At 40.3% G+C, this 62,113-nt stretch overlaps 2 protein-coding genes across 2 annotated transcripts in view; one reads left to right on the top strand and one right to left on the bottom strand.

Annotated features, from left to right (window-relative positions):
* Positions 1–22,389: 22,389 nt before the first annotated feature.
* Positions 22,390–29,378, bottom strand: LOC143626409 (uncharacterized). The gene is made up of 7 exons (XM_077096515.1): positions 25,526–29,378; positions 25,285–25,436; positions 25,063–25,207; positions 24,761–24,977; positions 24,465–24,701; positions 23,699–24,375; positions 22,390–23,211 (listed from the first exon to the last, which is right to left on the bottom strand). Exons 1-7 carry the CDS (start codon positions 29,357–29,359, stop codon positions 22,549–22,551), a joined length of 5,925 nt encoding a protein of 1,974 aa, XP_076952630.1. The 5' UTR covers positions 29,360–29,378; the 3' UTR covers positions 22,390–22,548.
* A 25,477-nt stretch (positions 29,379–54,855) lies between these two features.
* The window catches only part of LOC143626407 (uncharacterized), an 8,287-nt gene continuing 1,029 nt past the window's right edge, over positions 54,856–62,113 (top strand). Inside the window, exons 1-6 of the mRNA XM_077096514.1 lie at positions 54,856–58,851; positions 59,822–60,000; positions 60,079–60,223; positions 60,312–60,525; positions 60,606–60,842; positions 60,928–61,604. Of these exons, the coding sequence (XP_076952629.1) occupies positions 54,856–58,851; positions 59,822–60,000; positions 60,079–60,223; positions 60,312–60,525; positions 60,606–60,842; positions 60,928–61,604 (5,448 nt within the window). The remainder of the gene's footprint in view (positions 58,852–59,821; positions 60,001–60,078; positions 60,224–60,311; positions 60,526–60,605; positions 60,843–60,927; positions 61,605–62,113) is intronic.

Here is a 62,113-nt window from a genome sequence, read left to right as displayed (position 1 = left end):
CCATCGAAAGATGCTGTCATGCTATGCCATCGAAAGATGCTGGCAAGAATGTCTTCTTTCTTATTTTAAGTTGGGCTTTTGCTAAAGAAAACGTAGGCCTTTGCTAATATTGCAATGGGCTTGGAGCCCTTTTCATATGGAAGATGATTAAAGATTGTATCTAAACCAGTAGGATTTTCCACGCTTACACGGCGGGAATTCTGTCAGTATCGGTTCAGTTTGTTATAGCGGAAGTATGATATCAGCACTATAGCAAAAGTATACGCACAAGAGATTTACATCAATCAAAAACCTTAAAAACGAAAACGAAACCGGGTACCAGTACGTTCGGATGGTATCAATTCGATTCGTCATGGTATCGACACTCATTATAGCTTACCAAAAGTTATATAAAAATTTATCAAAACGTGATAAAAAATAAGGACATCGCACCCATATATTTAGAATTTTATAAATCATTATATTTTAATTGTTAAAACAACAAAAACCTAAAAAACGCCACTTTATTACAAATAAAAACTAAATTGTGAGTACCTATGATAACATAAACGCTTGTGCTTCAACTATTGGTAGATTACTAATCAAAACTCGACACCGAATTAAATTTATATCAAGTCATAAAAAAAAGGAGCATGTCGCCATGACATAAAACTTTACTAAAAAAATCAAAAATTTAAAGTTCTAAAAGATAAAACAGCATATACTCAAAAGTAATTATATAATACCTAAGTAATAAAAAAAAATGGTTTATATACTCAAAAGTAATTATATAATACCGAAGTAATAAAAAAATGGTTTTATCGGTATCGTTTCAGTTCATTACATTAGTGGTTCAATTCGTTAACACAATTTAGTAACCAAAGCTTCCACCTACATTAATATGTAGATGACAAGTCATGTGCCGTTCACCTACATATACACCCAAACATTAATTAATATTACATTAATTAGTGGAAAATACAGGAGAATCTCTTGGTGGAGGTAAAGATAGTTGCAGGATATTGTAAGTTAACAATCTAACTAATCCCTTGATCCCATCCATGATCCATCTAATATAGTAATATGAAAATACATAAATCAACTAATGTATTTAACACCTGTGCCAGTAAGCAGTCAAAGACCACTACATGCTTAAAATAATATTCATTTTCCACCCTTTAAATAATAATAGAAAAGGCCCTAGAAGTAGGACTGTTCTTCACGAGCCGAGCCGAGCCGAATCAAGCGAAGGGTTGCTTATTGCTTGGCTCGTTTACAATCGAACCGAACGGCTGAAATTCAAACCGAGTGAAAATCGACATTTTTCGATCAAACATCGAGTGATTTTCAAGCATTATTTATTTCTTTTTTACTTTAAAATTTTCAATAAGAAACAAGTTTGAAGGTTGTAAATAATATATTTTGTAAACAAATTAGTAGTTTTTAGACAAACGTGAACAGGTTTAAATTTTTTAGATGAAAGAACTTTAAAGTGAGATATAATAAACATGTAAACAAACTTTTATTATTATGAAAACTTGAATTGAATAATGATACTATAATATTGACGCAATAGGAAAAATTTTAAAGGGTTTAAAAAAATATATACTTATATTTTATGTGTTTGTCTACGTATTTATATATTTGTTTATATATAATTATATATAAAATAAATTAAAAATATTCGAGCAAACCGAACCGGGCAGACCTTTGTTCGTTGTTTGGTTCATTTACAAACCGAACCGAGCAAAGCGGCTCCTATACAATTGAGCAAAAAAACGAGCAAGCATTTTCCGAGCAATTTTCGAGCAAGCGACGGACGATTTGGACGGCCCTACCTAGAAGGCAGTGTGGACAATTTAATTTATTATGGCTTTCCCAGGTTTGACCTGCAGAATATAATAATATTAATTAGTTTGACATTATTGGTCTTACATTACACACCTAAATACTATATAAATACAACGGTTTTCATTGCAAGTTGCAACATTCACTGTCTTTCACAGTTTTTTGGGTAAGTTTCTCGAAAAGTAACAGTTTTATATCAAGTTTTAATTATATCAGAACTTATATTAGTGGTCATGGTTCCATCATACTCTTCATTCATTCTTATTTTTATATTTATGTGTCACTCGACGCTTATAACCGAGGGACGGCTTCTAATATCGATAGAGAGACGAGATGATTCGCATAGCCAAAACGATGAGAAACATGCAGAAACTGCGTTTCGACCAACAACGCCGGGCAAGAGCCCAGGTGCAGGCCATTCTTTCACAGAGGACCGGGTTGATAAGTAATCAGAAGTAGTGGTTAATTTCACTCGCATCGATCCGTCTAGTACAGAACATGGCCACAGCCCGGGAGCAGGTCATTCGATGCACAACTAAATTGGAAAGTTTAGAAGCTTAGATTTGTATGCAATTTTATAGTTACTGTGAAGTTGCTTCTTTTCTGGCATATGTAATCACTTGAAAGTATTATCTGACACGACGAAATTTTTACCCTCTATAGTGGCATCATGTTGTGTTTAACGATTTAAGAACTCCAAAAGGCCTAAATCTTCATTTCAATTACGGTTATGACCCCACGTTCTATTAATGTTATGTTTAACGATTTAGTTTTGCTATTTAAAAATGGGCTAGCAGCGCAGCTTGTTGCTCGTTTTCGTACGATACTGATATAAACACAATTTTGTAACTTATTAACTTATTCACTCACAATAACACATAATACCAAACACCTTTTAACTTTTTCAAAAGTTAATAAATCATAAGTTGCTTAAAATAAGCAATCTCAAACACCCCTAAATTACTCCATTTCATGGGGATAGTTTCAACATGACATGATCTATCACTTGAAATTCCATTGGTTTCTTATTTTTATATGCCACTTTATGGTTATTTTTAGTAGTATCCACTTCGTTACCAACAAGCTCTCGTTGGCCGCTTTCACCCCAACTAATAGGTGTTCTATGCTTTATACCGTATTAACATTTTACAAGGAGCATTCAATGCTAGAACGATAACTATTGTTTTATGAAAACTCAACCATTAGTAAGTAACTAACCCAACTATTTCCAAAATCTATGATACAAGCACATAGAATTACCTTGACCGTTTTAGGGGGTTGTTTGGGTGGGCTTTCAAACTTGCTTATTTGGTTATTTGATTTTTGAAAAGTAAAGCACGTTTATTTACATTGACAGTTTTAGGGGGTTTACAAGAAATGGTTATATACTAACCACAATTACAAAATATTACCTCTAACTTCTCTTAATTACATTGTGTCTAATAAGAGGAAAGTTATACATATGACCACTAGAAAGCTGTTATCATCTTAACCCCCCATTTATATCAGGAAGCACAGATCATACATTATCTTTAATAAACACAAGAGAGTTAAAAAATATATATTTGCTTTGACAAGCGTGTCGAATCATGAAATGAATCTTACCTGATCCATGACGATGTTTCCACGGATTTTGAGATGAATGAACCACGACTTGCTTGCTTCTGCTCCGACCGCTGCTGTGATCTGCTGTGACTTTTGGGGGTGTGGATGTGACCGCTAAGAAATCCAGAGGATCTCTTGTTCACAGACACAAAAATATGGTGGTGGCTCTTATTGAGCTATTTGCCAACCCTTGATAAGGAGGTGGAGACCTCCTTATATAGGGAGCCTCATGGCCACCATCATGGTTATAGGTGATCAAATCGGGTTGGTCAAAGGAACCGGAACCGGTTCAGAACCGGTTCCATTAGTCAACATCACTGTTTAAACCGGTTCCATGGTCGAACCGGTTAGGGAACCGAACCGGTTCCCCAACCCTCGGACCCGGAACCGGTGGAACCGGTTCTGACCGGTTCCTAAACCGGTTCTTACACTGTAACCGGTTCCAACCGGTTACAGTGTAAAATATTATTTTTTTTTTCGTTTTTCGTTTCCGCTGCTTGTGTAGGTGATGATTTGTGTTCTTCTGATTTCTGAAGAGGCTCATGCTACTTTTGTTGTTCACCCACAGAGCAATGGTAAACAACATATTGAACTTAATGCTATGAGTGTCAGCGTGTTTGAATTGATTAGTCTGTATCGTGTATCGTGTAATGGTGAACTTAAATCTGTATCGTGTTACATTTGTTGAGTTTGCTATGTATTATAGTCTTTTGGCTTACGCAAGTCAAATGCTGAATTATAATCAAGAGCGGTGTTATACGATTCGTATTTGTATAACATGTTAAATAAAAAAAACAATTAACATAAAATTCATTTTATTTACTTTAAGAAGTTCAAAAAAAAAGGTTACATGTTTTAAAATATTCAAAAACAAACTAACAAAACATTAAACTTATAAATATAAAGTTGTGACATATTATTTCTAGAAAAGCCTTCTTGTTCGTCGTAATTATTGAGTGGCGACTTATTCATCAGAATTACTTGTAGAAACGCCTTCTTGTTCGTCGTGCACTCGAACATCAAGTGGTGTTTCGTCTTCCAGAGTGGTTACGTGTTGAACACGATCGATTGAGTCCAAGTGATCCTTCAAGCAAATGCACATCTCCACCGACTCCGAATTCAGTCTTGTTCTTCTCACCGATATTACCCTACCACTAAGAGAAAAAGCAGATTCCGAAGCTACCGTAGAAGCTTGGGCGGTTAGTAAATCACGGGCCATGGTGGCAAGAATCGGAAACTCGGTTTCCTTTACCTTCCACCAAGCCAAAACATCAAAAGTGCCATATTCCTCTTCGGATAAACCGGTAAGAGAAATCATATGCACTATACCTTCCTAGTTCGCTTGAAGGGGTGTTACCCCTTTGTTTTTTAGCCGTTACGTTGCGAACGGTGTTCATAAGGCTAATCATGGGGTCTCGTACTCTAGGAGCACTTGAACTTGATGAAGACCCCCCCGGCGTAGGCATGTGTATGTTTGACCCATATTTATTTATATAAAAGTCATACATAAATTTAAAATTCAAGTTAAAATCATTTTGTGCCTCTGTTGAAAAGTTTGGGTCAACTTCATGCATATCTAAGGCTGAAAAAATTTCGTCTATCACACATTCAACCCCCGTAACATTTAACATTGGGTTTAAAGCGGCGGCGCAAGTAAAAATCGGTGGCAATTCAAGAAAGTATTTTTTTAATTTAAACTTCATTGGTAATATGATGTTTGAAAACATTGGACTTTTATTTTCAAATTCTTTAAGATTGTTAACGATTAAAAATAACTCCGAAAGAACCAAGGGACTTGTCGGATAATACGTTCCCGATAGTTTCGTAGTTGATGTTTTAAAAACTTCAAGAAAAGTCGATAAGTCATTGATAATTTCCCATTTCTCATTTGAAAAGGGGATTGCCAAATCATTCTCGGCAAGACTAGAATGAAACATTTGTAAAGTGTCTCTTTGTTTCAAAGCACTTTGAAACATTATGCAAGTGAAATTCCATCGATGAGGTACATCCCAATTAGCTCCCAAAGCTTTTCTTCCCGTATCTTTACAAAATTTTCTATAATCCATTTGTCTTTTTTTACTTTTCTTAAAAACTTCATGTAGCATTACTCTAAAATCGTTTATAACCGATGTAACCTCATCCGAAGCAAGTCCGTCTTGCACGATTAAATTAATGATATGTGCAACACACCTTGAGTGAAAAAATACACCATTGCAAATCGGCGTATATTTTAATTTTAATTTATCAACCGCCGATGTATTATTCGACGCGTTATCAAATGCAATTGAAAATATTTTATTTTCTAGTTTATAAGTTTTTATAACATAATCTAAAATTTCAAACAAATTATCTCCCGTATGTGGATACTCAAAGAGTTCGAAAGCAATGGTGCGTTTTATCATTTCCCACGATGACGGGTCTACCCAATGAGCGGTGACACAAAGATAAGATTCGGGTAGACCATGTGGAGCCGACCAAACATCAGTAGTTAAGTTTATTCCCGTATTTATATTTTCAAAATATGCAATTAGTACCTCTTTGGACTTCTTCCACAATTTTAAACAATAACGTTTAAGAGTATGACGACTTACGTGAGTGTATTGTGGTTGAAGCGTATCTCGAATCATGGCGGTTAAGCGAGGGTTGTCGAAGTGGCTAAACGGCAAAGCTTCTTGAATCACAAACTTCGCCATACGATCTTGAACTCGATCAATTTGGTACGTAAATATTCCGCCTTCACTATCCATTTGCGTTTGTTGCGACTCGACGTTCTGTTTCAACGCCCTGCAATACGGTCTTTCGATGTGTTTCTTCAAATTTGAATTCGAAAGTGGGTTTAAATAAATCCCACAAAACTTGCACCGAGCCTTCAATGAATGGTCACTCAATTCAACCAAATCCCAATTGCACCAAATCTCTTGATTACGATTATGAGGTACAATACGAACGAAACTTGGTCCGACGGTGGAACCTTGACCAACCGATGATTGTGAGGCAGCCATAACAACAAATATGAATATAGAAGAAGAGAAAACAAGAGATTAGAGAACTCAGAACGCTGTAATAGCGTTTTTTTGTATTTTTTTGCGTTCGGGTTTGCGTTTTGAGTGTTGTGATGAACCCATTACACCAAATACCTGTAATAGTGGGGTGTTTGGAGAGCCAAAAAACGGCCATTTTTGACCCCAACGGTCAAAAAACGGCCATAAAACCGTTTCCCAACGGCTAGAACCACTCCAACGGCTATAACCGGTTCCGAACCGGTTACGGTCGAACCGGTTCCAGAACCGGTTCCGGTTCGGTTCCGGTTCCTACTCGGTCCATCTCCAAACATGTCAAACCGGTCCCGGATCGTCGGGTTGAAACGGAACCGAACCGGTTCCTACGAAAAACGGGTAGGAACCGGTTCGGTTACGGTTCGGTTCCACCGAACCGGTTCCAGGAACCGGTTTTGTTGTCCACCTCTAATCATGGTACCCTAATGGGCCTAGCCCAGTTAGGGTTACCTCCACAAAACCCCCTCAGCCCACAAACAAATGTATTAGCCCATATAATAAAATAAGCCCAAAACACAATAAATTAGGGTTCTTAGTACCATACCCCGACATGCCCCCCAAGTCCAGTGTTGCTCCTAGGCGTGCAAGCGTTTAGGTGGAGCACTGGACTTTATAAGGTGTGCTAGATCGTGAGGCGGTTTCTTCCCTTTTCTTCGGCCTTGTCTTTGAGTTTTGGGAGGTTTTCTCCATGATGGTGACATGTTGTGATCCTTATGATGATGATGGTGCACTAGTATGAATAAGATATAGCACGCATCATAATAATAGTGGCGCGGGGCCTGATAATAAAGCTTGCGCGCGAGGCGACTTATGAGCTATAATAATAACAAAAGCCTGCGCGCGAAGCGACTTACGAGCTGAGAATAATAAAAGCCTGCGCGCGAGGCGACTTACGAGCTGAGAGTAATAAAACTGGCGCGGGGGCGACTTACGAGCTAAGAATAATAAAGCTTGGCGCGCGCGGCGACCTACGAGCTGTAGAATAATAAAGCTGGCGCGTGAGGCGACTTACGAGCTTGTAGAATAATGAGAGCCTGTGCGTATGGCGACTTACGAGCTGTAATAATAAAGAAGCTGGCGCGCGAGGCGACTTACGAGCTTGTAGAATAATGAAGCTGGCGCGCAAGGCGACTTACGAGCTTGTAGAATAATGAAGCTGGCGCGCAAGGCGGCTTACGAGCTGTAAAATAATAAAGCTGGCGCGTGAGACGACTTACGAGCTTGTAGAATAATGAGAGCCTGCGCGCATTGCGACTTACGAGCTGTAATAATAAAGAAGCTGGCGCGCGAGGCGACTTACGAGCTTGTAGAATAATGAAGCTGGCGCGCAAGGCGACTTACGAGCTGTAAAATAATAAAGCTGGCGCGTGAGGCGACTTACGAGCTAAGAATAATAAGAGCCTGCGCGCATTGCGACTTACGAGCTGTAATAATAAAGAAGCTGGCGCGCGAGGCGACTTACGAGCTTGTAGAATAATGAAGCTGGCGCGCAAGGCGACTTACGAGCTGTAAAATAATAAAGCTGGCGCGTGAGGCGACTTACGAGCGAAGAATAATAAGAGCCTGCGCGCATGGCGACTTACGAGCTGTAGTAATAAAGAAGCTGGCGCGCGAGGCGACTTACGAGCTGTAAAATAATAAAGCTGGCGCGTGAGGCGACTTACGAGCTAAGAATAATAAGAGCCTGCGCGCATGGCGACTTACGAGCTGTAATAATAAAGAAGCTGGCGCGCGAGGCGACTTACGAGCTTGTAGAATAATGAAGCTGGCGCGTGAGGCGACTTACGAGCTAAGAATAATAAGAGCCTGGGCGCATGGCGACTTACGAGCTGTAATAATAAAGAAGCTGGCGCGCGAGGCGACTTACGAGCTTGTAGAATAATGAAGCTGGCGCGCAAGGCGACTTACGAGCTGTAAAATAATAAAGCTGGCGCGTGAGGCGACTTACGAGCTGAGAATAATAAAAGCCTGCGCGCGAGGCGACTTACGAGCTGAGAATAATAAAAGCCTGCGCGCGAGGCGACTTACGAGCTGAGAGTAATAAGAGCCTGCGCGCATGGCGACTTACGGGCTGTAACAATAAAGAAGCTGGCGCGCGAGGCGGCTTACGAGCTGTAATATGACGATAATGACTGGCCGACAAGGGCCTCTTCTGCGCAGGATGACTATCCCGGCTTGTCTTCAAATTAATAATGGAGGCACAAACGGCCAGATAATAATAATGATGTCACAGGTGCTTGCGCGGCTCGTGGCCGAACCTTTTAGTATGGCGCGTAGCCATATGGGTTTATGAGTATTCCACCCTTGGCGCGAGGCCTGTGGGTCTATGAGTATTCCACCCTTGGCGCGAGGCCTGTGGGTCTATGAGTATTCCACCCTTGGCGCGAGGCCTGTGGGTCTATGAGTATTCCACCCTTGGCGCGAGGCCTGTGGGTCTATGAGTATTCCACCCTTGGCGCGAGGCCTGTGGGTTTATGAGGATTCCCAACTTTTAAGTTTGAGCTAAGGCTCATATTTTTGGGCTAAGGCCCTGACGTTTTAGAGTTAAGACTCGTCAACGCGTTTGAGCTTGAAGCTCGCGCATGTATGTTTTACTTCGTTTTATTTTTAGTTTGATGTCAATATAATGTTGTCATATTGCTCAAATTAATGAAAGGAAGTGTGAAACATGTATGCAAAAACATGTATGCGGTGGCGCGAATGCAAATCGTTGTGGCGAAGAGTGATCGCCGGGAGCGCGCATGCGGAATCCGAAGTTGATCCGCGGTGGCGCGCATGATCTAGAGATTTTGAATGCGTGAGCATCTGTGATGTGTGAGCATGCGTGATGCGTGAGCATGCTTGATGTTTGAGCATGCTTGATGCGTGAGCATGCTTGATGCTTGAGCATCGATGCGTGAGCATGCTTGATGCTTGAGCATCGATGCGTGAGCATACTTAGATGTTTGAGCATGCTTGATGTTTGAGCATGCTTGATGCTTGAGCATCGATGCATGAGGATGCTTGATGCTTGAGCATGCTTGATGCGTGAGCATGCAAATGTTTGAGCATGCTTGATGCTTGAGCATGCTTGAGCATGTGCTATGCGCCATGAGCATAGGTTTTGGCTGTGTTCATGACATCTTGATTTTAAGCCTCGGTCTGTATCTTGTGGGTTGACCTTTCGCGCGCTCGGTGCCTGCGCGCATGTTTGAGCATGCTTGATGTTTGAGCATGCTTGACGCGTGAGCGAACCCAGATCTGATTCAGCACAGATATGAGGGTTTTCCCCAAAATATCGGGTATTTCTTCCTGTGTATTTCCAGATCATTGTTCAGATCCGATAGTATTTCTTCCTGTGTATTTCTTCCAACAGATCTGATAGTATTTCCAGATCTGGAAATATTTTTTAGATCTACGGAAGAACATATCTGAGAGAAGAAATCGTAGATCTGAGATATCGATGAACAGATCTGGAATATTGATGAACAGATCTGAGATATTGATGAACAGATCTGGAATATTGATGAACAGATCTGGAATATTGATCCGTATATCTGAGATCTTGATGAACAGATCTGTAGATCTTGATGAACAGATCCGTAGATCTGATGAACAGATCCATAGATCTGAGATGCTGATGGACAGATCGGAGGGCCGAAACGAGAAGCGAAGTGTGGTTCATTGCCGTCCCACGGATGGCGCCAATGTCGAATCATGAAATGAATCTTACCTGATCCATGACGATGTTTCCACGGATTTTGAGATGAACGAACCACGACTTGCTTGCTTCTGCTCCGACCGCTGCTGTGATCTGCTGTGACTTTTGGGGGTGTGGAGGTGACCGCTAAGAAATCCAGAGGATCTCTTGTTCACAGAAACAAAAATATGGTGGTGGCTCTTATTGAGCTATTTGCCAACCCTTGATAAGGAGGTGGAGACCTCCTTATATAGGGAGCTTCATGGCCACCAACATAGTACCCTAATGGGCCTAGCCCAGTTAGGGTTACCTCCACAAAACCCCCTCAGCCCAAAAACAAATGTATTAGCCCATATAATAAAATAAGCCCAAAACACAATAAATTAGGGTTCTTAGTACCATACCCCGACAAAGTGTCTTTGGGGACCAACCCACTGGCCAATCATTTTGCCTTTTTGGGTGGTTGACAGTAAGGAAAGAAACCTTTTCCAAGAATAGAATGTATAATTTGCCTTTCTAGGAAAGTCTTTGGCTGAGTATTAGAGATGCATAAATTAGGAACGAGTAGAAAACCGAATTAACGGAATCGAAATCGAATTAATCGAAAAAACCGTATCGGAAAAACCGAACCGAATCATTAACCGACAGTTAATTTTTTGTTTTTTTGAAAAACCAAAATTTCGGTTTCGATTCGGTTATCCATTTTTAAAAAACCGAAAAAAACCGAACCGAACATATTGATTATGATAAAGTTTATCAAGATTAGGAGGAATGGACTAAACGTTTAAGATAAATAAATAAGATGATGATGAAGATCTGGACTAAACTTTTAATGCTTTTTAATTTTTAAACTATATTTAGCGACTTTGTATTCGTATAGTTCCACATAACACGTGCCTATTTTTTGTTTTTGAATTCAATATATATATATATATGAACTGTGGTACTATAACACGTTCTTATACAAACTTAAAATATACATTTTCATTTTTTAATTTCTTTTTGCAATGTCAACACATAATTGGAAAAAACCGAAAATAACCGAACCGAAACCGAAAATAACCGAACCGAAACCGAAATTAACCGAAAAACCGAAAACCGAACTGTTTGCATATTCAAATAACTGATTACTTCGGTTTCGGTTTGGGTTTCGCCTGATAACCGAACCGAACCGAACTATGCTCAGCCCTAGCACAAATAGTGTTTTTTTAATACTTGGTTTTGGGTATGGAATTGGATTCGGGTATGAAATCAGGTTCGGGTATGACTCGGTACTGGAAAATCGGATATTGGTAATACCCGGGTCAAGTTCGGGTCCGGGTATTGTCTCTAAAAACCATACCCTATGCATCAGGTTCGGGTCGGATATATAACCAGGTATTCTAAAACCAAGTATTTGAATACCATATTTTCGGGTATTGAAAAAACCCTGTTTTCATGTTTTTCGGGCTTTTTTTAAGGTATTTTTCGGGTATAGATTGGATTTTTTAAAATGTTGCACTTTTTAGGGGTATTTTTGGGTACTTTAAGGTATTTTTCGGTTAATTTCAGGTATAGATCGGGTATTTGAAAAAACCCAATTTCGGGTATTGGAAAAACCCGGTTCCGGGTATGGAACCGGTTCCAGTTTTTGGGTAATACCGGGTACAAATCGGGTTCGGTTCAGGTATGGTTTTGGTACTGAAATGCATACCCTATCCATACCCTACGGGCTACGGGTAGGGTCGGGTATTAAACGCCCGGGTATTAAAAACCCGGTTCCGGGTTTTTTTCCAACATTAAAATTAAAATAAATATCAGTCAGCTGTTCATTGTTGGCAATAGAAATTTGTACATGTTCTTTGTTGCTATATAGCCTATATATCATGCTATGCCATCGAAAGATGCTGGCAAGAATGTCTTCTTTCTTATTTTAAGTTGGGCTTTTGCTAAAGAAAACGTAGGCCTTTGCTAATATTGCAATGGGCTTGGAGCCCTTTTCATATGGAAGATGATTAAAGATTGTATCTAAACCAGTAGGATTTTCCACGCTTACACGGCGGGAATTCTGTCAGTATCGGTTCAGTTTGTTATAGCGGAAGTATGATATCAGCACTATAGCAAAAGTATACGCACAAGAGATTTACATCAATCAAAAACCTTAAAAACGAAAACGAAACCGGTACCAGTACGTTCGGATGGTATCAATTCGATTCGTCATGGTATCGACACTCATTATAGCTTACCAAAAGTTATATAAAAATTTATCAAAACGTGATAAAAAATAAGGACATCGCACCCATATATTTAGAATTTTATAAATCATTATATTTTAATTGTTAAAACAACAAAAACCTAAAAAACGCCACTTTATTACAAATAAAAACTAAATTGTGAGTACCTATGATAACATAAACGCTTGTGCTTCAACTATTGGTAGATTACTAATCAAAACTCGACACCGAATTAAATTTATATCAAGTCATAAATAAAAGGAGCATGTCGCCATGACATAAAACTTTACTAAAAAAATCAAAAATTTAAAGTTCTAAAAGATAAAACAGCATATACTCAAAAGTAATTATATAATACCTAAGTAATAAAAAAAAATGGTTTATATACTCAAAAGTAATTATATAATACCGAAGTAATAAAAAAATGGTTTTATCGGTATCGTTTCAGTTCATTACATTAGTGGTTCAATTCGTTAACACAATTTAGTAACCAAAGCTTCCACCTACATTAATATGTAGATGACAAGTCATGTGCCGTTCACCTACATATACACCCAAACATTAATTAATATTACATTAATTAGTGGAAAATACAGGAGAATCTCTTGGTGGAGGTAAAGATAGTTGCAGGATATTGTAAGTTAACAATCTAACTAATCCCTTGATCCCATCCATGATCCATCTAATATAGTAATATGAAAATACATAAATCAACTAATGTATTTAACACCTGTGCCAGTAAGCAGTCAAAGACCACTACATGCTTAAAATAATATTCATTTTCCACCCTTTAAATAATAATAGAAAAGGCCCTAGAAGTAGGACTGTTCTTCACGAGCCGAGCCGAGCCGAATCAAGCGAAGGGTTGCTTATTGCTTGGCTCGTTTACAATCGAACCGAACGGCTGAAATTCAAACCGAGTGAAAATCGACATTTTTCGATCAAACATCGAGTGATTTTCAAGCATTATTTATTTCTTTTTTACTTTAAAATTTTCAATAAGAAACAAGTTTGAAGGTTGTAAATAATATATTTTGTAAACAAATTAGTAGTTTTTAGACAAACGTGAACAGGTTTAAATTTTTTAGATGAAAGAACTTTAAAGTGAGATATAATAAACATGTAAACAAACTTTTATTATTATGAAAACTTGAATTGAATAATGATACTATAATATTGACGCAATAGGAAAAATTTTAAAGGGTTTAAAAAAATATATACTTATATTTTATGTGTTTGTCTACGTATTTATATATTTGTTTATATATAATTATATATAAAATAAATTAAAAATATTCGAGCAAACCGAACCGGGCAGACCTTTGTTCGTTGTTTGGTTCATTTACAAACCGAACCGAGCAAAGCGGCTCCTATACAATTGAGCAAAAAAACGAGCAAGCATTTTCCGAGCAATTTTCGAGCAAGCGACGGACGATTTGGACGGCCCTACCTAGAAGGCAGTGTGGACAATTTAATTTATTATGGCTTTCCCAGGTTTGACCTGCAGAATATAATAATATTAATTAGTTTGACATTATTGGTCTTACATTACACACCTAAATACTATATAAATACAACGGTTTTCATTGCAAGTTGCAACATTCACTGTCTTTCACAGTTTTTTGGGTAAGTTTCTCGAAAAGTAACAGTTTTATATCAAGTTTTAATTATATCAGAACTTATATTAGTGGTCATGGTTCCATCATACTCTTCATTCATTCTTATTTTTATATTTATGTGTCACTCGACGCTTATAACCGAGGGACGGCTTCTAATATCGATAGAGAGACGAGATGATTCGCATAGCCAAAACGATGAGAAACATGCAGAAACTGCGTTTCGACCAACAACGCCGGGCAAGAGCCCAGGTGCAGGCCATTCTTTCACAGAGGACCGGGTTGATAAGTAATCAGAAGTAGTGGTTAATTTCACTCGCATCGATCCGTCTAGTACAGAACATGGCCACAGCCCGGGAGCAGGTCATTCGATGCACAACTAAATTGGAAAGTTTAGAAGCTTAGATTTGTATGCAATTTTATAGTTACTGTGAAGTTGCTTCTTTTCTGGCATATGTAATCACTTGAAAGTATTATCTGACACGACGAAATTTTTACCCTCTATAGTGGCATCATGTTGTCAGCATATGGCGACAACATGTTGTCGCTATAGGGTTGTTGCGAAGCTGTAGCCCCTAAGGGTCCTAAACGTCGTCAGCCATGCCGTCGGGCGTTGCCTTAGAGTTTGTCGCCGAATTTTCTGGCAAATAAAAATTTAATGAAGTTAATATTCAGTTGTACCGATGACATGTTGTCGCTATATGGTATTTTTAAAATATAAAAAAATATATTTAATAAAATAAATTTCCAATCTTTAGTAGCCACATGTCGTCGCTATAGGGTGAAAAAATTCTTTAAAGACATGAAATTAATTAATTAAACAAAATTATAATCATACCTCCAAATTTCTTTAAGAGTCACTAACTTTTAGCTATGGATATGAGATGTCGTCGGGACAAGTTATAGAGTGCTTGAAAACTCAATCAACTAGATTATACCTACAATTAGTTTGGATTAACAATAAAAAAACAATAATTTAGGTTAAAACTCAATAAAAAGATGGGTAACTTACTTCTTGAAGATTGCAAGCGGGGATTTGCACACGGTGCTAGAGGCGGATAATGGTGGCTTTAGGCGGTGAAAATTGGTTGTGGGACCTGTGGGTGGCAAGAGCGGATCTAGCATAGTTTGAGGGGTAGCATGCGCTACCCCTCAAACTTTATTGGCCAAAAACATTTTTAATGAAAATTTTTTTTCTTCTTCATTCTATGTATCCTCTATCCATGAACAAAAAAAAACAGTGTGCGCTACCCCTCAACTTTTCTTCTAGATTCGTAGTGATGAAATTCGTTACAGAAGTGAATCGTGTTCAAGAGAGAGAGAGTGTGTGTAAGAGAAAGAATGCAAAGGAGGGTCTCAGGTAGCCAATGATTAATTTAGGAGTCTCAGCACCCCATGGCGACGACTCAAAACGATATAGTCCGGCTTTAGTGATTAATAAAATTAGTGCATAATATTAATTTCTTTGTAGCGACATATTCGAGGCGGTCAATCTCCCAAGAAAACTATAGGACCTGTAGAGCACGATTCAACCATTCAATCAAGAACAAGAAAGATGAAACCCTAAACACAATCTTGAATTAGTTGAACAACACGGTTTTTTACGTTAGGTATAGACAACGTATATCTACAGATACTGTCACACCCCAACCTACGACGGAATATGCCGGGGCGCGACATAATTGTATCATAGCTCAAAAGACACTAAGTAAATACACGTGTCAATATCTAAATTATTTATTTCATATAATCCAAACACGTAAAGCACAAACATTGTTTCAAAAGAAATTACAACTAAAAATAATAGAAATAAAGTTCATCATTATTCATCATGCATCCTAAGGTCCAACTATTCTTTAATCCCTTTATTCTTCATCCAATATAGCTACCTGCGCCATGCGGGAAAATACATAGTTTGTCAACATAACGTTGAGCAAGTAATTACGGTTTTGAATACATATAATATAAAAATGACAATTCCTTGCGATAATATGAAATACTACAATTAGCATAACAACAATATAACAATAATATAAAAAGTTGGCTTTTCACTCGAATCCCATGGATAACGAGCTACTCCGACGGTATATGATCATACTAATGAGGATGAAGATGAGGACGAGGATGAGACACCAACCACCAAAACATAAAAATAAACACATAGTCACATTTGCAAGTATAACTAATTAAACAATATCATATAACGCAAATAGTGGAATTGTAGTGAAAAATTGAATTAACGCATAGCGCCCCCAAAATATAAAACGATAAAAAGGAGATGTGAATTACTTACTTTATCGAGTAGATTAAAGAAGATAAGAGTGACGATAAGAGTTAAGATAAAACGGTCAAGCTCCTTGAAATGCATCAACAAAAGGACCTAATGTTAACAATAGTGTAATTAATAAATGAGGAAAGGAATTAATATAACGATTTGAGTTTGGTGGGATATTATTAGTTTCAACGTCATTATTGTGATTTAATCGTTTTGAAAGATTTGGCGTCTTTTAAGGTTTTAAATTATTATTATAATGGTTATTTATTATTTAATATTATCATTACTATTATTATTATCATTATTATTATTATTATCATATTTATTATTATTTATCATTATTATTATTATAAATTTTAGTGGAATATTGATAGATGACAAATATTATGTATAATCGTGTATATTAACGAAATATATATAGTGAGCTTACATATAAAATATATAATTGGTTTAGAAGGAATCACATTTTGTTATATATATTGTGAACTCCTATATAATTATATATACATATATTATATACATACATATATGTTATCAATAAATCGATAAATGAAGGTTTGCGCTAAAAAATATGACTTTAGGGTTCGGTTTCGTTACACTAATGATTATTTAGTGTTATGCATACAATATACATACCAAAGGTCGATTTAAAAGCTTCAAATAAATAAATAAAAAAGAAAACGGGTCCAGGGGTTAGATCCCGCGCCCTGGACCGTTCAGAGTTTTATCCACTTATGATGGCTGGTGCTTCAGTTTGCGATTTAGAGCAGGTCCAAACAATTAAATACAGAATGGAATATACATCCCCAAACCAACCATAAACCCTAAAATCTTGAATCTGTTGATTTGTTTGTTGTTTGTTCAAATTGATTTAGGGTTATTGATTATCAACTAAAAACGAATATAATGCATATAATGATTACCGTTAACAGTTATGAAATGAGGGTTATCGAGCAAAACGGGTCACGGCCGATTCTTGATAACAGAACTGGTTCTTGATGGCTTCGAAAATGTAATTAGCTTAGGGATTAGTGTCAAAAGATTGAGAGAAAGGTGTGAGCGAGTTTAATTGAATTCTAGACGTGTATTTATAGTGTTTTAGAGTCTAGGTTAGCCACGGTTTATTTTTGGTTAATTAGCTGTCATTTGTTAAGCGTTTTCCAAGTTTAAGGTGTCGGTGGAATCGAAATTGGGCGGAGAATCATTTTCATACAACCAATTCCGCGATTGGGGACAAAGAACGCGAGTTGCCATACGTGGGGGAATGGGATGAGAAGAAGAAGAAGAAGAAGAAGAAGAAGAAGGTTGATATAATTTTGAATGGTAATTGCAGTTTGGTCCTTCTATTTAGCTAAGGGTACAAAGGAGATCCAATGTTTAGTTAAGGGTTATATTTGTATATTTTGGATAGTTAAATAATTATATATAAAAAAAATAAATAAACAAATGAAATCCTTTATTGATAATTTACCCGCCTACGAACCGGGTCGGGTAAAGATTACAAAACAAGAACGGAAAACCCGAAATGTTACAGATACAAACCATGTAGTTTCATCCATTACTAACCATACATGTTTACATAATGACCTCCTAATATAGCAACTAAAGAGTTCTCTATAAAAACACTTATATAATACGCGACTCATTTTAATCGTGTTATGCGTCAATTAAGCAATAGGTTTGTGTATGTGAGGGATCTTTTAAGTCTTTTCTAGGAAAAGAAAACATAATATAGCTTAACACTTGCAAAGATTGATTTTCAATAGATGTGTTGTTTTTTATTAATCTCAACTATCATATTTTAGTCATACTAGTTGGCTGCTAACGGTCTCATCTTTAAACGTATTTGTTCCCAACGGTCTGTGACTAACAGAATCCTAACGTCATTACTTGTAGGTCGCCGGAAAAATGCTTTTGGCCTGAAAGTCACATTTTTTTGCTACAAAACTCAACCTAAACATCACCGTCACCATCAACTTACTCACCACCACCACTTGAGTGCCACGAACGGATTCCGATGATGGTTCTAGGGTTCCGGCAAACTCAATAATTGGGGGCTTTTGCTTGAAAAAAGATCCTATATAAGGTTACAAAGATGTTTGAGACGAAAATGTTGAGTTTTCCGAGAAAAAATGTGAGTTTTATGGGGAAAAAGTGTTTCTTCGGCGACTTTCAACTAACGGCGTTAGAATTATGTTAGTCGCGGACCGTTGAGAACAAATATGATAAAAGATGGATCTTTATCAGCCAATTCGTTAGTTGAAACCAACAGCAACCAAAAGATGTTAGTTATAATTAACAAAAACCAACGCACATTTTCAATACGATTAGTTCACTTTTTTTTGGGTGGGTGGATGCTCTTCATGTATAAGATTACATGGTCGGTATAAAAGAACTAAACTCTCAAATTTAAAAGATTCACCAGCCTCTTGCAGCCCTACCACTTTTATTGGCTGTGAAACCAACTTCCAAATAGTTTAAAATGTGAAATCCATGAGTTAATCATAGGTTTGTAAACAAACCGAGCGAATATAAACCCGGGCATGTTTCTGTTCATTCAACTTTAACCGAACACTGACGTAAACACAAACATATAATCGACCAAAATTTTGTGTTCATGTTCGTTCAATAATACGGGCGTGATCGTGTTCGTTCATGCTCGTTCGTTTAAAACCTAAACAAACAATTCACAAACGTTAATGAACAAAAACAAACTTAAACGAATATAATAGAACAAACACACATGAGCACAAATAAGCATAACTTACCAAACATAACCAAGTATGAGCCCCCTTTAATACACACAAGCACACGTATATACCATATGATTTAAACACCCCCCCCCCCCTCTATTTATAACGGCAACTTTTTTGTATTTAGACTATCGCACTTTCTAAATTTGGAGAGCCCCGTTGTCCCACTCTGGCCAGACTATGTTGTTTTAACCGGGCCTACGCTGGCTTTCAAAGTTTGGCTTGGGCATTCCCCCGGGAAACCATATCGCCGACTGCCACTTGACAGTCGTTGTGCCACCATAAGAGTATAACTCTCTAGTGTAACACACGGTGACACGAAAACCCGGTTGGGGTCGGGATTCAAACTGACAACCTTTGCATAAGGCCTAGCACAAGACCTTCATTGCCCCCTTTATATTTGTATATATAAAAACATAACTACTTAAGTATTTATTAAAATTAATATGAACATAAACGACTATAAATAAACAAACATAAATGGACGCTCGGGAATTAAAAAACAAAACGTGTGTTCATGTTCTTTAGTTTACTTAAATAAATATAAAAAAGTTTGTTTATGTTCGTTTATTTAATTATTTATTAAATAAACGAACTTCTCATCGAACAGTTCATAAACATTCCGTTCATTTGCATGCCTACTTAGTTAAGCAGTTAATGCGGAAAAATATCAGATATCGGATCGGTTATCGCAGTGAGATATCGATGGGATATCGGTAATTTTAATATCATGTAAAATTCATATATATATAGCAATACAACACTAATAATTCAATACGTCTCCTACCATTAACAAATTAACCTTTTGCAAATTGCAAAACACTAACAATCGTAGCAAATAAGAATTAATTAAGACTTAAAACAATAACATTGAACACTAAAAGTTGATAATTAAGAATTAAAACACTGATATCGGGAATATCGGTGATATATCGGTCAAATATCGGTCCAATATCGGTCAAATATCTGTCAATATCGTTGATATTATCAATACCGATATTCTAAACCGATATTCTGACTTATATATCGTCAATGGACCGATAACCGATATACCACTGATATATTTACGATATCAACTGTACAGACTTGATTACTTTTGTGCAGGAAATTGCCTAGGTGGCTCCTCAAGCTTTGGAAGTATATTCCTAGCCTCATCCTCCCACTTAAAATGATAATAATAAAAGATTAAAAGATGAGATTAATGGTCTAATGATTGTTAATAATGGTTGGCGGTAGTGAGGCGGCAGTTCTAATAATAATCTAACATACTATGGTCAACGAATGATTATGATAGTAACTTTGAAGAGCTCCATATTATTCATGTCTTTACACTAATCTGTCACGCAATTTTCAAACGGATAACTTGAATCATGTAAGAGTCGTATGTATTTTTAAATTGAAATTATTTGATGATTCTTCAAATATTCGGCCAGATAAACTCAGACGAGTCAAAATCGTAATATGATTTTGATTGTGAGTTTCATGAACCAGATTAAAGAGCGTACGAATTTGTCAGGAAATCACATTTGTGGATTAGGGTTGGTATGTGCCAAAGGCTATTACCATTTTGAATTTTGAATTTTCATTAAAACTCGTCTATATTTGACTTATAATATTAACAAAATCCAAAATTTCATTTTTAATGAACTTTCAACATAGCAATAATGATCAAAATAAATTTTCGACTGTAGTTAGGGGTCGTTGCCCACGAACTCCTGTTGGTTAAATGGTTAGGAGTTTCATCCCTAGCATCATAACCTCACACCTCTTAACTTATTTAATGTATATTAAAATTTACATTGGTTGAAAAATAAATCAAATTATATTAAAATATCTAATAGAATCATGTAGACTTAATGTCCAAAAAAAATAAACACCATCATGAATAACCTTAGAAGAATTTAGCGATCTTTTTAGATTTATGGGTGGTTTAGAGATGAGCTTATTATTTATAGGTATTTTAATGTGGCCGTTTTGTTGATTCAACTAAGCCTACTAGTATTATTAGCTGTGTGTTGTCGTTGAAGCCGACGTGTTAATTCATTCAAACATATTGTGTTGCATGACGCTGACTGGATCCAACCCTTGTTGACCGCAACACCGGTGAATTCACCCCATTGTCGTTCGCGTCCGCTGAATTCATCCATTCGCGAGCCAACCCATCAATTTTCTTCCTTTAGCCCAAGCGAGCACGCTCGACCGAGGTCGCGACGAGCGGTGAAGCGAGGGTGTTGTGGTGTTCGTGGCCGACGTGGCTCGCGCCACTCTCTGAAGCCGGTCGCTCGCTTGCCACAACGCATAGTCTAAAGTTGAGTGTTGTGAGTGGGTGCAGCCACCTCCATGTCATCATAGTGAGGGGCCTTTATTTTTACGGCCAATCAGCTTTCCACCAACTTTTTTATCTTTAAAAAAACATTGTTTGTTTGGTATAAATTAACGAAATGAATGGGTGAATGGAATGGACGGAGTAATTGAATGGACAAATGAATGAAATCGATCATTAACATTCAATTATATTGTTTGATTACCGTATAGGAATAGAGTGATTCATCACTTTATTATTATTATTTATACTATTATTAACAATAATAAATTATATTAATAATAATACGAATATTAATAGATCCACGCATTGCGGCGACATTGTTAAACCGAATAAAAACAATCACAAAAACGTTGAATACCGTATGCGTGTTATAAAGTGTTAATTCAGCAAATTTAAAATAATAATATGGATAATATAATAATAATTCATGACAATCAAGCATGTTTAATTTCATTCTTTTGGAATGATCTATTCCATTTCACCTTTCGTTCCTTCGTGTCAAACGCACGCTAAATTAATAATTTGGTGGGTTAGTTAAATCATTACACATGTTTGATGGTTTAGTTAGTGACATCCCACTACTTACATGACATTGACGTAATTATACCTTTGATTAACTAATCATTGGTTTTGACAAGGCAATACTTTTGGTTAACTTATCCCCTTCCATAAAATAGTGATGTCTTAAGAAGAGTTCAAAGGGAGAGAAAGGAACAAGAAAGAAAATGGATAAAGAAAGATTGAAGCGGCAGAGTTAGACAACTCACCAGTGCTACTTTCTTCGCTGCTAGTCACAATCGATCAACTTTCTTCGCTGCTAGTCACAATCGATCGGTGGCGCTGTGTTTTTCTTAAATGTGAATGAGATTTTGTTGTTTTCTGAATTGTGTTTTCATTAAAAAGATGGGTTTTTTTAAGTAGTTGTTGATAGTCACATATGTGTGTTTTGTAAATGAAGTAACAAGTTGTGTATAATCTAAACAAGTCATGTGTGAAATATTAGTTGTATTGGGTTCAGTTTTATTACACCTTGAAAAACAAGTAAATCAAACATCAATACATCAACACCAACCAATAAACAAAAAACATAACATTCTAAATTCTTCTCTTCCCTTGCTAATTTCCAACCCCATAATTGTTCTAAAACCTTCTACATAAATAACTATTCAATCAAACCTCAAAACAAAACACAAAAACCTCAACCCATTGTAGAACCCGAACCCGACCCAGACCCACCTGGCCCCGGCTGTTTTGCAACATAAATCTGTTTTACTTTCGTCGAAGACGGGAAACCTTTATCTGTCCCCATGGATTGTTGGTGGTGGTATCTTCCATGAAACCCGGGCCTACGGTGAGCCCACTGGCCGCCAACGGGTTTGTTCTTTGGAGACACGCCTAAACCGCCTCTTTGATACCCGTAACCGCCAGCATGGTTATTATTGTAATGTTGAGAAGACGAGGTTTTCACCGGTTGGTGTTGATTCTTGAACTCAACACCTCCGCCACTATTATTGTTGTTCTTTATGGTTCCTGAAGAGATGTGACTGACGGTAACCAGAGCTGATGTGACGGAAGAGGGTGGCCCGGATGAGTCAACCAACCCGAACTCGTCTGGGAAATGGGTGATGGTTGAGTCTCTAACAACCGGGTACACCAGAGAAGGGTTTGAAGGTTGAGGTTCGGATAATCTATTGGGAGGAAATGTTGACTGATCAACTGAGTGCCCTACATGGCTGCTAAACTGGGAAGGTCCGGTTATGGCTTCAGTTTGTTGCTGTAAGGGCAGTGACATAGGGACCGGATGAAGCGGTGATGCGGGTACCTGAGACCACCGAGCTTGGACCGTCATGTCTGGCGCGGTCTGGTCATATTTGAATAAGTTCATTCAGTATTTATAGAAACAAGTGAACTTCATATATGCCTCTCATATACCAACAGAAACATAAATATTATGTATGCCCCTTAAAACTACTTAAAATACTAAAAATACACATTTCAACAAAAAAACGGTTAAAGAAATGACAATTTTACCGCTAATTTTCAAAAACTTCATATTTACCCGTTCTGAAAAATGCTTATTGTTTTTTACTGCGTTTATAAATAAATAATTGTCTACCTAAAGTATTTAAACAAAACTCTCATTTTATAAAATGTTTTTGGCACCTTTCTACTCAATATATAATATATAATAATAATAATAATTAAGAAAGAATTAGCAAGTTAAAAACCATATATATAGGGGTAAAATGGTCATCAACTAAAATTCATTCATTTTTGTAATTATAATATTTAAAGTTGGGTTAAATAAGCAGCAAATAACTAACTATTAGAAGAGCCCAAACAGTTACCTGAAATGGAGGCACATCGAACATGGTCAACGGTGGACCCATGGGCATTAAGGGTGAGCCCAGGCCAAGATGCTGGCTTGGCGGCTGCATGTTAGTTGGGTTACGAGGCATGGAAGCCATATTCATGGAACTCATGTCCTCTTCACCTCTACTAGAAGTCACATCATGCTTCCAATCCGGTTGTTTGCCAGACGGGATATATGTAGCACCCATAAAGCTCAAACCCACCTGCCCGAACTGACCGACAGGTGCATAATGGTTATAAACCACCATATGTGGTGGAGCTTGGACACCAGGAAGACCTCCAGGTGGAGCAATGAACTGCCCTGTGAATCCAGCAGGACCATAGAATGAGTCCATGCCGGAATGGTTTTGCCATGCACCAATATGCCTTGAACCTGGCCCGGTGGGTTTTTGGGCTTGTGAATTGGGCCCATCAGATTTGTCATGTGGGCCAAATGCATAGACCGGACCACTCATCATGGGGTGGTTCATATCATAGAACGGAAAGTGAGAAGGTGTGGGCCCAGGGAAATGAGATAACATTTGGGGTGATGAGCCTTGTGGACTCGGGAGTGGGGTCCACAACGATATCGGTGTGGTTTCAACCGACAGATCAGCAGGAAGTGATACACTAAGTGATTCTTCAGGCTTAGATTGACTTCCAGATTGTTGATCTACAAAACATTTCAAGTATCAACAGATTAAATTCAATAAATAGATGAATAAAATAATAAAAAAGTAATAAAATTTATTTGATTCTCACCTTTTGGGTCTGAAACAGAAACAGGCCCCAACCCGTTTCCAATTATCTCATTTGTATCAATGGCGGCCACATCCACAGCTGAAACAACATCTTCAACTTCAGTAACACAATCATTCTCTGTTTTTAAAGCATTTTGAGTATTTTGAGTCACGTCAGGACGGAATAACCCGGGAACCCCAATCCCATGTGAAGCAACACGTGTACTGGGAGGAAGTACTGTTGGGGAAGTAACCGCCCCTGTTCATGAGACATCGTCAGAAATATGAACTCAATACAGTATTTTAACATATTCTTACCAAACTGAATTTTTTCACCCGCAAGCAGAGAGTTGACTGGGCTTGAAGATGATGAAATTGGCTTTCCCTTTGTCAAGATTGATGTAGATGACAAAACAGGTTCACTAACCAATGTGATATGATCGCCTATAGATGTTACATGTGTCGTATTGATAGTAGTATTGAACCGTGCTGGCTTCATAGCCTCATCCAGTTGTGTCTGAGTTAAGGGGATAACCTGTAGGTTGTTTTTAAAATAATAATACAATTCAGATTTACATGCTAAGAATAAACACCAAAATAGTAAGGCTTTCACTTTTCACCTGTTGGTCCATTTGTGCATTACCCCAGTCGCCCAGGGACGTTTGAACATCATCCACAACCTTATTTTCAGACTCGAATATTAGATTTGAACCATGATCTTCTGCAGCATCAGATATTGCAGATGCAGATTCTCTTTGCAGATTCCTGCAAGTAATGTATAGTGTAAAATATTTAATAAAGACTCTTCTATGCTATTTTTAATTCAATTAGAGAAAATATACTTGCTATTGTCCACAGTATGTGTGTCAGCTGGAGCCAATAATTGAGGGGAGAACTCAGCACACGGTTCTTTTTTAGCAGCAACAGAACGAGTGTTGTTTGATGCAGAGACTTTATTTGGACCGGTGGAGGTTACAGACGCCTTTCGCGGTTGCTGAAAAGATAAAAGAAATGTTAAACAATAACCAAACACTAAAAAGAATAAAAGGATTTAAATCGAATATATATTTAATGAAGACCAACCTTTGTAACACGTGATTTTGCCTTGATTTCTTTTTCTCTCTGTTCACGCCGATCATTCAACATCTGTCGTTTCGACCTCACTTCTATGAAATCATCTTCATCACTCGGACATTCTATACCCGGTTGCTTATAAACATGTACAACACCACTTTGCAAAGGTGCATCAACATCTTCTTCCGGAACGTTTCTTTTGCTGTCAACAGCAGACGAGCCCACCTCAGTTTTGGTTTTAGCAGTTTCTTTCACAGGCCTGATTTCAGAAACTATCTCAGCTTCATGTGCAACCCGTTTCATATTGGACCCCACTTGACGTCTATACCCAATTCTTGCAGAATTACGCGTTTCATAATTATTTACATTTTCCCGGACTCGAAACTCGGTTCGTTGAATTGGGCGTCGATATCTCCTCTCGTTAGAATCATAAGGTCGAAATGATCGTTGACCCAAAATTCTTGATGGGTGCATATTTCGCTTCCCCCTATTTGATGGGCCCGGGGCCTTAGATAATGGTACATTTTTAGCACCAGAAGAATCATTATTAGTTGTGCCATGCCCTTTTTCTTCAACTTGTGTAACAGGTTTAGAAGCAGTTACATTATCAGCAGCATGAGAGGGATTGCTTTGATTATTTAATGAATTAGACGAACCATTGTCGGTTTTCATGTTGATAGCAGAAGTTTCTTGAGGAAACTGATAAGGAACAAAAGTCGCTGAATTATGATTCACATTAAAATGGGTATTATGGGTATGGTGAATGTTTGGAGGCACTGGAAGAATTCCTTGGGAAGCGGGAGATGTATACATCAGTTGACCAAATTGAAAAAGATGGCCCAAAGATGAACCAACAGGTGGATGAAGAGGAAGAGGCATCTGTATAGACCCGATCTGTATAGAGGGAACAGGTGATGGTATGAGAGTCGGGCCAGAAAATAACCCAAACTGGAGTTTAACAGGTGTTGTAGACTGGCCCGAAGAAGGATCACCCAAGAGACTAGAAGAAGTTGAAACATTTTGGGGCTGTTCATTAATCGGTGCACCAACGGCTGCTTGTTTTTCTACAACACTAACAGAAACTTCAGGCGTATCAATGATATTCACATCACCATCTGTTTTCAAATCTTTTTCAAACTCATCAACTGGAAGTTTAACTTCAACGCCCTCATTAAATCCCAGTACCGTATTTTCCATCATGTTAGTTGTGTCTGTCTCCTTGAGTTGCATATTATCAAACTCTTGTGTCAGGTTAATATTATCATCGGGTAATTCGTGCACTTCATCTTCTTCACCATAACCATCATCTTCATCATACTCTTCTTGCTCCTGCATCTCATCATGATTCTCAAGGCTCCATTCTTCATCTTCATCGGTTGACACAGACTTTAAGGTTTCCATTGTAGTCAATTCTGCAGTCTCATCATTCACAACTTCCTTCACTTCACCAGAATCATCCAGCTCATCATGAGACAGATGTGTTGGCGAGCTAGGAGGACTCGAAACCGAGAGAGACGACTGTGAATCACACATTAGTGTGTCGGTTTTCTCCAGATTCTGTGTCATTATTCCTTGTTGAAGATCAGCAAGATCTGATTGTCGAAAATTATCCTGAAGAGCATCATAATTCCCAGTTCTTGCGGTTGATTCTAGAGAACTTGAAGGACCTGAGATTTCATTCTCCCCTCTCACCGATGATCGGGGCACGGATAACGACGGAGGAGGTGGAACACGAGGCTGTTTCATTGAATATGGTGACCTCCCGAAAGAATAGATCTTATCTGACTCAGCATTCATATACAACCGCTCTGGATAAGATTGCATATTATTACGAGAATACCCCTGTCCCCAACCAACATTGTCATAATATTCTGACTCGGTATCCCTGTTTCCATCCCCAAAAGAGTTCCACCTAAGATCTCTGTCTCCAAGATGAGAAAATCCATCAGTATCATGAGATCTTGAGGGCATGTATCTTGATCTCCCACCAGGATGGCCGTTTTCTTGGTCGTTTAGTAAGAAAGATGAATTGCTTCCAACTTCAAACGCTTCACGTTTCCATGGATTAACAGGTTTAGAAAACTGAAGGCGGTCAAAAGGCCGGTCAATGGCAGATGAATCTGAACCTGCTGAAGTTATTCTCTCCACCATTCTTTGATTAGCTTCCCAGTTATCAATATCTGAATCCATAGACGCATCACTGTCTTTCTCACCAACAGGAACTTCATCATCTGCGCCAGTTTTTCCCACTTCAGCTTCCCGTTTCGCCATTCTAGCTTCCAATTCTAAAAGCTTCTGTTTGGCAGCTTGCTTCCTCCTCTCTTCTTCTAGAACCATCCTTCTTTTCTCTTCTTCACGAGCAAGTTTCTGCTCTTCGGCTTTCTGAATGGCATCCAATCTTTCTTGTTCTGCAATCCAAGCAGCTTCTCTTGTTTCCTCATCCAATCTTCTTCTTCTTTCTTCTTCTTCCAAAATTGCCATTCGTCTCTCTTCATCCTCTCTCCGTGCTTGCTCTATAGCTCGTTCATGTTCTTCAGCAATCCTCTGTCTTTCCATCTCTTGCGTCTTTTGAACTCTCTCCAGCTCAGCCTCAAAAGACTCCCTAACAGGATCATGAAAATCTGTTTGATTAATCACATCCTTCTTCTTCTTAACCACTCCAACTAAGTTGCCAGTAAAAGGATCTACTTCATCATAAACACCAGAACCGAAATCCTTCTGACTAGAATCATTAAAGTAACCCCGTTCAGCCTTTGAAAACGAAGACCTACCGCCAACAGAAAAAACCGATTTTGACCCTTCATTTCTGTACCTAGGAGATTCTACTGACTGATTCCAGTGTCTTACTTGCCCTGCATCTCTTCTTACATACGTAGGGTCTCGGTTTTCTGTCACCGCACCATAGTGAGCATTGTTTCTGTCACTTATAGGTTTATCTCTGTGAATGGAAGAACTCCTCCAAGAGTTGGCTTCTCGGTAAGGCTCGGTTTTAACAACTTCAGAGTTAGAACTCTTTGCAGCAGGCAGACCACGTCTTTCATTATTAATCGGTTTGTGAGGTAAAACACTGCTTCTAGGCGCATCAAAATCTCTATCCCAATAAATTTCACTTTTTGTCAGCTCTTGATCTCTGCCACTTCGTCTTATAAATCCATGACCCGTATCACGCTCATCATCAGCCCAATCAGACCTCGGGTTCAACCGTATGAGTGGCAAAGGGTCCTCTTGCTTCTGACCACGATCCACATGTGCACTGCTCGGTCTTAAACTCTGCACACCGGTTCCACCCCCACCGTTTGCATCGTGATGAGACGAGTTAAAATGAGAACTGTTTCTTAGATCATCGGACGACTCCTCACTAACCAACTGTTTCACTTTCTGAAAAGACGCTTCCTTTTGCTTTTGCACAGTCCCCGTCGACGAAGGCAACGCAGCCCGCAAAGACGGAAAATCCTCTCCCCTCAACACCATAGCTTTCGCTACCGAAGCCACATTCGAATAACGCGCCGAACCCGTATCTCCATGCGCAAACCTAGCCGACGGAGGCAAATAAGCACCACTTACATTACCACCTCCACTTTCACCATCCCGCACACTCTCCAAACCGACCGTACCAACCTCCTTATCCCGCAAACCAACACTCGCAGGCTTCGTCCACCCCAACCCCGACGAACTCGGTCTCGACCCACTCCCGGAACCCGCACCACCCACCGCCCCACCCGCAGCACCCGACGCGTCACTTTTCTCAAACTCCTTCCGCAAGGAAGGCAAGTTCAAGGGGGGCGGAACGGATAGTTTCGGTGTCGGCTTCTGCAACGTACGGTTTCGGGATAGAACAACCATCCCACCGCCCGCGTGAGCACCTCCAGCTGGTCGGGGGCGGGTGGCGGGTGCGTAAGAGTGATGAGAAGGTTGCCCATATAACTTATTCAAATTGACGGATACGAATTTGGATCCGGAAGGGCCGTGGTTGTTGTTGGCCATAATCCGCTACAACGCATCAAAACCCTAACCCTAGGTTTATATCGGCGATCAGGTGTGTGAAGACAGGCGGAGACTAATAAGCAGATCTGTTAGTGAAGCTATCTGAAATGGAATAGAATAAGGATAATTAATTACCTCCGATGATGTGACCGGCGACGGTGACGGTGATTAACGCCGGTGGTAGATACAAAAGGAGAGTTGATTTTTGGGATGTGAGAAAGAGTACTTAATAAGTTACTACTATCTGATGATGTAAACCTATTTTGGTCGGTGACTTGTTGCTTTTAATCCATAGTGGTGCAGTGCGAGTGTCTACGTAAATTCAGTTGGACGATGTGTAGTGAATGTTGGTACGAGCACACATAACGCTAACGTACACTGGTGCATTATAATAGCCCTCGGCGTCTCGTTTTTGACTCTATTTTGTGGGTACTTCATAAAATGATTTGTTTTTATAACAAAGGGATTTACTTTTTAAAACAAAGGGTCGGCCGACGAAATAGATCAGTCGGCCGATATAATAGATTAGTGTGATGACAGATCTTATTGTTTTGTGGACATGTGTCAAAATCTTGTTGGTTTTATAAACTATCGGACGGCATAACTTGATAACTAAACTATTGGTCACACCATTTTTGAAAGGGTCATTTTATTTAGGAAAATTGGACTCTAATAATCCAAACTATTAGGTATTGGCCAATAATAATCCCTACTAACAATGTAATTTGTGGTATCCCAACTATCAATCTTGTTATCAACAACAATCCAACACTAACTGATAGTTAACTCCGTTAATTTATGATGACGTGGCATATGATGTGGTAATTACGTGACTGTGACTTGGATTTTCTTTCTTTTTTTATTTTATTTGGATATAATTTTTAGAGTAAATTACAAAGATAACCCCTCTAATATATTTATATTTCATTTTTATCTATAACTAATATTTGTTGTTTTAAATATAAAATATATTTACTGTTTATGGGCTTTTTTAATGCCCCGAACTTATTAATGTTAGTATCATTACTAATATGTTTATTGTTTTTTTTATAATTTATAATTTTTCTTGGTTCAGGTCTAATCACTTCTCCGGCCGCCGGTGGTAACCATGTCATCGTCATATCGGGCCGGAAACCATCATCCCCCCCTCTCTCATCACCCGCCAGAACCCTGACACCTCCTACCGCCGTCATCTCGATTTGAAACCCTATGCATCTCTTTTATCAGATCCAATGGTCGTCGTCACTGCCACGAATGAGATCTGAAACCGATTTCAAATGGTGGTAGTTGAGTGGTGGTGATTTGGTTGTTGGCCGGATATGGTGGTGGTGCTGCTGGTGATGGCTACCGACCGGAGAAGTTGAGGTTCAGGTAGGTTTCAGGAGGGGGTGGTGAGAGATGGGGAGAAGATGGTGGTTTACGGCCGGAGATGGTGATGGTGGTGGCTACCGGCCGGATGTGGTGGTGGTGGTTACCGGGCGGATACGGTGGTGGTCGTTACCGGCAGGAGAAGAGGATGAGTGTTTCCGGTTGCTGACCTGAGTTGATACAAACATACTTATATATATATATATATAATATAATAATAATAATACATATTCCATATTAAAAACAATAAATATAAGTTAATACCAAAAGTGAAATATAAATATATTAGAGGGACCATTTTTGTACTTAGCTCTAAAAATTATATCCAAATAAACTAAAAAAAGAAAATCCTAGTCTTCGCCACGTAATTACCACATCACATGCTACATCATCATAAATTAACATAATTAACTATCAGCTAGTGTTGGATTGTTGTTGATAACAAAATTGATAGTTGGGATTGCCACTAGTTACATTGTTAGTTGGGATTATTATTGGTCAATGCCTAATAGTTTGGATTATTAGAATTCAATTTTCCTTTTATGTATTAGTATAATTGGGGGTTTGTTAAGGAATGCGATTGATCAAATTGATCATTTTGGTCATTTTTCCTTTTCCATTTAATGAAATTGATTCAGGCTATAAGATCATTCCTGGCATGTCTTGCATATTATTACGAGTGAGTTTCTTATATTATATAGAAAAGGTGTAAGTAGTTTAAGAGGAGGAGGTAGAGAAACTTTTGTTTATGGACAAATTTAGAGAAACATTGGTCACCCTCTATTATTTTTTAATGTTTTTTGAAAATAGTTGTGAGTGAATGAGCGAGAAAAGATAATGACAAAATATAAAAAATAATTACTTAGATGAAAAGGATTAAGAAAATATAGTGTTTTTTTTATTATTATAATTATAGAGATGGATATAAAGATGCTGCTAATAATGTTCTAAATGCATTGTTTGTTATCTTTTAAAAAAATTTAAAAGAACTTGACTAAATGTTGTGGAAAAGTGTATCATGCCACATCATTTGGTTAAGGCGTTACATCATTACGGTTGTGGGATGGAAGGCGCAAGAGGGCGGAGGCAATATGAGGTTTGCAGGCTTGAGGGCTTGGAGTGCAGGATCAACCTATTTTCCAACCAATCAAACTATCCTTTCACATCAAACTGTCCTTTCACATTTTTATTTAAAAATATATATAACGTGTTTTATCTAGAAAAAAAAACAGTGAAAGCTTTTATGCCTATATGGCATGCGTTTTTTCACTTCTTAGTTAAATAAGTCAAAAGTTTATTAAATCTAAGGGAAAGTACATGGTGGTGGTTGTTTGGTACATGATACAAAAATGTTATACATTGATATTCAAACTTTGAAGGTTGTTTGTTGTTATATAATAGACGTGTTATGTTTTTCCACGTTAGCAAACCTGTATTGTTGAAATAAAAGACAAGCTAGCGATGCTACAATGTCGAGGGATCCTTGCTCTTATTTAGTTTGGTGCGTAATATGAAGGGATCATTAGGCTCCCACCGTCTCACATGATAAGGTAGAAGATGATTATGCCTAAAGGGTGGCTATATTTAAAGTTTTGATCTTTGTATAATTCAATGTGAAATGAAATAGTATTTGAGTGGTCATTTGGTATGTTAAGGATCTATACTAACGTTTAGTAGGCATGCTATCACGTAAATGTACTGTGTAGGTGCATGTCTTTTTGGTGATTTTGTTACAATAGTTTTACAGGACACCAACGTTGGACGCAACAAGAATTCTTTGGTTCTTATAATATGCAACATATATGGGTTATTTGGTCGTTCATCATTCTATATCAAAATTTTCGATGAGCACAATGGCTTGTGTTGGTATGCCATATTACATATCTTAGGGAGAGAATTCTGTAATAGCCGACCCTATTGAAGATAACTAGAGGGGTGAGATGAAATAATATGGTATGCTTTAATGAACCCCCACTCTATCTTTACACAAAGACAAACATAAAAATTCACATAAAACAAATAAATCATCAAGGTAAAATAACAATGACCAGAGACATGAACATCTCAACTATATGTGTTTACGGTATGCTTGATTTGAATATATTCAATCTGCATATCGCACTAATACACCTAGGGTTAGTGAAGATTACACGGATTAGTATCGGATGTTTATCATTTAATGCATAACCAATTCGGGGACTCTTTATGTCAACCCACATGGACTAAAAATTCCCCCCCCCCACCACCTCCAAGCTGTGACAACTGCCCAATCCGACCCGACCCAGGTACCCGTTTTCGAATCCGATTCTTTTTATGATTTAAAATTTGATTACTAATCTTTGTAAATTTAACATTAAATAAATTATATATATATTTTTTTATATTACTTACTAATAATAATAATTTCCTTTCCGCCGTCCCGCCTCTTTTCTCTCTTGTCGCCGTCCCGCCCCTTTCTCTCTCTTGTCGCCGTCCCGCCTCCCTTTTTCTCTCTTGTCGCCGTCCCGCCCATCTGCTTAACCCTTGAGCCTGAAACCCCTTTTTCTCTTAACTCTTTGTTTGTCCTTTGGTTCTTCCCGCCTAAGGATGTCTGCGCAGCTCCACGCGCCAGACTCCTTACAAGGAAGCCTGCGTGAAGACCAGTTTCCTGCGATACGCGAGGCGAACTGTTCCTGCAGCGCGCTAAGGATTTAGGTTCTTCCCGCGGCGCGCTAAGAATTGTAGTTCTTCCCGCGACGCGCTAAGGATTGTAGTTCTTCTCGCAGCGCGCTAAGGAATTGTAGTTCTTCTCGCAGCGCGCTAAGAACGGTAGTTCTTCCCGCGACGCGCTAAGAATTTGTAGTTCTTCCCGCGGCGCGCTAAGGATTTGTAGTTCTTCCCGCGACGCGCTAAGGTTTGTTCTCTGTCTGCCTTCGCCCTCGCGCGTGCGCTCGAGCCTTCTCGCGCTAGACCTTAAGTTTTTTCTTCAGTTTAGGTCAGCCTGCATTCTTTTAATATCTTTTGTTTGAGCACTGTAGGTCAGTTCCGACATCTGTCCGAAAAGCCACTTTCGGCGCCGCATGCGCACCAATCCTATTGGTTGACAGAAAAAGTGACTGACATAATCTTTTGAAATCTTCTTTTGCATGTCTTGAACAGTGTTTTATCTGACGCCTCCCATGCTTTGACCTGTAACCTGTCAGCTTTTCCCCATCCCCTGCAGCTGCCGGCGTATCTTTTGATATCTTTTGCTTTTGTTTTCTTGTACTTTTAAATATCTTTGGCTTGATTTGATAAGATCTTTTCCTCCTTTTAAGGGATTGTGTTCCCTAGGGTTTTCCTATAAATTAAGCTATTTTCTTAACACTACACACACTACACTTAAACTCTCCCCAAGTCTTTCTCCCTTTGCTCTCTGCCGTAGTTCCTCTGCCACTCCTCTCTTTGCCTCCGTCTCTCTTCTGTTCTGCCCAGATCTCGGTAATTATAAATATATATATTTTGTTTTGTTTAACTAATCGATACTTATGACATAAAAACCAACCGTTAAACCAATAAACTTTTATTTATAGGTTAACTTGTGCTTGTTTAAAAGTTGGTTCTTGCATTATCTTTCTTCGCGCCGTTTACAAGTGAGTAATCTCGTACTTAATCCCCTTTTATTTTTAACGTTTTGGGATGTTCATGTGTTCGTACAACTTGAGTCTTAAACTTGTTTTATGAACTTTATGTGCGCAAAACCCCATGTGTTATGGACGTTTACTTGGCTGTTTATTTGTATGTGTGATTCATTAACCGCTTTGACGGCCTATTCCGAAGTTTTCATGGATCCATTAGATGAACACGGGAGACCTATCGTTTACGGTTTTCTTGTTTTATTACACATGCACGAATGTTTTCTTGTTTTTGTGCTCAATTGGGAGCACGGATTGAACTATGAGCTATGATCTAAGGCTTGATCACAATCTGATTACACCCTATGTTAAACCCCAGTTAAGCACATGTTGCGCGCAGTGTTTGTATTATCTATTTATATCTATTAAACTTGATTTCTCACCGACACGCAAGTGTTGGCGTTTTATTTTAACACATGTTCAGGTTTGCTGTAGCAGCTTTTGGGAATCTCTTGGACGCGTAGGATGTTTTCTTTTTGTTTGGACCTAGATTAAAATGTAACAAGACATATTATGTTATTTGAAAATTTTAAGTTATGATATGATTTATGTTAATTTATGATTCATGTTCTGCGCTCGCGCAATGAAAATGTATTTATTAAATATTGACACCCAATAGTGTCGCGAGTAATGAAACAATACGTGGCGCCCCGATGTATAATCCGCCATCGGTCGGGGTGTTATAGATTGGTATCAGAGCTCCGTGACTTTAGGATAGGTGGTTAGACGTAACGACCTAGAATACCTAAGAGTCCCTTCTCGCGCATGAGAAATATCTCATGTTTGCGCGCTAATTGTTAATTACTCGATATTTATAAAATATGCTTGCGTATATGCAGCGCATGATTTCATGTTTATTTCGCGATCTTTCGATTTTATTGTTAAATTTCAATTTATTTCTTTACTTACATATTCGTTTGTTGTGGGGATTGAAAATCCGAGAAGTCATGGTGGTACATGAATAGTTGATTTTCAATTACCATTAACTTTATGTTTTAAATTGAAGATTTGAAAAGTCATGGTGATACATGAATTGTCAATCTCCAATATTCATTTGCTCGATATTTTAAATTGAAGACTTGAAAAGTCATGGTGATACATGAATTGTCAACCTTCAATGCTCATTTACTCGATATTTTAAATTGAGAATTCGGAAAGTCATGGTGATACATGAATTGTCGATTTTCAATTCGGATTCATTACCTGTATTAAGTTTACATTTAAATTCATATTTTACTTCAAAATTTGATAGCATTTAACTCCGCGAAACAAGCTTTACGACAATATAACTTGCGCTAAAACGATTTCCCATACCAAGATATTAACAAAAATTAAAACTTTTATAGAATGCCTCCGCTATCTCGCCGTTATCAGAGGAGAGAAGCAGCGCGCAGACGTAGGCAGCAACGTTCCCAGGAAATGGCCGCCGCGATAGCCCAAGCCTTAAACCAAAATAATCCCAACCCCTCCGGATACAATATTAAATCCTTTAATGCGGGTAACCCTCCGAAATTCACAGGACTTGAAGGAGCCACCGTTATGCTCCAATGGCTTGAGAAAATTGAGAACACCTTCCTCCATACCCAATGCCCTCCAGACCGACGAACCTTATACGCCTCAAGTGTCCTAGAATCAAGGGCGCTTACTTGGTGGAACGGAGTAGCTCATGCGCGTGGCGCAGAGGCTGCTTCTAGCATGCTCTGGGAGGAATTCAAGGAGCTTTTGACTAGAGAATTCTGCCCTCCCAACGAAATAAAGCGCCTTGAGGAGGAATTTTGGAACTTGAAGCAGTACAGTGGCGAAGCGCGCGAGTACGCGACGCGCTTCCACGAACTAAGTTTGCTTGTCCCACACCTAGTTACCCCTTCCCGCCGAGCCATTGAGAAGTTTCTTGGGGGTCTCCCCATGGAAATTCAAGATTCTGTATGGGCCAGGAACCCAGCAACCCTCTCTGACGCCATCGAGTTGGCCGCTGTGCTCAGCGACAACCATGTCAGGGCAGGAACCCTGTTCCTGCGGGGAGCAGAGAAGACCAAACCCACCAAGACTGTCACAGAACCAACAGAAACCAAGCCAGAACCCTCAAACCGTAACAACCTCAAGCGCAGGCGCAAAGCCTATGCGCTTACCAACCCGCTTGTTGTCTAGCAACCCGCCTACCAACCTCCAGTACACGCTCCTAACCCACTGTCAACTTACCCAACACCCCCTGTAGTCCATAACTATGCCTTAACCAATCCCGCACTCCCTGCCCCGTCAACTAAGAAACCTTACACAGGAAACCAACCTTTTTGCCCAACCTGTAGACTTCATCACCCAACTCAAGTCCCGTGCCGACAATGTAACCGATGTGGCCGTACTGGTCACACTGCTGAAAACTGTAGAGTCCTTCCCGCCAACCCAATCGCGCAAACACCACCAACTTACCCGCTAAACCCACAACCAACATACCCTAATCCACGACCCAGGTCGTGCTATAACTGCGGTGACCCCAGTCATTTCCGGAACGCGTGCCCGAGACTGCAAGTACAAATTACCCAAGCTAATCCGGTTAACCAAATTTCGAACCAAGTGGCGCGTGGCCGAGCTTTTAATATAACCGCGCACCAAGCGCAAGCGAATAATGACGTGGTTAATGGTACATTTTTACTTAACGGACAATATGCATCTATACTTTTTGATACTGGCGCCGATAGAAGTTTTATTTCTCGCGCATTTGAACAAAAACTCGCGCGACCGCGAGTAAACTTAAACGAAAACTTTTCAGTTGAATTGGCTAATGGTGAAACTATTTTAATAAACTCCGTGATCAAAGATTGCACGCTTAATGTAACACCCCGACCAAAGGCGGATTATACATCGGGGCGCCACATATTGTTTCATTACTCGTGACACTATTGGGTGTCAATATTTAATAAATACATTCATTCGCGCAGGCGCAGGGTAAACACAAGATATAAATAAACCAACATAAATTAATATATTATAAGGCAAAATATTCGAACAACAATAACTTGTCTTGATACATTTTAATCTAGGTCCAAAATAAAGAAAACTTCCTACGTGTCCACAAGCTCCAAAACAGCTACTGCAAACCTGAACATGTGTTAAAATAAACGTCAAACACTTGCGTGTTGGTGAGAAATCAAGTTTAATACAATACATAGATAACAATAAATCTGCGCGCAACATGTGTATGTCTGGTTTTCAACAAGGGTGTAATCTGATCGGGACCAACTCTAAGATTCATAAGACTGCCAGTGCTCACAATTGAGCTCACAAACAAGACAAACTGTGCATGTGTAAACAAAAGAGAAAATCATAAACGATAGTTCTCCCGTGTTCATCTAATGGTACCATGAAAACTGCGGAATAGACCGACAAGACGGTTAATGATCCACACATACAAATAAACAGCCAAGTCTACGTCCTCAACACATGGGATACTGCGCGACTAAAGTTCATAAACAAGTTTAAGACTCTAAGTTTGTATGAACACATGAACATCCCAAAACATTAAAAGCAAAAAGGGATTAGGTACGAGATTACTCACTTGATAAACGATGTGGTGTAAGATAAAGCAAGAACCAACTTTAAACAAGCACAAGTTAACCTATAATTAAAGATTATTGTTTTAACGATTGGTTTTAAGTCTTGAATATAAGTTAGCATAATTAATAAGTAAATTATTATATATATATATTACCGGAAAAGCAGGGCAGAACAGGGAGGAAGACGGAGGCAGAGAGGGAGGCGGCAGAGAGCAAGGAAAACAGGAGAGATTAAGTGTTTGTGTGTGTAGTGTTAGGAAAAATAATACTATTATTTATAGAGAAACCCTAGGGGACACAATCCCTAGAAAAAGGGGAAAAGATCTCAAAAAGTGAAAGATTCCAAAAGCAAAAGATATCAAAAGATATGGCAGCTGCAGGGGGCAAGATAAAGCTGTCAGGGAACAGTAAAAAGCATGGGCGGGTCAGATAAAGGTACTGGTCAAGCATGGCAAAAGCAGATCTCAAAAGATAATGTCAGTCACTTTATCTGCCAACCAATGGGGTTGGTGCGCATGCTGCGCCGAAAGTAACTTTTCAGACATAAAGCAGATTAGGTCAACAGCACAAAAGATAAGACAACACAAAAGCAAACGGCTAGATTCAACAGAAGGAAACTCAAAGGGTTTAGCGCGAGAAGGCTAAGGCGCGAAGGCAGACACAGAAGGTCAAGAGAGCGCGAGTGCGAAGGCAGACAGAACTAACCTTAACGCGTCGCGGAAAGAACTACATTTCTAAGCGCGCCGCGGGAAGAATCACATTTCTTAGCGCGCCGCGGGAGGAACTAAAATTCCTAGCGCGCCGCGGGAAGAACTATAATTCTTCGCGCGTCGAGGGATGAACTACGATTCTTAGCGCGCTGCGAGAAGAACTACAAATCCTTAGCGCGTCGCGGGAAGAACTACCGTTCTTAGCGCGCTGCGAGAAGAATTACAATTCTTAGCGCGCTGCGAGAAGAGTTCGTCTCGCGTATCGCTGAAACAGGTGGTCTACACGCAGGATTCCTTGTAAGGGGTCTGGCGCGTGGAGCTGCGCAGACAACCTTAGGCGGGAAGGAACAAAGGACAAGCAAGGAGTTAGAAGAAAAAGAGGGAAACAAGGCGTAAGGGCGGGACGGCGACAAGAGGGAAAAGAAGGCGGAAAGAGAGAAGGAGAGGGACGGCGGAAAGAAAGAGAGAGAGAAAGAGGCGGGAAGGAAAATATATTATTATTATTAAAAGTAAAATATAAGTATAAATACTAAATCATAAAAGAAAGAGATCGGGTCAGAGAAACGGGTACCTGGGTCGGGTCGGATCAGGGCAGATGTCACAGTCTCCCCTACTTTAAGAAATTTCGTCCCGAAATTTATCTCGAAGTAGGTTGCGCAGAGAACAGGTGCGGGTACTTGATCTTCATTTGATCTTCCCTTTCCCATGTAAACTCGGCTCCGCGCTTGGACTCCCAGCGAACTTTCACGATAGGGATACGACTGCGCTTGGTTTGCTTTACCTCGCGATCCATAATCTCAACAGGCTTCTCAACGAAATGCATAGTTTCATCAACTTGAACTTCATCAAGTGGAATGTGAAGGTTCTCGTCAGCTAAACACTTCTTGAGATTGGATACATGGAACGTTGGATGCACATTACTGAGCGCGGGCGGCAGGTCAAGTCTGTAGGCAACTTTTCCCACACGCGCGATGATCTTGAATGGTCCAACATATCGAGGAGCAAGCTTACCTTTCTTCCCAAAGCGGACAACACCTTTCCAGGGCGACACTTTGAGGAGAACAAGATCACCAACTTGAAATTCAAGAGGCTTTCGCCTACGATCTGCGTAACTCTTCTGTCGGCTTCTGGCAGTCAGCAGATGATCACGGATCTTGGCGATTTTATCGGTTGTCTCTTGAACAAGTTCGGGTCCTGTGATTTGAGCTTCTCCCACTTCGCTCCAACAAATCGGGGAGCGGCACTTACGACCGTAAAGTGCTTCAAATGGGGCCATACCGATACTGGAATGATAGCTGTTATTATAAGAGAACTCAATCAAAGGCAGGTGTGAATCCCAATTACCTCCAAAATCAAGAACACAAGATCGGAGCATATCCTCAAGAGTCTGAATAGTTCGCTCAGACTGACCGTCAGTCTGAGGATGATATGCCGTACTCATGTCCAAGCGAGTTCCTAGCGCAGATTGGAGAGATTTCCAAAAGCGAGATATAAAACGGCCATCACGATCGGATATGATGCTCAAAGGAGTACCATGGCGGCAGACAATTTCCTTGACATAAAGCTGCGCGAGATGCTCAACACGGTAGTTTTCACGAATGGGCAGAAAGTGAGCAGACTTAGTCAAACGATCCACTATTACCCAAATGCTATCATGTTTGCTTGCTGTCAAAGGTAACTTGGTAATAAAGTCCATCGCTACACATTCCCATTTCCACGTAGGAATTTCTGGTTGTTCGAGCAAACCAGATGGGCGTTGGTGTTCAGCTTTCACTTTAGAACAAGTCAGACATCTAGCTACGAACACAGCAATATCCTTTTTCATACCGGGCCACCAATAAGTAATGCGCAAATCCTTGTACATCTTATCAGCGCCGGGATGAATAGAATACCGAGATTTGTGCGCTTCACTCAGGATATCAGCGCGAAGATTCTCAACAAAGGGAATCCAGATGCGATTAAGATAGCAGAGAATTCCACTCAGATTAGGGACAAAGTGCGCTTCCGCGCCACTCGCTAACTCGGCGCGAAGGTTACCATTACTGATGGATGCGCGCTGCGCGTCACGAATACGCGATTCAAGGTTGCTTTGAATCGGCGCGAAGTGAAGCTGGGTGCGCGGCAAGATACAGTTAAGCTGGCAGGGTTTTCGGCTGAGCGCATCGGCTACCACATTAGCCTTACCAGGATGATACCGGATCTCACAATCGTAATCGCTGATGAGTTCGTTCCATCGGCGTTGCCTCATGTTAAGTTCCTTTTGATCAAAGATATGCTGAAGGCTTTTATGGTCAGTGTAAAGGATACACTTAGTACCATAAAGGTAGTGTCTCCAGATCTTTAAGGCAAAAACTACTGCACCAAGTTCGAGGTCGTGAGTTGTATAGTTCTTTTCGTGAACCTTGAGTTGCCTTGATGCGTAAGCGATAACCTTGCCTCGTTGCATAAGAACACAACCGAGACCTTGGTTGGAGGCATCGCAGTACACGACAAAATCATCATTACCCTCAGGTAGCGCAAGAACAGGAGCTTCACACAACAAACGCTTGAGCGTTAGAAAGGCTTCTTCTTGCTTCGAGCCCCAAATATACGGTTTACCTTTGTGCGTTAGAGCTGTTAAAGGCAAAGCGATCTTTGAGAAGTTCGAAATGAAACGCCGGTAATAACCAGCTAAGCCCAGAAAGGAACGGATCTCAGAAGGAGAGGATGGCGTAATCCAGTTCTTGATTGCTTCAATTTTGGATGGGTCGACATGAATACCCATCTTGTTAACAACATGGCCAAGAAACTGTACTTCATCAGACCAGAATTCACACTTGGAAAGCTTAGCAAAGAGCTGCTCGGTTCGAAGCTTTTGCAATACCAATCGGAGATGATGCTCATGCTCGGCCTTGGTCTTAGAATACACCAGAACATCATCGATAAACACGATCACGAATTTATCCAAGAAAGGCCTACACACCCGATTCATTAGATCCATGAAAACGGCGGGTGCGTTGGTTAAACCGAAGGACATGACCAAGAATTCAAAATGGCCATAACGAGTTCGAAAAGCAGTCTTCGGAACATCTTCATCGCGGATGCGCAACTGGTGATAGCCAGAGCGGAGATAAATCTTCGAGAAACAAGAGGCACCTTGGAGTTGATCAAAGAGGTCGTCAATACGTGGTAAGGGATACCGGTTCTTAATGGTGAGTTTGTTCAACTCGCGGTAATCAATACACATGCGAAACGATCCATCTTTCTTTTTAACGAACAACACCGGAGCACCCCAGGGCGAAGAGCTAGGGCGAATGAATCCTTTAGCAGTCAACTCTTGAAGTTGGCTTGCCAATTCTTGCATCTCAGCGGGTGCAAGACGGTAAGGAGATTTAGCTACGGGGGAAGCACCAGGGACAAGATCAATACGGAACTCGACTTCACGAGCGGGAGGGATACCAGGAAGATCATCAGGAAAAACTTCAGGGAAATCACGCACAACAGGGATATCGCGAAGCTTCTTTTCTTCAGCAGGTTTAACCACATGGGCTAGAAATGCAATACACTTCTTCCGCATGAGTCTTTGGGCTTCGGCGCAAGACATAAGTTTAAGACCACTGGAGGGTTTTTCGCCGTAGATGTGAAGATCACCATTTTCTCGAGGTATGCGTATCAACTTCTTGGCGCAAATAACTTCGGCGCGATTATGCGAAAGCCAGTCCATACCAATGATAACATCAAAGCTCCCAAGAGGCATAGGGATGAGGTCAATCAGAAAATCGTTTTCGTTAAGGTTAAGCGTACAACCTTTAATCACTGAGTTAATTAAAATAATTTCACCATTAGCCAATTCAACTGAAAAATCTTCTTTTAAATCGCTGCGCGGTCGCGCAAGCTTCTGCTCGAAGGCGCGAGAGATAAAACTTCGATCGGCGCCAGTATCAAAAAGTACAGAAGCATAAAATCCGTTAAGCAAAAATGTACCATTAACTACGTCATTATTCGCTTGCGCTTGGTGCGCGGTTATGTTAAAAGCTCGTCCACGCGTCACTTGGTTCGAAATCTGGTTCACCGGATTCGCTTGTGTGATTTGCACTTGCAGTCTCGGGCACGCGTTCCGGAAATGACTAGGATCACCGCAGTTAAAGCACGATCTGGGTCGTGGGTTTTGGTAGGTTGGTTGTGGGTTCTGCGGGTAGACTGGTGGTGTTGGCGCAATTGGATTGGCGAGAAGGACTCTACAGTTTTCTGCAAGGTGACCAGCGCGGCCACATCGGGTACAAAGTCGACACGGGGTTTGGGTTGGGTGGTGAAATCTACAGGTTGGGCAAAAGGGATGGTTTCCTGTGTAAGGTTTCTTAGGAGGCGGGGCAGAGAGTGCGGGATTGGTTAAGACATAGTTATGGACTACAGGAGGTGTTGGGTAGGCTGACAGTGGGTTAGGCGCATGAACTGGAGGTTGGTATGCGGGTTGCTGGACAATGGGCGGGTTGGTAAGCGCATAGGCCTTGCGCCTGCGCTTGAGGTTGTTACGGTTTGAGGGTTTAGGTTTGGTTTCTGTTGGTTCAGGGGCAGTCTTGGGTTTGGTCTTTTCTGTTCCCCGCAGGAACAGGGTTCCTGCTCTGACATGGTTGTCGCTGAGCACAGCGGCCAACTCAATGGCGTCAGAGAGGGTTACTGGGTTTCTGGCCCATACAGAATCTTGAATTTCCATGGGGAGACCCCCAAGGAATTTCTCTATGGCTCGGCGGGAAGGGGTAACAAGGTGAGGGACAAGCAGGCTTAGTTCATGGAAGCGCGTCGCGTACTCGCGCGCTTCACCACTGTACTGCTTAAGATTCCAAAATTCCTCCTCCAGGCGCTTAACTTCGTTGGGAGGGCAGAATTCTCGCGTCAGAATTTCCTTGAATTCCTCCCAGAGCATGCTGGAAGCAGCTTCTGCGCCACGCGCATGAGCTACTCCATTCCACCATGTAAGCGCTCTGGATTCCAGGACACTGGAAGCATACAGGGTTCGTCTGTCTGAGGGGCATTGGGTGTGGAGGAAAGTGTTTTCTATCTTCTCAAGCCACTGGAGCATCACGGTGGCTCCTTCAAGACCTGTGAACTTTGGAGGGTTTCCCGCGTTAAAGGACTTAATGTTATAACTGGAGGTATTGGTATTGTTTTGGCTCAAGGCGTGGGCTATCGCGGCGGCCATTTCCTGGGAACGTTGCTGTCTACGCATGCGCGAGGCTTCTCTTCTCTGAAATCGGCGAGATAGTGGAGGCATTCTATAAAAGTTTTAATTTTGGTTAATGTCTTAGCGCAAAGTATAATCTCATAAAGCTTGGTTTCGCAGGGTTAGACACTATCAAAAGTTAAAGTAGATTAAATGACTTTAAATGCAGACTTAATAAAGGTAACAAATTCGAATCAAGAATCGACAATTCATGTATCACCATGACTTTCCGAATTCCCAATTTAAAATATACGAGCAAACGAGTATTGGAGATTGACGATTCATGTATCACCATGACTTTTCAATCTTCAATATAAAATATACAAGAAAATGAGTATTGGAGAGTGACAATTCATGTATCACCATGACTTTTCAAGTCTCCAACCTCAGAACATAATCGTAAATGGGAATTGAAAATCAACTTATTCATGTATCACCATGACTTTTCGGATTTTCAAACCCAACAAACGAATATGTAAGAAAAATCAATAAAAATCGAAATTCAACAAAAATCGAAATATCGCAAAATAAAACATAAAATCATATACTGCGCAAGCGCGAGCATATTCATAAATAACGAGTAATTAACAATAAGCGCGCAAACATGAGATTTCTCTCATGCGCGAGAAGGGACTCCTAGGTATTCTAGGTCGTTACGTCTAACCACCTATCCTAAAGTCAGCGAGCTCTGATACCAATCTGTAACACCCCGACCAAAGGCGGATTATACATCGGGGCGCCACATATTGTTTCATTACTCGTGACACTATTGGGTGTCAATATTTAATAAATACATTCATTCGCGCAGGCGCAGGGTAAACACAAGATATAAATAAACCAACATAAATTAATATATTATAAGGCAAAATATTCGAACAACAATAACTTGTCTTGATACATTTTAATCTAGGTCCAAAATAAAGAAAACTTCCTACGTGTCCACAAGCTCCAAAACAGCTACTGCAAACCTGAACATGTGTTAAAATAAACGTCAAACACTTGCGTGTTGGTGAGAAATCAAGTTTAATACAATACATAGATAACAATAAATCTGCGCGCAACATGTGTATGTCTGGTTTTCAACAAGGGTGTAATCTGATCGGGACCAACTCTAAGATTCATAAGACTGCCAGTGCTCACAATTGAGCTCACAAACAAGACAAACTGTGCATGTGTAAACAAAAGAGAAAATCATAAACGATAGTTCTCCCGTGTTCATCTAATGGTACCATGAAAACTGCGGAATAGACCGACAAGACGGTTAATGATCCACACATACAAATAAACAGCCAAGTCTACGTCCTCAACACATGGGATACTGCGCGACTAAAGTTCATAAACAAGTTTAAGACTCTAAGTTTGTATGAATACATGAACATCCCAAAACATTAAAAGCAAAAAGGGATTAGGTACGAGATTACTCACTTGATAAACGATGCGGTGTAAGATAAAGCAAGAACCAACTTTAAACAAGCACAAGTTAACCTATAATTAAAGATTATTGTTTTAACGATTGGTTTTAAGTCTTGAATATAAGTTAGCATAATTAATAAGTAAATTATTATATATATATATTACCGGAAAAGCAGGGCAGAACAGGGAGGAAGACGGAGGCAGAGAGGGAGGCGGCATAGAGCAAGGAAAACAGGAGAGATTAAGTGTTTGTGTGTGTAGTGTTAGGAAAAATAATACTATTATTTATAGAGAAACCCTAGGGGACACAATCCCTAGAAAAAGGGGAAAAGATCTCAAAAAGTAAAAGATTCCAAAAGCAAAAGATATCAAAAGATATGGCAGCTGCAGGGGGCAAGATAAAGCTGTCAGGGAACAGTAAAAAGCATGGGCGGGTCAGATAAAGGTACTGGTCAAGCATGGCAAAAGCAGATCTCAAAAGATAATGTCAGTCACTTTATCTGCCAACCAATGGGGTTGGTGCGCATGCTGCGCCGAAAGTAACTTTTCAGACATAAAGCAGATTAGGTCAACAGCACAAAAGATAAGACAACACAAAAGCAAACGGCTAGATTCAACAGAAGGAAACTCAAAGGGTTTAGCGCGAGAAGGCTAAGGCGCGAAGGCAGACACAGAAGGTCAAGAGAGCGCGAGTGCGAAGGCAGACAGAACTAACCTTAACGCGTCGCGGAAAGAACTACATTTCTAAGCGCGCCGCGGGAAGAATCACATTTCTTAGCGCGCCGCGGGAGGAACTAAAATTCCTAGCGCGCCGCGGGAAGAACTATAATTCTTCGCGCGTCGAGGGATGAACTACGATTCTTAGCGCGCTGCGAGAAGAACTACAAATCCTTAGCGCGTCGCGGGAAGAACTACCGTTCTTAGCGCGCTGCGAGAAGAATTACAATTCTTAGCGCGCTGCGAGAAGAGTTCGTCTCGCGTATCGCTGAAACAGGTGGTCTACACGCAGGATTCCTTGTAAGGGGTCTGGCGCGTGGAGCTGCGCAGACAACCTTAGGCGGGAAGGAACAAAGGACAAGCAAGGAGTTAGAAGAAAAAGAGGGAAACAAGGCGTAAGGGCGGGACGGCGACAAGAGGGAAAAGAAGGCGGAAAGAGAGAAGGAGAGGGACGGCGGAAAGAAAGAGAGAGAGAAAGAGGCGGGAAGGAAAATATATTATTATTATTAAAAGTAAAATATAAGTATAAATACTAAATCATAAAAGAAAGAGATCGGGTCAGAGAAACGGGTACCTGGGTCGGGTCGGATCAGGGCAGATGTCACACTTAACCTTAATGAACATGATTTTCTAATCGACCTCATTCCCATGCCTCTTGGAAGTTTTGATGTTATTATTGGGATGGACTGGCTCTCGCATAATCGCGCCGAAGTAATCTGCGCCAAGAAGTTGATTCGCATTCCTCGGGAAAATGGTGAAAATCTTCATATCTACGGCGAGAAACCATCTAACGGTCTTAAACTTATGTCATGCTCCGAAGCCCGAAGACTTTTGCGGAAGAATTGTGTCGCATTCTTAGCCCATGTGGTCAAACCCGATGAAGGAAAGCAGAAACTTTCTGAAATCCCTATCGTGCGTGACTTTCCTGAAGTCTTTCCCGATGATCTTTCTGGTTTACCTCCCGCTCGGGAAGTCGAGTTTCGTGTTGATCTTGTCCCTGGTGCATCCCCCGTAGCCAAATCTCCATATCGACTTGCACCCGCTGAGATGCAAGAATTAGCAAGTCAACTTCAAGAGTTGACCGATAAAGGATTCATTCGCCCTAGCTCTTCGCCATGGGGTGCTCCGGTGTTGTTCGTTAAAAAGAAAGACGGTTCGTTTCGCATGTGTATCGATTACCGCGAGCTGAACAAGCTCACCATTAAGAACCGGTATCCCTTACCGCGTATTGACGACCTCTTTGACCAACTCCAAGGTGCCTCTTGTTTCTCCAAAATCGATCTCCGTTCTGGCTATCACCAGTTGCGTATCCGCGAAGAGGATATTCCCAAGACTGCCTTTCGAACCCGCTATGGTCATTTTGAATTCTTGGTCATGCCCTTCGGTTTAACCAACGCACCCGCTGTTTTCATGGATCTAATGAACCGGGTGTGTAGGCCTTTCTTGGACCGATTCGTGATCGTGTTTATCGATGACGTTCTGGTGTATTCCAAAACCAAGGCCGAGCATGAGCAACATCTTCAGTTGGTGTTGCAAAAGCTTCGAACCGAACAACTCTATGCCAAACTCTCCAAGTGTGAATTCTGGTCGGATGAAGTACAGTTTCTTGGTCATGTTGTAAACAAGATGGGTATTCATGTCGACCCATCCAAAATTGAAGCAATCAAGAACTGGGTTACGCCGTCCACTCCTACCGAAATCCGTTCCTTTTTGGGCTTAGCTGGTTACTACCGGCGATTCATTTCGAACTTCTTAAAAATCGCCTTGCCTTTAACAGCATTAACGCACAAAGGCAAACCGTATATTTGGGGCTCGAAGCAAGAAGAAGCCTTTCAAACGCTCAAGCAATTGTTGTGCGAAGCTCCTGTTCTAGCGTTACCTGAGGGTACTGACGATTTTGTCGTTTATTGCGATGCCTCCAACCAAGGTCTCGGTTGTGTACTTATGCAACGAGGCAAGGTTATCGCTTACGCGTCAAGGCAACTCAAAATTCATGAAAATAATTATACGACTCACGACCTCGAACTTGGTGCAGTTGTATTTGCCTTAAAAATCTGGAGACACTACCTCTATGGGACTAAGTGCATCATCTACACCGACCATAAAAGCCTTCAGCACATTTTTGATCAAAAGGAACTTAACATGAGACAACGCCGATGGAACGAACTCATCAGCGATTACGATTGTGAGATCCGTTATCACCCTGGAAAGGCTAATGTGGTAGCCGATGCGCTCAGCCGTAAACCCAGCCAACTTAACTGTATCTTGCCGCGCCTGCAGCTTCGCTTCGCGCCGATCCGAAACGATCTTGAATCGCGCATTCGCGACGCGCAGCGCGCATCGATCAGCAAAGGCAACCTACGCGCCGAATTAGCGTGTGGTGCAGAAGCTCATCTAGTCCCTAACCTGAATGGAATTCTCTGTTATCTCAATCGCATCTGGATCCCCAATGATGAGAATCTTCGCTCTGTCATACTGAGTGAAGCGCACAAAACTAGGTATTCCGTTCATCCTGGTGCTGACAAAATGTACAAGGATTTGCGCCTTTCTTATTGGTGGCCTGGTATGAAAAAGGATATTGCTGTGTTCGTAGCTAAATGCCTAACTTGTTCTAAGGTAAAAGCTGAACATCAACGCCCATCTGGTTTGCTCGAACAACCTGAAATTCCTACGTGGAAATGGGAAAGTATAGCAATGGACTTTATCACCAAGTTACCCTTGACCGCAAGCAAACATGATAGCATTTGGGTAATAGTGGATCGATTGACCAAGTCTGCCCACTTTCTGCCCATTCGTGAAACCTACCGTGTTGAACAACTTGCGCATCTTTATGTCAAGGAAATTGTCTGCCGTCATGGTACTCCTTTGAGCATCATATCCGATCGCGATGGCCGTTTTATATCTCGCTTTTGGAAATCTCTCCAATCTGCGTTAGGAACTCGTTTGGACATGAGTACTGCATATCATCCTCAGACTGACGGACAGCCTGAGCGAACCATTCAAACCCTTGAGGATATGCTTCGATCTTGTGTTCTTGATTTTGGAGGTAATTGGGATTCACACCTACCTCTGATCGAGTTCTCTTATAATAACGGCTATCATTCCAGCATCGGTATGGCCCCATTTGAAGCACTTTACGGTCGAAAGTGCCGTTCACCAATTTGTTGGAACGAAGTGGGTGAAGTTCAAATCACAGGACCCGAACTAGTTCAAGAGACAACCGATAAAATCGCCAAGATCCGTGATCATCTGCTGACTGCCAGAAGCCGATAGAAGAGTTACGCAGATCGCAGGCGGAAGCCTCTCGAATTTCTAGTTAGTGATCTTGTTCTCCTCAAAGTGTCGCCCTGGAAGGGTGTTGTCCGCTTTGGGAAGAAAGGTAAGCTTGCACCTCGTTATGTTGGTCCGTTCAAGATTCTTGCGAGGGTGGGAAAAGTTGCCTACAAGCTAGACCTGCCGCCCTCGCTCAGCAATGTGCATCCAACTTTCCATGTATCCAATCTCAAGAAATGTTTAGCTGACAAGAACCTTCACATACCACTTGATGAAGTTCAAGTTGATGAGTCTATGCACTTCGTTGAGAAGCCTGTTGAGATTATGGATCGCGAGGTAAAGCAAACCAAGCGCAGTCGCATCCCTATTGTCAAAGTTCGTTGGCAGTCCAAGCGCGGAGCCGAGTTCACTTGGGAAAGGGAAGATCAGATGAAGATCAAGTACCCGCACCTTTTCTCTGCGCAACCTACTTCGAGATAAATTTCGGGACGAAATTTCTTAAAGTAGGGGAGACTGTGACAACTGCCCAATCCGACCCGACCCAGGTACCCGTTTTCGAATCCGATTCTTTTTATGATTTAAAATTTGATTACTAATCTTTGTAAATTTAACATTAAATAAATTATATATATATATATTTTTATATTACTTACTAATAATAATAATTTCCTTTCCGACGTCCCGCCTCTTTTCTCTCTTGTCGCCGTCCCTCCCCTTTCTCTCTCTTGTCGCCGTCCCGCCTCCCTTTTTCTCTCTTGTCGCCGTCCCGCCCCTCTGCTTAACCCTTGAGCCTGAAACCCCTTTTTCTCTTAACTCTTTGTTTGTCCTTTGGTTCTTCCCGCCTAAGGATGTCTGCGCAGCTCCACGCGCCAGACTCCTTACAAGGAAGCCTGCGTGAAGACCAGTTGTTCCTGCGATACGCGAGGCGAACTGTTCCTGCAGCGCGCTAAGGATTTAGGTTCTTCCCGCGGCGCGCTAAGAATTGTAGTTCTTCCCGCGACGCGCTAAGGATTGTAGTTCTTCTCGCAGCGCGCTAAGGATTGTAGTTCTTCTCGCAGCGCGTTAAGGAATTGTAGTTCTTCTCGCAGCGCGCTAAGAATTGTAGTTCTTCTCGCAGCGCGCTAAGAACGGTAGTTCTTCCCGCGACGCGCTAAGAATTTGTAGTTCTTCCCGCGGCGCGCTAAGGATTTGTAGTTCTTCCCACGACGCGCTAAGGTTTGTTCTCTGTCTGCCTTCGCCCTCGCGCGTGCGCTCGAGCCTTCTCGCGCTAGACCTTAAGTCTTTTCTTCAGTTTAGGTCAGCCTGTATTCTTTTAATATCTTTTGTTTGAGCACTGTAGGTCAGTTCCGACATCTGTCCGAAAAGCCACTTTCGGCGCCGCATGCGCACCAATCCTATTGGTTGACAGAAAAAGTGACTGACATAATCTTTTGAAATCTTCTTTTGTATGTCTTGAACAGTGTTTTATCTGACGCCTCCCATGCTTTGACCTGTAACCTGTCAGCTTTTCCCCATCCCCTGCAGCTGCCGGCGTATCTTTTGATATCTTTTGCTTTTGTTTTCTTGTACTTTTAAATATCTTTGGCTTGATTTGATAAGATCTTTTCCTCCTTTTAAGGGATTGTGTTCCCTAGGGTTTTCCTATAAATTAAGCTATTTTCTTAACACTACACACACTACACTTAAACTCTCCCCAAGTCTTTCTCCCTTTGCTCTCTGCCGTAGTTCCTCTGCCACTCCTCTCTTTGCCTCCGTCTCTCTTCTGTTCTGCCCAGATCTCGGTAATTATAAATATATATATTTTGTGTTGTTTAACTAATCGATACTTATGACATAAAAACCAACCGTTAAACCAATAAACTTTTATTTATAGGTTAACTTGTGCTTGTTTAAAAGTTGGTTCTTGCATTATCTTTCTTCGCGCCGTTTACAAGTGAGTAATCTCGTACTTAATCCCCTTTTATTTTTAACGTTTTGGGATGTTCATGTGTTCGTACAACTTGAGTCTTAAACTTGTTTTATGAACTTTATGTGCGCAAAACCCCATGTGTTATGGACGTTTACTTGGCTGTTTATTTGTATGTGTGATTCATTAACCGCTTTGACGGCCTATTCCGAAGTTTTCATGGATCCATTAGATGAACACGGGAGACCTATCGTTTACGGTTTTCTTGTTTTATTACACATGCACGAATGTTTTCTTGTTTTTGTGCTCAATTGGGAGCACGGATTGAACTATGAGCTATGATCTAAGGCTTGATCACAATCTGATTACACCCTATGTTAAACCCCAGTTAAGCACATGTTGCGCGCAGTGTTTGTATTATCTATTTATATCTATTAAACTTGATTTCTCACCGACACGCAAGTGTTGACGTTTTATTTTAACACATGTTCAGGTTTGCTGTAGCAGCTTTTGGGAATCTCTTGGACGCGTAGGATGTTTTCTTTTTGTTTGGACCTAGATTAAAATGTAACAAGACATATTATGTTATTTGAAAATTTTAAGTTATGATATGATTTATGTTAATTTATGATTCATGTTCTGCGCTCGCGCAATGAAAATGTATTTATTAAATATTGACACCCAATAGTGTCGCGAGTAATGAAACAATACGTGGCGCCCCGATGTATAATCCGCCATCGGTCGGGGTGTTACACAAGCCGCCCACAGCGAACAACCTTATTGACGTTTTTATATATAACTACAATTTCTAGCATACTAGTTATATGCGTGTGGATAATAAGATTCAGATGTATAAAGAAGAGAGATAATAGAAGCAATTTTCACAATATGCTAAACGATTCGAACATACACAAAAAAGATAGTTGAATGTATGGACCTTGCAAATGAGCGACATCATTCATATTATCAGTTTGTGGAAATAAATTTAAACGACTTACAAAATAGACCATCACACTTTGAAGTTTGAACAAAGGGGCACCTCAAATTACGAACATGAAGGTACAAAATCTTGAACTCGGACTAGCCTAACACTTGACGTAGGTTGCGCCCTAAATCTTCATCATTGGTTGTCACAAATGTTGAATTGAGTATGCCAAAATTTTATCATTTTTTGTTAAATATGGCCCTTCCAATAACAACAATGTCATACACACACAAATACAGAGAGAGGACGATAAAGTTGTTTGATGAAAATTTTAGGATTTTTTGTTTGATTAGAATAGAGTCTTTGGATGATATACCTATGAAATAATTTGACCTAATTTTATATCCAACCACAAGATGCTCTTTCTTTAGCTTGATTTACATAAAATTAAGAAATATTGGTTTTAAATAATCCCAACTATGGCCTATTGGTAAATATCAGTTCCAACTTTACACTTGCCTGCTGTCCGTCCCAATTATTGATGTATTTGTTTTTAACAGGCCGCGACTAACGGACGTCAACTCCGTTAGTGATTTGATGACGTGGACCTTCTTCTCCGGCCGGAAACCTGCAACTTGCCTCCATTCTCTCTAATATCGTCACACCGTCTCCCTCACTCTTCAAAAAACATCGGAAATTAGAAAATGAAGTAGATTTCATCTTCTTTCATGGCCAGTCCCTATATACAAAACCCGATTTTATTTTCAAAATTTTGAAACCAATGTTACAAGATTTACAAAATAAGCATAGGGCTTTTGTTAAGAGGATAAAAACGAGTCGAATGATGTGTCAATTACCTCAAATGGTGCACGATTGACGAGGGTGGACTTCGCCGGAGACAACAACGGAGGCAAGTCGGTTAGGTTTCGAATGAGGGGAAAGATAGAGAGAGATGGTGTAACGATATTAGGGAGAATGCAGGCGAGTTGCAGGTTTCTGGCAAGTTTCCGGCCGGAGAAGAAGGTCCACGTCAGCAAATCACTAACGGAGTTAACATCCGTTAGTCGCGGCCCGTTAAAAACAAATACATCAATAGTTGGGACGGTCAACAGGCAAGTGTAAAGTTGAGACTGATATTTATCAATAGGCCATAGTTGGGATTATTTAAAACCAATATTCCTAAAATTAATTTCATATTTTCAATATATATTATCTTATACAAAAAAAGAGAAGTAGTAAATGATATATATATATATATATATATATATATATATATATATATATATATATATATATATATATATATAGGCTAAGTATAAAATGAAAAGCCACTTGAGTTGAAAACTTTAGAAACCCATTATCAACCACATGTTTTTAATTAATGTTTAAATCTTGTGGTTCACAATTAGAGTGAATAAAAAATGTAAATATAAATATAACTTTTTCTCTCTCCTGAAAACATATGTAAAAATTAGTAAAAAAATGTTAAAAAATAGCAAAACATTTTTTTATTATGTTTCGATGTTTTGTATTAAATGTTATAACATATATTACATGTAAAAAAAAAAAAACCGATGTTACATAGGGTTTTCGTGGGTTTTCACAACTCAAGTGAGTTTTCATTTTAACCTTACCCTATAGGCTAAGAATAAAATGAAAACCCACTTGATATATATATATATATATGAGAGATTTCAAACAAGAACCCCTTTGAGTTTTAAGAACTCGAAAGAACTCAGTGTAACGATTTTCTTTTTTTCGAATTTTTTTACACATGCATAATATATGTAGGTTACATACACGTAAAAAAATTACATAATTTTTTACGCACCGAGTCGACTTTTTACACATGTGTAACGGACGTAAAAGTTAGTGTAACTACTTACATCTTTATTCTCTCCCCTACTTTGACTTTTTTGCTAGATTTAATCTCAACCACATATTTCAATCTATTTAATTAAATGTGTGGCCTAGAATAGAGTTATTAAGTTATAACAACTCAACATGATTCTCAAAAGATCCCTCCCCTATATATATATATATATATATATAAAACAAGGTCGACGCTTACGTGACACAAAATGTTCACACCCGCTAGACCATTACGAATGCCGTAAATTAGGGATGAGCTTGGTTCCGGTATTGAAGATAAAAATTCGAAAATACCGATACCGATACGGTACTGATTCCAAAACTCAAAACTTTGTTACCGGTACCGAATTTGCTCATCCTGCTCTAAGCCCAAAGTGATTACAAGTTTAAAAATTGAAAGGACTCAAAATGTACATTCATTATATTAGAACACACACACACACCGACCAAAATAGGTTTCGATCAGATTCTACACTTCCCCAAATCTTAACTCTTTTATGTAATCCACCTCCGGCGCACATCTCCGTCACCGTCGCCGGCGCCGGTCACTTCACCGGAGGTAACTTAAATTAATCGTCTTCTAACTAATTAATCATTATTATTATATTATTATTATACGTATTTATCATTAGTTATTATTATTCTATTCCATTTCAGATAGCTTCACTAACAGATCTGCTTATTAGTCTCCGCCTGTCTTCACACACCTGATCGCCGTGAACCTGATATAAACCTAGGGTTAGGGTTTTGATGCGTTGTAGCGGATTATGGCCAACAACAACCACGGCCCTTACGGATCCAAATTCGTATCCGTCAATTTGAATAAGTTATATGGGCAACCTTCTCATCACTCTTACGCACCCGCCGCCCGCCCCCGACCAGCTGGAGGTGCTCACGCGGGCGGTGGGATGGTTGTTCTATCCCGAAACCGTACGTTGCAGAAGCCGACACCGAAACTATCCGTTCCGCCCCCCTTGAACTTGCCTTCCTTGCGGAAGGAGTTTGAGAAAAGTGACGCGTCGGGTGCTGCGGGCGGGGCGGTGGGTGGTGCGGGTTCCGGGAGTGGGTCGAGACCGAGTTCGTCGGGGTTGGGGTGGACGAAGCCTGCGAGTGTTGGTTTGCGGGATAAGGAGGTTGGTACGGTCGGTTTGGAGAGTGTGCAGGATGGTGAAAGTGGAGGTGGTAATGTAAGTGGTGCTTATTTGCCTCCGTCGGCTAGGTTTGCGCATGGAGATACGGGTTCGGCGCGTTATTCGAATGTGGCTTCGGTAGCGAAAGCTATGGTGTTGAGGGGAGAGGATTTTCCGTCTTTGCGGGCTGCGTTGCCTTCGTCGACTGGGACTGTGCAAAAGCAAAAGGAAGCGTCTTTTCAGAAAGTGAAACATTTGGTTAGTGAGGAGTCGTCCGATGATCTAAGAAACAGTTCTCATTTTAACTCGTATCATCACGATGCAAACGGTGGGGGTGGAACCGGTGTGCAGAGTTTAAGACCGAGCAGTGCACATGTGGATCGTGGTCAGAAGCAAGAGGACCCTTTGCCACTCATACGGTTGAACCCGAGGTCTGATTGGGCTGATGATGAGCGTGATACGGGTCATGGATTTATAGGACGAGGTGGCAGAGATCAAGAGCTGACAAAAAGTGAAATTTATTGGGATAGAGATTTTGATGCGCCTAGAAGCAGTGTTTTACCTCACAAACCGATTAATAATGAAAGACGTGGTCTGCCTGCTGCAAAGAGTTCTAACTCTGAAGTTGTTAAAACCGAGCCTTACCGAGAAGCCAACTCTTGGAGGAGTTCTTCCATTCACAGAGATAAACCTATAAGTGACAGAAACAATGCTCACTATGGTGCGGTGACAGAAAACCGAGACCCTACGTATGTAAGAAGAGATGCAGGGCAAGTAAGACACTGGAATCAGTCAGTAGAATCTCCTAGGTACAGAAATGAAGGGTCAAAATCGGTTTTTTCTGTTGGCGGCAGGTCTTCGTTTTCAAAGGCTGAACGGGGTTACTTAAATGATTCTAGTCAGAAGGATTTCGGTTCTGGTGTTTATGATGAAGTAGATCCTTTTACTGGCAACTTAGTTGGAGTGGTTAAGAAGAAGAAGGATGTGATTAATCAAACAGATTTTCATGATCCTGTTAGGGAGTCTTTTGAGGCTGAGCTGGAGAGAGTTCAAAAGACGCAAGAGATGGAAAGACAGAGGATTGCTGAAGAACATGAACGAGCTATAGAGCAAGCACGGAGAGAGGATGAAGAGAGACGAATGGCAATTTTGGAAGAAGAAGAAAGAAGAAGAAGATTGGATGAGGAAACAAGAGAAGCTGCTTGGATTGCAGAACAAGAAAGATTGGATGCCATTCAGAAAGCCGAAGAGCAGAAACTTGCTCGTGAAGAAGAGAAAAGAAGGATGGTTCTAGAAGAAGAGAGGAGGAAGCAAGCTGCCAAACAGAAGCTTTTAGAATTGGAAGCTAGAATGGCGAAACGGGAAGCTGAAGTGGGAAAAACTGGCGCAGATGATGAAGTTCCTGTTGGTGAGAAAGACAGTGATGCGTCTATGGATTCAGATATTGATAACTGGGAAGCTAATCAAAGAATGGTGGAGAGAATAACTTCAGCAGGTTCAGATTCATCTGCCATTGACCGGCCTTTTGACCGCCTTCAGTTTTCTAAACCTGTTAATCCATGGAAACGTGAAGCGTTTGAAGTTGGAAGCAATTCATCTTTCTTACTAAACGACCAAGAAAACGGCCATCCTGGTGGGAGATCAAGATACATGCCCTCAAGATCTCATGATACTGATGGATTTTCTCATCTTGGAGACAGAGATCATAGGTGGAACTCTTTTGGGGATGGAAACAGGGATACCGAGTCAGAATATTATGACAATGTTGGTTGGGGACAGGGGTATTCTCGTAATAATATGCAATCTTATCCAGAGCGGTTGTATATGAATGCTGAGTCAGATAAGATCTATTCTTTCGGGAGGTCACCATATTCAATGAAACAGCCTCGTGTTCCACCTCCTCCGTCGTTATCCGTGCCCCGATCATCGGTGAGAGGGGAGAATGAAATCTCAGGTCCTTCAAGTTCTCTAGAATCAACTGCAAGAACCGGGAATTATGATGGTCTTCAGGATAATTTTCGACAATCAGATCTTGCTGATCTTCAACAAGGAATAATGACACAGAATCTGGAGAAAACCGACACACTAATGTGTGATTCACAGTCGTCTCTCTCGGTTTCGAGTCCTCCTAGCTCGCCAACACATCTGTCTCATGATGAGCTGGATGATTCTGGTGAAGTGAACGATGTTGTGAATGATGAGACTGCAGAGTTGACTACAATGGAAACATTAAAGTCTGTGTCAACCGATGAAGATGAAGAATGGAGCCTTGAGAATCATGATGAGATGCAAGAGCAAGAAGAGTATGATGAAGATGATGGTTATGGTGAAGAAGATGAAGTGCACGAATTACCCGATGATAACATTAACCTGACTCAGGAGTTTGATAATATGCAACTCGAGGAGAAAGACACAACTAACTTGATGGAAAATACGGTACTGGGATCCAATGAGGGCGTTGAAGTTAAACTTCCAGAGGATGAGTTTGAAAAAGATTTGAAAACAGACGGGGATACAAACACCATTGATATGCCAGAAGTTTCTGTTAGTGTTGTAGAAAAACAAGCAGCAGTTGATGCACCGATTAATGAACAGCCCCAAAATGTTTCAACTTCTTCTAGTCTCTTGGGTGATCCTTTTTCGGGCCAGTCTACAACACCTGTTAAACTCCAGTTTGGGTTATTTTCTGGCCCGACTCTCATACCATCACCTGTTCCCTCCATACAGATTGGGTCTATACAGATGCCTCTTCCTCTTCATCCACCTGTCGGTTCATCATTGGGCCATATGCACCCGTCACAACCACCACCTCTTTTTCAATTTGGTCAACTGAGGTATACATCTCCTGTTTCCCAAGGAATTCTTCCCGTGCCTCCAAACATTCACCATACCCATAATACCCTTTTTAATGTTAATCAGAATTCAGCAACTTATCTACCTTACCAGTTTCCTCAAGAAACTTCTGTTATCAACATGAAAACCGACACTGGTTCATCTAGTTCATTAAATAATCAAAACAATCTCTCACATGCTGATGATAATGCAATTGCATCTAAACCCGTTACAAAAATTGAAGAAAAAGGTCACAGCACAAATAATAAAGATAAAAATGTACCATTGTCAAAGGCCCCGGGCCAGTCAAATAAGGGGAGGAGAAACATGTACCCATCAAGAAATTCGGGTCCAAGATCATTTCAACCTTATGATTCCACGGGCTCTAATGAGAGGAAACATCGACGCCTGATTCAACGAACCGAGTTTCGAGTTCGGGAAAATGTGAATAAATATGAAACGGGCAATTATACAAGAAGCGGGTATAGGCGTCATGTGGGGTCCAATATGAAACGAGCTGCGCATGTGGCTGAGATAGTTTCCGAAAGCAGGCCTGTGAAAGAAACCGCAAAAACAAAAACTGAGGTGGGTTCGTCTACTGTTGACAGCAAAAAGAACGTTCCGGAAGCAGATGTTGATGCACCTTTGCAAAGTGGGGTTGTACATGTTTTTAAGCAACCGGGTATAGAGTGTCCAAGCGATGAAGATGATTTCATAGAAGTGAGGTCAAAACGACAGATGCTGAATGATCGGCGTGAACAGAGAGAAAAAGAAATCAAGGCAAAATCTCGTGTGACAAAGGTTAGTTTTCCTTTTTAGGCTTGTAAACGAACCAAACGAACACAGACCGAGCATGTTCGTTTTTCAGTTTTAATTGAACAAATGATTGGGCACGAACAATAAGTGATGTTTTCTTGTTTGTGTTTGTTCATTAAGAAAATGACTGTTTATGGTCTTTTGTTAAGAGTATAAATGAACGTTCACGAACACAAATGAACGAACATATATGATCGGTGCAAATAGAAGTAAACGTGAACATCAGTATCCTGAGTATAAAGAAATAAAAAGAAAAAAATAAAAAAAAACTATACTAAACTGTAAGTGGTGATATATTAATTTTATAAAACTAAGCTAAATTGTAATGGACCTATGGTAGGGTCTGAGGAGGGTAAGATGTAGACTGCCTTACCTCTACCCCGTAGGAATAGAGAGGCTGCTTCCGGTGAGACCCCCGGCTCGATAGTAGTTTTGCATCAACCCTTGGACATAAGGCGCATAACACTCAACCATCGGCACACCGGTCGATTGGTGCATGTACCCTTGTCTTTCAGCTATCAACGCCACTACATGATGCCTGATTAACCTTCCGCCACTTTTAACATTATTTTCACGAGATTAGTAAAATAACGTCAAAATTAGTGCAACTTCACTTTTGCCCACCCGAGGATTCACACATATATACATTATATGCGCGCACCACAAGCAGGGCGTGTAATGGACCTAAATATATTAAAGAATATATATAACGTAAACAAACGTACTTAAAGCTAATGAACATAACTGAATGTAAACACCCGGACATAAACGGGAACATAAATGAATGAACAGGAGTTTGTTTAACTTAATGAATGAAAATTTAGTTTTTGTTCCTTCGTTTATATAATGAATAAGCATAAGCGTACTTCCAACTAAACGGTTCACAATGTTCGGTTCGTTTACTAGCTTAATCCTTTATATGGTTTGGATTTTAATTTTTCTTTTAATTATTCAGCAACCGCGAAGGGCTTCTGTAACCTCCAGTCGTTCAAATAAAATATCTTCATCATCGCTTAGTGAGCCATCAAACAAAGCGCGTCTGGATGCTACTAAAAAAGAACCATCTGCTGACTTTTCAACGATGACTTCTGAATCATTGGCTCCAATCGACACCCCTACAGAGGATAATAGCAAGTACATTTTTTCTAATAGAATTAAAAATAACATTGAAAAGTTTTTATTTCATAATTAACATTATACATTGCTTTGCAGGAATCTTCAAAGAGAATCTTCGTCTGCAGTATCTGATGCTGCAGAAGATCATGGTTCAAATCTTATGTTTGAAACTGAAACTAAGGTTGTTGATGATGTTCAAACGTCTCTTGGTGACTGGGGTAATGCACAAATGGACCAACAGGTGAAAAGCGGAAACATTATTTTTATGGTTTTTTATTCTAAGCATGAAAATCTAAATAAATATTAAATTATTTAAAAACAACCCACAGGTTATCCCTCTAACTCAGACACAACTGGACGAGGCTATGAAACCAGCACGGTTCAATACGATCAATACGGCATATGTAACATCTATAGGCGATCATACCACTTTGGTTAGTGAACCTGTGTTGTCATCCTCATCAATGTTGACCAAGGGAAAGGCAATTTCATCATCTTCAAGCCCAGTCAACTCTCTGCTTGCGGGTGAAAAGATTCAGTTTGGTAAGTACCTATTGAAATACTATATTTAGTTCTTCATATGTTCAAATAATGATGATGCCATCGTTTTCGTTCATGACCAGGGGCGGTTACTTCCCCAACAATTCTTCCTCCGAGTACCCATGTTGCTTCACATGGGATTGGGGCTCCAGGGTTATTCCGTCCCGATACGTCTCAAAATACTCAAAATGTTTTGAAAAGAGAAAATGATTGTGTTGCTGAAGTTGAAGATGCTGTTTCATCTGTGGATGTGGCTGCCATTAAAACTAATGAGATCATTGGAAACGGGTTGGGGGTCGTTTCAGTTTCAGGCCCAGGAGGTGAGAATCAAATTCCATAACATTTTGATAATATTATTTATCTTTTTATTGATTTAAATCTGTTGATATCTGAAATGTGTTGTAGGATTGTCTGGGAATCAACAGCCTGGAAGTCAATCTAAGCCTGAGGAATCACTTAGTGTATCACTTCCTGCTGATCTGTCAGTTGAAACCACACCGATATCTTTGTGGACCCCACTACCGAGTCCTCAGGGCTCATCAACCCAAATGTTATCTCATTTCCCTGGGCCCACACCGTCTCACTTTCCGTTCTATGATATGAACCACCCCATGATGAGTGGTCCGGTCTATGCATTTGGCCCACATGACGAATCTGACGGGCCCAACTCACAAGCACAAAAGCCCACTGGGCCAGGCTCAAGGCATATCGGTGCGTGGCAGAACCAATCTGGCATGGACTCGTTCTATGGTCCTGCTGGATTCACGGGTCCGTTTATTGGTCCACCTGGTGTACAAGCTCCACCACATATGGTGGTTTATAATCATTATGCACCAGTTGGTCAGTTCGGGCAGGTGGGCTTGAGCTTTATGGGGGCCACATATATCCCATCTGGAAAACAACCCGATTGGAAGCATGATCCAACTTCTTCTAGTAGAGGTGAAGATATAAGTTCTATAAATCTGGCTTCCGGGCCCCGCAATCCACCTAACATGCAACCTCCAGTCCAGCATCTTGGCCCGGGCTCGCCCCTATTGCCCATGGGCCCACCTATGACAATGTTTGACGTGCCTCCATTTCAGGTAACTCTTTGGCTCCTCTAATTGTTATTTGTTGTTTTGTTATAACTCAAACCTAAAATATCGTGTATACCAAATCTAAATGGGATTTTAGTTTTTGACTATTTACATATCAAATATGACTTCTAACTTGACAAATGATCCTTATTTATAATAATTATATATGACTTCTAACTTAACCATGGCGTGTTGGGTGGTGATCTTAGACGTCGTTGCCCTATTGTTCATTTGTGTGATGATTTCTGTATCACAAACGAGCATTAGATCTATCCATTTTCCAACCGTTTCGCTGGCCCGGTGCCTATCACTGACCTAATAGCCCCCTTTTCCATTAATCTTGTCTGAAAGCCTTAGAAACACTTAAAAATAGATATGTTTTAGTAAACAAATGCATATTTGATAAAAATGGGCCTAAGGCTAGCCCAATAGCCAAAACAACAAATTTTTTCGGGTCAAGAAGCCCACAGAGCAATTTGTTCGCAACCCCCAAAACTAATTATTGATAGAAAGAC

Source organism: Bidens hawaiensis, unplaced genomic scaffold, assembly GCF_021521415.1.
Source record: "Bidens hawaiensis isolate Kalapana, Puna unplaced genomic scaffold, B.hawaiensis_p1.1 tig00004357_1, whole genome shotgun sequence".
Classification (NCBI taxonomy): Eukaryota; Viridiplantae; Streptophyta; class Magnoliopsida; order Asterales; family Asteraceae; genus Bidens; species Bidens hawaiensis.
The sequence above is the reverse complement of the archived record's forward strand: the minus strand, read 5'-3'. Positions and strand labels throughout refer to the sequence as shown.

Coding starts and splice junctions, on each gene's coding strand:
- LOC143626409 (XM_077096515.1), bottom strand. CDS start 29,359: ATGGTTGTTCTATCCCGAAACCGTACGTTGCAGAAGCCGACACCGAAA. Junction 25,208..25,284: donor CATACTGTGGACAATAGCAA/GTATATTTTCTC, acceptor CATTACTTGCAG/GAATCTGCAAAGAGAATCTG. Junction 24,978..25,062: donor ATGCACAAATGGACCAACAG/GTGAAAAGTGAA, acceptor AACAACCTACAG/GTTATCCCCTTAACTCAGAC.